The sequence below is a fragment of the Mya arenaria genome, chromosome 14 (assembly GCF_026914265.1).
Source record: "Mya arenaria isolate MELC-2E11 chromosome 14, ASM2691426v1".
Classification (NCBI taxonomy): Eukaryota; Metazoa; Mollusca; class Bivalvia; order Myida; family Myidae; genus Mya; species Mya arenaria.
The window spans coordinates 23,843,940-23,916,028 of record NC_069135.1 but is presented as its reverse complement, the minus strand read 5'-3'; the positions used below and the strand labels follow the sequence as shown (position 1 = coordinate 23,916,028).

General features: G+C 35.0%; 3 protein-coding genes across 5 annotated transcripts in view; 2 read left to right on the top strand and 1 right to left on the bottom strand.

Annotated features, from left to right (window-relative positions):
• The first annotated feature begins 20,872 nt into the window (after nt 1-20,872).
• On the top strand, nt 20,873-54,529 carry LOC128217850 (uncharacterized). Its single transcript, XM_052925264.1, has 5 exons — nt 20,873-21,453; nt 47,349-47,502; nt 48,478-48,626; nt 50,964-51,099; nt 51,924-54,529. The coding sequence occupies exons 1-5, from the start codon at nt 21,399-21,401 to the stop codon at nt 52,204-52,206; spliced, it is 777 nt and encodes a 258-aa protein (XP_052781224.1). The 5' UTR covers nt 20,873-21,398; the 3' UTR covers nt 52,207-54,529.
• A 7,054-nt stretch (nt 54,530-61,583) lies between these two features.
• On the top strand, nt 61,584-68,327 carry LOC128216483 (uncharacterized). 3 transcript variants are annotated; one of them, XM_052923059.1, is made up of 6 exons: nt 61,601-61,739; nt 62,251-62,321; nt 64,657-64,717; nt 64,941-65,007; nt 66,531-66,665; nt 67,439-68,327. In XM_052923059.1, the coding sequence occupies exons 2-6, from the start codon at nt 62,281-62,283 to the stop codon at nt 67,501-67,503; spliced, it is 369 nt and encodes a 122-aa protein (XP_052779019.1). In that variant the 5' UTR covers nt 61,601-61,739; nt 62,251-62,280; the 3' UTR covers nt 67,504-68,327. The 3 variants fall into 3 exon arrangements, with proteins under 3 accessions (XP_052779018.1, XP_052779019.1, XP_052779020.1); XM_052923060.1 differs by having other exon boundaries at nt 66,531-66,681; XM_052923058.1 differs by lacking the exon at nt 62,251-62,321 and having other exon boundaries at nt 61,584-61,739.
• The window catches only part of LOC128216482 (sulfoquinovosidase-like), a 12,580-nt gene continuing 8,810 nt past the window's right edge, over nt 68,320-72,089 (bottom strand). Inside the window, exons 6-10 of the mRNA XM_052923057.1 lie at nt 72,034-72,089; nt 71,238-71,456; nt 70,561-70,779; nt 70,010-70,267; nt 68,320-69,388 (exon numbers count right to left, since the gene is read on the bottom strand). The exon at nt 72,034-72,089 is cut by the window's right edge and continues 86 nt beyond it. Of these exons, the coding sequence (XP_052779017.1) occupies nt 68,832-69,388; nt 70,010-70,267; nt 70,561-70,779; nt 71,238-71,456; nt 72,034-72,089 (1,309 nt within the window). The 3' untranslated portion in view covers nt 68,320-68,831. The remainder of the gene's footprint in view (nt 69,389-70,009; nt 70,268-70,560; nt 70,780-71,237; nt 71,457-72,033) is intronic.

Here is a 72,089-nt window from a genome sequence, read left to right as displayed (position 1 = left end):
TTTTTTTAACCAGGAAATGAATGTAATCCACTATTTTTCATTACTTTATTGAATATCTTTCTTTTATGAAAAAAATATCATCAAAAACCCACAATACATTGTTGATTATGTTGTGTTTGGTAGTTTTACACAAAAACAAAGTTATTATTAAGACAGACTTTTCTGCAATAATGTGAATGCTTTTTTGAGTCAAAATCTGATCAAATCTTCTGTTGCAAATTTTGTCAACTCCTAACTACCCCAAAACATGTCACAAAGAATGTATGTTTTACTCCCGAAAATTATCATACCTCTTAATTAAAAAAACAACAACATGAACTTCTGGAATCGTTTTAATGTATGGCCTTCCCCGCCCACTTTAGCACTGTAGAAGGCCCTTAGATAAATCATTATTATGCGAAACACCTTGTTAAGAACTGCAATTGGTGAGGGGGCATTAAGACTTATCTTTAAGTATCTAATGACAATATTATGCATAACATTGCAATACGGATTTGGCATATTGTTGCAGCCTCAAAAGAATATCTGAATAGTATTCAAGAAGAATAAAACATCACAATTACCAAATGTGTATCCGGATGGTTCGGGATTGAAATTTGTTTCTTCGGCGTACCAAACGAGTGATGACTTCAAGGCGTATACTTCCTGTAATAAGAGTGTTATCCTAATACCAAATGGTATAACCATATGGTGTGCGTGTGCGTGTATATGCGTGCGTGCGTGTGGGGGGGAGGTGCGTGTGCGTGTGTGTGTGTGTGTATGTGTGCGTGCGTGTGTTCGTGAGTGCGTACGCCGTGTGTTGTTTTTTTAAGTTCAATCTTATGCAAGCAATTTACATGTCTTGGTGTTTGTGATGTGAGCAATTTAAAACTTACGAACAGGATTTTTATAATTAACAGAGTGTTTAAATAGCAGATGCATTCAAACGCTACATGGGTAGGAATAGTTGTCCAAATGCTCCTACCTATCCAAACAATAGCACCAGCCGTGTGTTATGATAAACGATAAACCTACTTAGCAAAGCATACATAAATATAAACAGAGGTAGGGAAATCGACCGCAGAGCTAACTGGAAAGCACATCGCGTTGTTGTTGTTTTTCTTGCTTATTTATTGTTAAATCCGTTAATCCGTTGATCCGTATGAATTATCCAAGTTCCTGTTGTTTGTATAGGAACATGTAAACCAATGAGATGCCTACCTCTGATACTTTAATCCAATCTCCCTTTTCTATTCCGGAAAAACAAATGTCATCGCTTGTCAATAGGACAACATCTGGAAAAATGGTGTCAGACCAATCGTGCAATAAATGCAAGCTATAGTGGGCTTGGTTGGTTGGTACGTCGAATGCCCAAATAGCTTGGCAAAGAATATCAAAACGTTTAAAATCATCTGAAAACAAAAAAGACAAGTTTGACAACAAGAGCTGTCACATATTTGTGATAAATGCCCCCGATTAGACCTTGTCAAACATAAAGGGAATATTAAAGCGGAGGACATGTTTGTAAAATATGTATATCCTGCTATTGGCTGCTTTTTGTTATTTCGCATGAAAGCTGCACTCTCACAACTTTTTTTAATTTTTTGTCATGGAAAGAGCAAACATTTAAGTAAATACCTGCAAACCAATGATAAAAGATTGCTGACAAAAGATCATATCGCAGATTTTAATATTTCCGTTCAAAAATTAATATTTTATGGTTTAAACCGTTACTAACGATTTAAGAAAAATGCATAAAGCATCTATTTTTGAACTTAAATATAAATTCTGCGATCGAATTTTTTGTCAACAGTCTTATATAACTGGTTTCAATGGATTTTCGCAAAAAATGTGTTGTTGCAAGACAAAAAAATAAAAAAAGTTGTCAAAACGTTCAATCTGTGAGAGTGCAGCTTTGAATGGCTGTGGGGTAATTTAAGGTTATAAACCAATATCTCAACAATTTTGAGAATAGTAGGTATAGTAAATGACAACTTCTTATTGTTGTTATAGGAGGTGATAGTTTACAGTAAAACTGGTATGCATCCTCTTGGCATCAATGAATTAAGTTCATGGATTAAGTTAAGACAACGAGCAATGCCAATGGTAAAGATAGCTGCTTAAAGCAAACTAAATGGTAAGTAATATGTTAATAATAATATCGCAATGGTCAATTTCTTGAAACTTTCAAGCAAACATTTTAGTTCATGATCGTTTTTGTTAAAATACACTGTTTTGAAAGATGACCATGATTGTGGTCAATCTGATTATCTTGACCTTTCATATAAAACTAAATATGGGTCAAAATGGGGATCTTCAGGTAATGACCAACCTCCCCACCAATTTTAAGAACCATAGGTCCTAGTGTGTGCTCTTTGTTGATCGGACAGGAATTCTGTTCAATTCCAATGTGACCTGTTTCGTGTATACTTATTAAATTTGGCAAGATTTTTTTTGTTCAAGATCAACGCGATCGTGACCTCAACTCTGAGAAGCGTAGGAACAAGCATGCTCTAGTTGTCAATCGGACAAACTGTCTGTACTTAAGTTAACTACGACCGTGTCCTATCAACCACTATCATTATATATAGTATATATGTACTGTGGAGTTTGTTGAGTTTTGTGCTGTTGTTCCATGTTTCTGGTTTGTGATTGTTTGTTTATGTGTTGTATGTCTTTGGCGTTTACCCTGTACCATTAAACCGGGTCGATGTTTAAACGTTTGGCTACTGAGCTTGTTTCTATAGTTTTTTATATAAATATCAATTGGGTCGTCTGCTGTTTATGACCAACATATCTACTAAGTTTTAAGGGATCAGTTCCAAACGTTCTCTTGCTATCAATGGGACAGGGTTTGGTGTTCAGACCGACCGGACGACCAACGTACGACCTGACATATGCAAAACAATATACTCCTGCTTTTAAAGAAAATGTATATCTTTATAACGTATTTGGAAAATTAATGAAACAATTAAGACTCTTAGAAATTAACTACTTAAGAAAAAGGTATAGCTATTTTGACAGTTTAAGGAGTTGTGAGTATGCATTATGATGACAAAACATGTAACTGCATTGTTTGTGTTTTGATATTTTGATATACGTGGTGAAATTGATATGACCTCGACTCCGTAACAGAGTACCAGTGTTCAATCCTCCTGCCGGTTTATTATTTTTATCCGTGTGTTTATTTTTTATAGTTTCTGTTTCTTATAAAAATGAAACAAAGTTAATGTCTCACTTTTTTACCTTGACATAGATTTAAAAGAAATCAGAAACGTTATACATTTGAATACATGAATACCATCAAGCGCCTTTAACAATGATATTTTACTAATTAAAAACATTAAATCATATGGTAAACATATTTTTGGCATTTTAAGCCTGGTTTGGACATCTGAATGGCATAAGAAAAGTATTTAAAACATTTTGAATGAGATATAATCATTGTAATTTTAAGGTGAAACACAAACCTTTTATTTGGCTAACAGTATATTCCAGAAGTGACTTCGAGTGCAGATCGCCCCTCAGTGACGTAAAATGGTATGTCCTTAAATTCAGAAGTAATACAGCTTCTCGGAATAAACCTCATTTAATTGTGGAACAAATGAAATTTAGCACTTACTAAATTAAGTTTATTACACGTGCATATATACTGTCGCGGATGTGTGCATGTCGAGTGTCAATATCTGAATTAGTGCAAACTAAGGTCATATTATGATAAGACGTCTGCATGCAGTAAATGCGTGAACACGTATTTAGTAAAGTTATGTTGAACTTGAAATAAAGGTAATTTGTGAAAGTCAGGGACCCATTTGGGAGTCGTTCAGGCCGTACAATTGACGCGGGTTGATCAAACTACACTTACCACCAGGCTCCAATATCCAAAAAAAAAATTGAGCAAAAACTGCACTTGTGTTCAATTAATTATTTTTTAATTATTACTCAAGTACTTTTTGTGCACTGGAATTATTTATTTTTAATTTTGAGCAAGGCTGTTTATCATCATAATGTACACGAGAATGAGGTTTTAAAAATAGTAAAACATAAGCCGTTTTGAACAATGTTTTACTGTTATAATGAAAATGAGTTGAGAATAAATTTGAGATTTCACTCCTGTATTTTCGTAATATTGGGGCCAGACTGGGCCTTTTTGGACCGACCTTTTGTACTTATAAGACATAATGTTGTATGTGTTGTAACGGGCCACTATTTTTGTTCATGTTTAAAACGCAAAGCCTAAACAGCTACCTTTCATAATTCATATCATTTTAATACTATTCCACGTATGTTTATCGATTTATTGTTGTATAAAATACTATCAATAATACAAAGGCTGTCCGGCTAGTGTAGTGGTTAGCGCACTCGCTTCTCACCAATGCATGCCGGGTTCATTCCTGGCCTGGACTCATGTGAGACTTTTGTTCTCGAGAACTCCCGTTTCCCCTACAATACATAACCACACGCTCGCGCAACAACATGCAACAAAAGTGACTTTATAATATTATAAATAAATATAACTATAACTCTCTGAGAACCAATCCTACACAAGATAACCCTCAGTACTCTCATGAGGACTAGAACTTTGCTGCTTCGCAGGGAGTGCTTATTTGATGTAGGTCGTCGCGGGGATGTACTTTTATCTTACGGTGCGTATACGTACCTTCCATCAGCGTCGACCCCTGCAAGAGTACAAGTCTTGTAAGATTGTCGGACAGAGAACTATCAATTGTAAACCAATGACACACGGGACTCCCTTGGACCATGTTTTCGCCACTTAAACCACTTACAAAGTGTTTCGATCTCGGGTCTTGCAACACTTTTCTGTCCGATTTATTTTAAAATTGTAATGTTGCGTATGTCAGTAAATGCTTGTTTTAGTTATCAATTGATGTCATAAATTTCTATTCAATTTCATCATTGTATTCTCATTAAATGTATAAGATATATAAGAGTTTAGCTAAAAACAAAATGTAAGGGTGCGGACTCCTCGTTACTCAAAAAGTTTAGATAATCTCTATGTTGAGATATGAATTTGTGAAAATGGTTCGTTATGTGTAATCGTTGTTTAGTTTTTTTCCAAATAAGTGTGTTTGGATTGTAATAGTTTTGTCTAATTGCATAGTTAGTAAAAGGATTAAACAGTTCTAGTGAAAGATGTTACAGTTAAAATAAATAGTGTTTAGTTGAAACAATATGACAGCATTGACAAAATGGAGTTGGAATAATGTTCCCAGTTGGAATATACTGTTCCCATAGAAGAACCATGATAGACTTGGTCTGGGGTACATTTGATAAATAAGGAGAAGACAAGGATGTTGCCAGTTGAAAAAAAAACATTGCAGGCCAGTGCTGCCTTCATCGTTACTTTCGTTAAATTCCGTATACAGCTGCTTGACTAAAACAAGTTATGTTGTGAATGTCGAGTGCCATATAGTGATGAGTTATCTCATCTCATCTCAAGGGAGGGGTCAGATGTCCTTGGCTAACATCGCCGTTTTCCAAAGTTGAGATAATGAATCAGATTCACATTATTTCAAGTGAATTCCGGTCAAAATGAGTTATAATAACCTCGTAGCGTGAACTCTTTCCCAAACTCTTCTTCTTCTTTATCATTTATTATATGAGTTGGTCAGGTACAAGTGAGGCCAATGTGTTTATGTAAAGTAGCCTCTAGTTTGTCTGCGTTAAATTCATGCAAATGGGAGGGGGGGGGGGGGGTAATTGTTTTGTTTTGCGTGATATTTTTTTTGAATTTCAGATTGAGTCTTCACATGTCTAGTTTATCAAATAGATCATCGTTTATTTACATTCCATGCTATCTAGTATAATTGGATTTTTCGCCTTAATCGTTGTCAACTTATACCGTTTTACATTTGTTAATGATTACATTTTCAATTTAAAAATTTACATTTCTTATACACTTAAAGATATATTTTAACAGTAAAAATGATCAATAATTTATCACCATAAGTAATACATCAACAGTGTAGGTTTTTGACTGCTTTAAGATGATGCATCTTTAAAATATTTGAATATTTCAATGAAATTAACTCCCCTTGTTAACAATAAAGTATCACTTTTCACACATACATACGCATACAGATGATAATGTAATAATGGATAAAAATAAATTGCATGAAATAGTGCAAATGTCTCGACTGCATTCTATTGCGCTGATTTTTTTTATTTCACTTTTATTTTTTTGTAAAACAACAACATACTCCAGCGATAGAGGTGAAGGAACATTTCCATGTGTACCGCATTTCTTTACTTTTTGGGATACCAAAATAAGCATGGTTTTATATCAGATGTGGGTGTATAAAGTAGGATATCTGCTTCAGGAAAATACATACAACAAGAAAAACACTGCTATGAGAGGTCAAACATACTCTGAGAAACTGAGAGCTGATCCAATCATATCTTAGATATTTCAGAAGTTAAAAGTAATGTCGGTGATAATGAGACAAATGCGTCACAACTCAAGATGTCTGCATGTAAAAAAGAAAGGAATGCACTTATGCTACATTTTTGTACAATATTCGAAAATATGTTTACAAGCATTGCAGATGCAAGTTCTAACTAATAAGGAAAATTATCAACTGAGGAGAGTATTCTTTCAAGGGCTGACTTCAGATTTAAAGCATGTTGCAGCTATTATGACAAGTTGAGAGAAGAAGTAAGAGCTTTGGAAAGGTAACTTGGAAAAATACGTGAAAAAAATATGAAATGGTAAAGACGACAAGTCAGATAAAGGAGTTAAAAAACAATTAATTAAGGTGTAAAGTTTGTTTGAAAAGATGAATGCTCGACTCGGGAAATTAAGAAAATCCACATCCAAAAGGAACTCCAATGCCACAACAGGGACAACAATCACGGACCTATCAAATGGGTATCACACAAATAAACCAGTTTCTCATCCTCATCAACAGCTTTGACAAGTACATCAACTTTTCAACGTTCACAATATAATGAACAGGAACAATCGTATAAGTAGCCAAGTGCGTCATAATTTGCACATATAAGCTGTAGTAAAGAGTAAAGATACATCGGAGGCATAGAGGAACTCACTTTAGAAAACATGGAAAATGAACATTGCAGTACAAAAACCTAAGCTACCTCTGAAATAAAATTAATTACCACCTCAATATTACAACTGTCGTGGACGAGGACGAGGATATTATGCTAAGCTCCATTGATGTTATTTGTTTGCGTAACCACCTAAGTTCAGTCAGCATTAGGAAAAAGGTAACTTGGTATGATTGAGAGCACTCAATCGCAACAGGTAAGAGTTGTCTTCCAATTAATCCAAGGACTTTTAAAACCAAAACTGTTAGATAATGAAAGCGAAAGTAAAATCATGTTCTATAAACATTTAGTTATTAAACATAAATGATACAAAAATTCTTTTGGTGAAAGTTTATATTTTGGCATTGGAAATCTGGCCCTATTTAGTACAAATATTGCATGTGTTATGTCGCTTTCTTATTTCAATGTTTCTAAGTAGAAGTCTGAATGGTCAATTAAGTCCAAGTTGTGGAAATGTCGTCAAATATTATATTGCACTGTTATCTTACGAAACTTTGACATAGTCTTTTATAAAAGCGTCTTGTATTATTTAGGTAATGCATCTCCCGCATAACAAAATCATTCATGAACTTCAACACCATCCTTTATAATTGCAAAAAGTCAAATCGTTGGTTAACGGCATACGAAGCAATTCTTTCTGCTATGAAACATAGGAACAAATTGAGCTTCGACACTAGTTTTCTGTATTTCACATTTCTATCATCTTACAATAGAACGTGTCCGATATATGATTACTTTGTAAACTTGCTCCTAAAATGGATGTAGCCATCTGCCTCAATAAGAACTCTTATACATCCAACAAAGCAATGTTTTTATTATATAAATATAACCTGCTTTTTTGAAGTGATAAAAGTTATTGCGTGTTTTCTTTATTGCAAAATGTTTTAGGGGCTTAAAGGCAGAAGTGTTTAGTGTACAAAAGTTACAGATGGGTTAATTCAACATGACTGCATTTTTTCCCCTACTTTTCACTGGAAATAGCATGTGTTTAGTTTATTTGGACAAAAGTTGGTTCATTTGAAATAGCTGTACGTTTTTCGCTACTTTTCACTAGCGACAACCTGAATTTTGTGTGTAAAGGCAGATTAACAAAGCGTAGAATAACTACACATTTTTCACTTTTAATCTCTAGCAACAGTATGTATTTTGTTTACAAAGGCAAAAACATTTTTTTAAATAACTGTTCACTTTTCTCTACTTTTCCACAGCAACAACATGTAATTAGTATATTAAAGCAGAGGTTGACATCGTTTTGCTGCGCTAATTTGTCCTTTTGGCTTGACAATAACATGTCTCCAGTGGATAAAGGCAGAAGTTGGCAAATTTATTGCTGCATTCTCTCTTGTCACAACACCTGTCTCCAGGTATACATAGTTCCCATTCGACTATACACTGCAATGGTTAAGAAAAAATAAATGTTAGAGTCATAACTTTCAATCACTTGCAGGAATAACAGGCACTAGTGAGAACTTATAGGAATAACATGGAATGATAAATGGATGGATGTATGGATGAATGGGATGAGTTTGGATGTTGTGAGTCTGTTTTTGATTGGATGGGATGGACGGATGGATGACTAGGTTTCAATTTCCTAAATAATCATACAACATACCTTTAAAATTATAATACAATTAAATGATAATGGCAAACAGTAAAACTGCGATCGCTCGAGGACGCCGGGGACCGAGCCAAAACCTCGAGGAAACCGATGTTTCGAACCACCCGAATTTTTAATTTTCTGTTATGAAATATTTTTCAGTGTATTTAAGTTTGAAGTCGCCAAACCGACTGTTTACTAAGACACCGATTATGTGTTGCGTTATGGAAATCGCTTATATTTTCAAAGGCTGTCGTATATTATATGTATACTAAATGTAAAAGAAATATCAATAAGTGATACAAATGTTTATTTTTTCAAAATTGCCATATTGCAAAGCAAAGTGACAAGAAGGAATTCTTTTCAGAGATTCCGATGTTGGATCGATATGGTAGTGTTTATTCATATTTTTAATACTCATTTACATTTCTTACAATTAACTTCTCATAATTATCTTTTCAAATGCCCTTATTAACTACTATCGGCCATGCGTAAACGGTGATAAACGGCTTTTCGCACCTAATCAAAATGCCTTTCAACTGACATTGCAATTTTTACAACTTGCGAAAATTTTAACACCTAACAATTGTTTGTTTATTTTGGAACACGCGTTCGGAAAAAAGTGTGAAATTATGACCTCAAGGGAGCCGTAAGGTTTTAGTGCATGATTTGTTTACTTGGGACCGACTATATTGCTTGACTCCTCGACATATTTAGGTTTCGATGCAGCGTTGGTATATTTTATATGAGAATAGAAGGACAAAAGCTCGGGACCAAGCTCCGACCTCACCGGTTCTAAAACGACCGCTTGTTCGAACGACCGCAGTTTTACTGTCATCACTTTATTATCAGCAACACAAGTGCTTTGTTTATGCGATTAAAACTGTATCAGATGCAATAACAAGCTTTACAAAGATTATCGCAACACATTTTCTATGAAATATGGCAAGTCTAATGAAATATTTATGACGTTGTTACCATCGTAGTTCGAAAACGAACGAAATTGGTAACGCGACTTAATATAAGTTTTCTAATGATATATTGGCAATGATTTGTTATTTACTTTTAAATAACATTTAAAGTGTGTACTAAAATATATTACCTGTCGTTCCATTGGGTTTTCTCGTAACTTTCGAAGAAACCTTAGCACATATGAATGTCCGTCTATACCTGTATATTCTGCCTTGGACGAATAAAACATACTCAGGATAATCACTATAAACAATAGTACAAACTTCAACATAATTGAAAGAATTATTGCAAATATAAAGTTTATTTTTTATCACGAATTTTTAATTAAATCAATGCAAGAGTATTCTTGGTTTTCACAACAAGAAATTTCTTGGTTTTGCTCTGCAAGAATATCGTTGGTTTTCACTGCCAGAGTATCGTAATTTTCCCTTTAAGAGTATCGTTATTTTTCACTGCAAGAGTTTCGTTATTTTTTTACACTGCAAGAGTATCGTTATTTTTCACTGCAAGAGTATCGTTGGTTTTCCAAATAAGAGCATCGTTGATTTTCGCCGCAAGAGTATCTTTGGTTTCCTGCAAATGTATCCTTGTTTTTTACTGCAAGTAACTGAAATATTTGGAATAATGTTAGTTTAATACCCGTTCACTTTGTTTCGTTGTAAAAATGTTTTTATTTTATATAGCTTGTGCCCAAATTGTTATTACCGATGTAACTTGCCGGTTTGATTAAACATAAGGCAATGTGTATAAAGTGCTATTTCAGAATTAATATTCCATCAAAATATAATTAATAGTTTTGTGTCGGTAATGACAATGAAAATGATGACAGAATTATGGTTCCCTGGAGATTGTAAAACGATAATTCCACAATCCCAACAATGCTACAATACTAGTTGAGGTTATCGCATTGTTGTCTGTGACAATGCTATAATACTAGTTGAGGCTATCGCATTGTTGTCTGTGTTCGATAATTATAATTAATGTCATTGTTACTGAGACATGTATATGGCATGTTTTGAATCACGAATTGTCAATTTCTCCTGTTATCATTAAGAATACTCAAGCTAAATCTCGGTCTCAGCCTGAACTCTTTTTATCTATATAAAAGCATAGTGTGATACAAATTTCATCTTTTTTTACAATTTTTAAATAACTTTTTCTCATACAATATGTTGATAAAACCTTTCATCAGTTTTAAAAACTCATAATGGAGCAAAATATATACTTAATTATATAAGTTACAGTTAAAAACAATAGTTGCACTCAAGAACATGTTATACTGTAAAACACCTTTTCTTTGGAATGTTGACAAGTTAGAACGTTTTCAATCAAAATAACCGATGAGAGAATGCGCTCTTAAAAGGGGTTAAAACATATACGATTTTATTAACTGTTCATGCAATGTGGTAAAATGAGTTAAGATTTTAGAAGGAAATATTTACATCCTTTATCAAATATATGATAATAATTAACCACTCAAATTGGAACGATCACATATGTGTTTTGGTTGTAAAGCACCTTAAGAACTCCAATTCCGTTTATCACTCCAAAGCTATAAAAACAATACTTAAAAATAAAGATATTTTATTTAAAAAAGAAAAGCCTTAAGATCTGTTTGAATTGCATCGTGACGTTATCTGTCTTTCGTGTTGACCGATGAGTGTCTTTGTTGCTTTGCGTCACTAGTATTCTCTCGTTTAGACTTATACACTTTTAGTCTCTCGTTAAGGCTGATACATGTCTGTGTTGCATTGCGACACTTTTAGTCTCTCGTTAAGGCTGATACATGTCTGTGCTGCATTAAGACACTTTTAGTCTCTCGTTAAGGCTGATACATGTCTGTGTTGCATTGTGACACTTTTAGTCTCTAGTTAAGGCTAATACATGTCTGTGTTGCATTGTGACACTTTTAGTCTATAGTTAAGGCTAATACATGTCTGTGTTGCATTGCGATACTTTTAGTCTCTAGTTAAGGCTGATACATGTCTGTGTTGCACTGCGACACTTTTAGTCCGTCGTTAAGGCTAATACATGTCTGTGTTGCATTGCGACACTTTTAGTCTCTTGTTAAGGCTGATACATGTCTGTGCTGCATTGCGACACTTTTAGTCTCTTGTTAAGGCTGATACATGTCTGTGCTGCATTGTGACACTTTTAGTCTCTCGTTAAGGCTGATACATGTCTGTGTTGCATTGTGACACTTTTAGTCTCTAGTTAAGGCTAATACATGTCTGTGTTGCATTGCGACACTTTTAGTCTCTAGTTAAGGCTAATACATGTCTGTGTTGCATTGTGACACTTTTAGTCTCTAGTTAAGGCTAATACATGTCTGTGTTGCATTAAGACACTTTTAGTCCGTCGTTAAGGCTGATAAATATCTGTGTTGCATTGCGACACTTTTGGTCTCTTGTTAAGGCTGATAAATGTCTGTGTTGCATTGCGACGTTGTGTGTCTCATGTTACGGCTGATAAATGTTTGTGTTGCATTGCGACGTTGTGTGTCTCATGTTACGGCTGATAAATGTCTGTGTTGCATTGCGACGTTGTGTGTCTCATGTTACGGCTGATAAATGTTTGTGTTGCATTGCGACGTTGTGTGTCTCATGTTACGGCTGATAAATGTCTGTGTCACTATGAGTCTCTCGTTAAGGCTGAAAAGTGTCTGTGTTGTATTGCGACACTTTTAGTCTTTCGTTAAGGCTGATAATTGTTTGTGGTATATTGCAACGTTGTGTGTCTCTCGTTTTACCATTGTACTTCTTAGTTCGATGTTTCTCATGTCTTTGCCGGTTATACTTATGACGTGATTTCTTCAAATATTATCACAGGAATTATATAACGGATACACCGCTGTGTATTCCTTCATCTGAAAATTTGTGTCTTTTAAAAGAAAGTTTTTTCCATCCGCATTTGTAATTTGTAACATTATTATTTCTACTTCGTAGTTGAAATTGTAAGCATCTTAACGACTATTATTAAACAGAAGAAGGGTCTTTAAATAATAGCGCCAGAAATTTAGATTTTAACGTGAAAGAGCTTTCAGAACGGAGATAATAAGCAATAAAAAAGCATTTACGATGACATGTTTATGAACCTGGCATACAGCAACTTCACGTTTAACTTCTTGCTTTACTTCGTTTTTGGATCCATCTTCAAAAACGAATGGAATGCGTTAGCTCAGGACATTATCCAATCTCTGAATCCGCCTGCATCTATTCCTCGCGATTTTTATCACACAATAAGTCAATTCGCAAAAATGGCATGTTCTTACTTTGAACTGTAATTCACGCGTACTATTTAAGCAGATATTTTTAAAATTCTAAAACATATCGTGCGAATTGCGTCTATGAAGAACCGCGAAAAAGTATTGTACCTATCTGTTCTGAACATAAAGTCATCAGGAGCTACTGTGTCACCGTAAGCGGCTTTGCGTTATGCATCAATCGCAAAAAGCGAAAGAGAACTCTATGTGAACTCTACACTAAGCTAAGAGGAGTGATTGCAACACCAAGGAAACATAAAGAGAAATATTCCAGTATCAGTTAAAGTAAAAGGATATGCGTTAAATGGTTAACCCCTTGTTACTATCACAATGGTCTTCGATATTGAGTTTTGCCGGCGAGACACCAACAATGTTAAGGCCTTCGCTAGGATAGAAATTATATATCAGTTCCGAATAGGTTGTTGAATTTGTCAGGTGTTTTATTTATATGGAAATCATATTTAATGTTTTGGCATTACTTTTTATGAATGTTATTGCTAGTAACTAAATAAAGGGGATTTCAATCAAAGAGAAACACAAGAAAATCGTACAAAGGTCCTCCGAATCTAACATTTGTCTTGCAGACGACAACGCAGATTCTTAAACTGAACATTTTTGCTAAGTCTAAGTGATTTAAAAATTGCCTAGGGACTGACAGACGAACGTACGGTCGAAGGGACAGGATGATTACCATAGGGCACCCGCAAAGATATTTTTAAGCATTACTTTGCACGAAAAAAAAAGAAAATAATTTGAATGTACACAAACACAGTGGTATAAGTATACTGCTATAAAGTCGTGTATGCTTCATGAAATAAATCTGAATTTTACAAAACAGATGTACAGAATATGGACTATAAAACTTTCTAGGGGAAAGTTATTCAATCATCTTCAAAACATTTTTTTCACAATAACGGCCTGTTAAACCAGGTGTTTAAAATATAAACTATTCAGAGTTGTGTTGAATTGGTGCATCAAAACACATTTATTTACAAATAATATGCTCCTATCAGATTAGTAAACATTTTGTATTTAAAAGCATCATTGCCACTTTTCTACTGATCATTAAAATGTCATTTACTGGTTAGGGCACAGGAAACAGTCATGTTTATTTACAGTTAAAATGGAAGTCTTGGTAAAGATCTCAATTGTCTTTGACATTGATTAAACATAACATGTTTTCAGTAATAAATAGAATAGTGTGATTGCAAGTCATTGCCTAAGTTTTGCAAAATCTATATATTTTTCACTGTTTAAGCTGTGTCTTTCACGAAGTGCGACATACAGTCGAACCAAGTTGGCTCGAACTCCCAGGGAATGGGGTTCCACTTATAAACATTGGAAAGAGGGGCACACAAATAATTTCCATTTAAAAACATATTTGAACAAATTGAACATATACTAGAATGATGTTATACAAGCACAATTCACATTTTAACCAGCATAATTTAGCAAATTGTACATATTCTGAGAATAAGTCATAAAAGATGAGCACATTAGCAATGCCCGTGGAAATTAGCATTTACCAGCAGTTTGTACAGATATTTGGAGTATATTATCAAAATTCAGACAATGCATATGACAAATGGTAAACATGCGATATGTAAATCATCTGTGTATGGGTTTTACTAGTTTGGAAGACAGCCAATGTCTCTTACATCCGCAGAAAGGGCAAAAATGACATATGAAGATGAGGAAATGTGCTGCATAAGATTGGAAAAGTAAAATATGTATACAAAATGGAAAATTTGTCTGAGTTATTGAACAAAATTGAGAGCACATGATCGATGGCTTGGTTACGAATCCGAATAAGGGCATAGAAGACGCCAAAATGTTAACTATGCAAGTCAAAATATATGACATAGATAGTCTTTTCAAACAAAACGTATTAATAATCAGGCAAAACTACAGATATAAGGTAGTATCATAATCTCAAAAACATTATAAAATAGAATAAAATTAAAATGGTTCGATATAGACTAGCGGAGAAAGACACTGTACATGATACGATAAAACGATAAAATGTTGCCTCAATAATTTGACACGTACACCAATTTACCTGGGCAGTTATTTGATACACCAATGTACATAGGTCACACAGAAATAAACTCTTCAAAGCATGTGGCTGTTTTTAGAATTATGTCATCTTTATAAATTGTTATATCAGGTATTATCTAAACACCGGTTTGTTTTGGAATGTACAGTTTCTTTATATTGCTGTTATATAATTATGCATTGCGTTCTGAAATTGCACGAGGCACTGGACATGGCCTAAGGCAGCGTTAAGTGTACAACATTGTACATGAAGTCTGCTGACACATTAAATCAAACAAATGAATGATGGATGCCATTCAAACCCCAAAACATTGCACAAATTAGACTGTTTACATATTCAGACATAAATGCAACAATCTGTTGTAGAATTAGAATATAGTAAGTTATATAACATAACAATTCCATTATCTGATTGAATTTCGGTCTGACAACATCTGAAAAATATCAGCGTAACCTCAACATGATTTTTACAACACTGTGTTTCATTTTGGCAACTACAACAACTCTTCAAGTTTATCACAACAAACAGACCTGAATGAGCAAATAACTTTACCAGAAAAGGATCAACTAACTAGAAGACCAGAACAGTAAGATCAACTAACTAGAAGACCAGAAAAGGATCAACTAACTAGAAGACCAGAAAAGTAAGATCAACTAACTAGAAGACCAGAAAAGTAAGATCAACTAACTAGAAGACAAGAAAAGTAAGATCAACTAACTAGAAGACCAGAAAAGTAAGATCAACTAACTAGAAGACAAGAAAAGTAAGATCAACTAACTAGAAGACCAGAAAGGTAAGATCAACTAACTGGAAGACAAGAAAAGTAAGATCAACTAACTAGAAGACAAGAAAAGTAAGATCAACTAACTAGAAGACAAGAAAAGTAAGATCAACTAACTAGAAGACCAGAAAGGTAAGATCAACTAACTGGAAGACCAGAAAAGTAAAATCAACTAACTAGAAGACCAGAAAAGTAAAATCAACTAACTAGAAGACCAGAAAAGTAAGATCAACTAACTGGAAGACCAGAAAAGGAAAATCAACTAACTAGAAGACCAGAAAAGTAAGATCAACTAACTGGAAGACCAGAAAAGGATCAACTAACTAGAAGACCAGAAAAGTAAGATCAACCAACTAGAAGACCAGAAAAGTAAGATCAACTAACTAAAAGACCAGAAAAGTAAGATCAACTAACTAGAAGACCAGAAAAGTAAGATCAACTAACTAGAAGACCAGAAAAGTAAGATCAACTAACTGGAAGACCAGAAAAGTAAGATCAACTAACTAGAAGACCAGAAAAGTAAGATCAACTAACTAGAAGACCAGAAAAGTAAGATCAACTAACTAGAAGACCAGAAAAGTAAGATCAACTAACTGGAAGACCAGAAAAGTAAGATCAACTAACTGAAAGACCAGAAAAGGATCAACTAACTAGAAGACCAGAAAAGGATCAACTAACTAGAAGACCAGAAAAGTAAGATCAACTCAACTAGATAAAGATTATAGATTGCGATTATAACTTTACCAACTGAAGATACAGCTTGATGTAAAAGAGCTCCCTGCTTCGGGAGGTAAACAATCGATGACCTCTATAGTTCAACCATCATTTTCTGAATGACACTTCACTTTCAGTTAGTTCTGAAAGTATAGTTCAACCATCATTTTCTGAATGACACTTCACTTTCAGTTAGTTCTAAAACTGTAGTTCAACCATCATTTTCTGAATGACACCTCACTTTCAGTTAGTTCTGAAACTGTACTTCAACCATCATTTTCTGAATGACATTTTACTTTAAGTTAGTTCTGAAACTATAGTTCAACCATCATTTTCTGAATGACACTTCACTTTCAGTTAGTTCTGAAACTATAGTTCAACCATCATTTTCTGAATGACACCTCACTTTCAGTTAGTTCTGAAACTATAGTTCAACCATCATTTTCTGAATGACACCTCACTTTCAGTTAGTTCTGAAACTATAGTTCAATCATCATTTTCTGAATGACACTTCACTTTCAGTTAGTTCTGAAACTATAGTTCAACCATCATTTTCTGAATGACTCTTCACTTTCAGTTGGTTCTGAAACTATAGTTCAACCATCATTTTCTGAATGACACCTCACTTTCAGTTAGTTCTGAAACTATAGTTCAACCATCATTTTCTGAATGACACCTCACTTTCAGTTAGTTCTGAAACTATAGTTCAACCATCATTTTCTGAATGACACTTCACTTTCAGTTAGTTCTGAAACTATAGTTCAACCATCATTTTCTGAATGACACCTCACTTTCAGTTAGTTCTGAAATTATAGTTCAACCATCATTTTCTGAATGACACCTCACTTTCAGTTAGTTCTGAAACTGTAGTTCAACCATCATTTTCTGAATGACTCCTCACTTTCAGTTGGTTCTGAAACTATAGTTCAATCATCATTTTCTGAATGACACCTCACTTTCAGTTAGTTCTGAAACTATAGTTCAACCATCATTTTCTGAATGACACTTCACTTTCAGTTAGTTCTGAAACTATAGTTCAACCATCATTTTCTGAATGACACTTCACTTTCAGTTAGTTCTGAAACTATAGTTCAACCATCATTTTCTGAATGACACTTCACTTTCAGTTATTCTGAAACTATAGTTCAATCATCATTTTCTGAATGACACCTCACTTTCAGTTAGTTCTGAAACTATAGTTCAACCATCATTTTCTGAATGACACTTCACTTTCAGTTAGTTCTGAAACTATAGTTCAATCATCATTTTCTGAATGACACTTCACTTTCAGTTAGTTCTGAAACTATAGTTCAACCATCATTTTCTGAATGACACTTCACTTTCAGTTAGTTCTGAAACTATAGTTCAACCATCATTTTCTGAATGACACTTCACTTTCAGTTATTCTGAAACTATAGTTCAACCATCATTTTCTGAATGACACCTCACTTTCAGTTAGTTCTGAAACTGTAGTTCAACCATCATTTTCTGAATGACTCCTCACTTTCAGTTAGTTCTGAAACTGTAAGTCAACCATCATTTTCTGAATGACACTTCACTTTCAGTTAGTTCTGAAACTGTAGTTCATCCATCATTTTCTAAATGACACTTCACTATGACACTTCACTTTCAGTTAGTTCTGAAACTATAGTTCAACCATCATTTTCTGAATGACACCTCACTTTCAGTTAGTTCTGAAACTATAGTTCAATCATCATTTTCTGAATGACACTTCACTTTAAGTTAGTTCTGAAACTATAGTTCAACCATCATTTTCTGAATGACACCTCACTTTCAGTTAGTTCTGAAACTGTAAGTCAACCATCATTTTCTGAATGACACTTCACTTTCAGTTAGTTCTGAAACTATAGTTCAACCATCATTTTCTGAATGACACCTCACTTTAAGTTAGTTCTGAAACTATAGTTCAACCATCATTTTCTGAATGACACCTCACTTTAAGTTAGTTCTGAAACTATAGTTCAATCATCATTTTCTGAATGACACTTCACTTTCAGTTAGTTCTGAAACTATAGTTCAACCATCATTTTCTGAATGACACCTCACTTTCAGTTAGTTCTGAAACTATAGTTCAACCATCATTTTCTGAATGACACCTCACTTTCAGTTAGTTCTGAAACTATAGTTCAATCATCATTTTCTGAATGACACTTCACTTTAAGTTAGTTCTGAAACTATAGTTCAACCATCTTTTTCTGAACGACACCTCACTTTCAGTTAGTTCTGAAACTGTAAGTCAACCATCATTTTCTAAATGACACCTCACTTTCAGTTAGTTCTGAAACTATAGTTCAACCATCATTTTCTGAATGACACTTCACTTTCAGTTAGTTCTGAAACTATGTTATCATGAAACACTTTAATTTCGTAGGTGTATAAACTGTTTTAATCACCCATATTTTTAAGATCGTTTTTGTCTATTTTGAATGAAGAGTATTCTTAATTAAAGACATTGGTAATTTGTATTATAGGACTCGCTTATGTTTTGTGAAATGCACTTTTGTATGACGAAATAAAGTCAGGTAAATCTAAAGGAGTGTAGCAGCTAAGATACTGACAGCTGAAACCCTCCAACAAATGTTGATACATGCTCATATATTGTTCACGATTTTGAAAAGCATTAGAAACGCATTGTGGTGGGGAGCACAAACAAGTTAATGCATCTGGTGTCAAAGCGTACAATAATTATGATATTAGTGTTTTCAGATGCATTACTGTGAAAACAAATTGTTTCCAAAACATAAGCGAATCCCTTTAGGTAATGATTTTATATTTATAAGTTACTCAGTCTATTTTGTCAGAAGTGGGATGCTTTAGTACACGATTTTTACATTTCATAGAAGTCATGATTCGATAATATTTAAAGTGACACTCTTATTCAAAGTCAATAATAACAAATATATGTTATAAATAAGACATGAGTGATACATCTTTAACAACTGTCTAATTAATACATATATGGAAAAAAATTAATAAACGATATCAAATTGTAGCCGTGTTTTAATAACCGAAAACACAAAGATATTAAATGATGAGTGATTACTAAAAGATATCATGTGATCTTATTTCGTCTCATAAGGTAGAAATACCATGTTTTGTGCACCTTTCTTTCAAATTTAACTCGATATCATTCATAAGAACCATTGTTTTCGACATTTATTCATCCTTTTTGGTATACCAAAACTATTGCTTTAATTGTGGTAAATCTTAGTTGGGAGTATGAGTGCGTATATGAGTGTTTCCGTGTCTGTGTCAGTGTTCGCGCTTGCAACTTTTTGGTTAGGACAAGTGCATGTATATAAATCAGGAAGAATGACACGTCAGTTAAAAAACATATGAATGTAAAATGGCATGCACACAACCGATCCATATACAATGTGAAATTATGAACCTACATAACGAAAAAATGCTAAGCGCATGGAAATGTGAGCATTAGAACAAAATTCAAGTCTGTAAAACAAACACATGAAATCAATGTTATGAGTATAAAGTGATACACACATTATAGTATGATGAAGAATATTTTACACACAAGAAAGCATAATTGAATCGCTAAAGGAGGGCAAAATCACCAAATAGAAAAGAATAAATAATAGTAAATTATTTCGGTTAATTTAGAAAGTACATTAACTAATTTTGAACAAAATTGCAGAGCCCCTTAGAATATTTTAACTGAAGTTGAAAATAAATGGCTTGGTATTTTTGATTGAAGACGACATTCGGCTGAATTGAATTATTGGAGTAATAGGTTAATTGTACGGAATTACATGTTCATGTCAGTATGTTGAGGGAGAGAAAGAAACTGTCACTCTAAATTGTTCGCAACAGTTATCAAATGTTTGATGGGTGATCTAATGGAACCAGTGAAATACTATCATTCATAATGAACAGTGATTTCTGCACGAACCTTATCTTAATCCTAAGAATATGGACATAAATATGATTAATTATAAATTATTAAGCGCTCTCTGACGTCACTCATTTCCCATAATCATCTGATAGGTGGCGCAATTTAAGGCGCTTTCATTGTTAAGCGCGCCTCCAGCCGAGCAGTCACTGTTAACAGATTAATTAAGTATTATTTTTATCTCCTGGTTTTGTTTTTTAGTGTTCCAGCTTCAATGCATTGAACGTCTAGGATATATTTTCAAGCTTAACTTCACTGCCAGCGTTTTCGTTTCGCATAGGCTACATCAACATCGAAAACGAGTGAAATCACCTTAAAGCTTCCCTAGCAATTCGGTAGCCAACGTTTTCGTTTCGCACAGGCTGTATCAATATCGAAAAAGAGTGAAGGCACCTTAACGCTCTCCTAGCAATACGGTAGCCAGCGTTTTGTTACGCACAGCTGCAGATTGTTCACTATCGATTTGGGATTTCCCAAACCTCGCTGTAATATAACCCAGCCTCAGTCTAGTGCTTGCTTTTATCGTCTGCTTATTAATTTATTACTCATGTGAGTTTAAAGTTAAGGCTTTGTAGTTTGGATATGTAATCGAATGGGGACTTGAATTTGAATGTGTTTTGACAAAACAATAAAGTGCTCTTGGTGGTGTTAAAGCTAAGCCTCTTAGACAACGGTGCATACCACTAATGAGTTAGTGAGTCATGATCATGTTTACATTTTGGAGTTTATACTACGTACCACTTGAGGGGCTGAATTACTCTTCATATCGCTGTTAACTGTAGTACGACTAGCGTATATAAATACTCATGAACCGAAATGCTTAAGTATATTTTTTAAAGATCTTCATAGAGGCTGTGCAACCGAACTCATAAAACCAATATACGTGAGTGAATTAACATTGTAATACCTGTGTTTATCTTGTCAAGGGAGGTACCTGGATTTTGCTGAAGAAGATAAATTATTAAAGAATTACGAGATACAATGAACCAACCTTCGTGATTACGATAGAATCACATACACATCATGAAGATTTTTGTTCATCAGACAGAATCGATATTCCTGTCTGTCGTTTTGTTTGGTAAGATCATTTTTGCTTACTAATTATCAGTAAATATTTTAAAACGTCAACGTTTTAAACATCATATGGCTTAAATTAATAACTAGAACTAAAGCCAGCTATTTAAATATTATTAGTATTTCCATTGTGTTGTTAAAGTTAACAAGTAAGCTATCAATAGTATCGCTCCCCCTATAGACGCAGACAGATCAATAATGGTGAATGAATCATATAACAAGCGAGACGAAATGTTTTGTTATGTTTTTAAACCCAACTTCATGAATATCACATAAAGGGATTTCAATCTCCAGATGTTGTAATAATGACGATCTCTTAACGATCCAAACATTACCTGGAATAAAAATAAGGAGTAATATTTCCAATATATTCAGAGAATACGTTGAGACAGATGTTTTAGATGTAGCGTACGATAATATTCGACCGATGTCTGGCAAAATTCTTTACTATGATTTAATTCAGGTCCTAACGTAAAGTACCCCTGTATTTTTGTGCATCACTCGCTGCCTAATCATAAGGGTAATTGGTTGGAACGCACTTGAGTGCCGTTGTATACCTAACGTCAAAGGGAAGATTGGTTTCCGCTTCACATATTGTGTTCATAGTATTTGTAGGTTGGTTTTAATCACTCAATTATAATGGTATTATAATACTATTTCTGAAGTCGTAATTTATTGGTCGTATTGATATTGTATGTGTTTGGTACATTTATGAATTTACGAAGCAAACTATTAAAATAAAAGTATTTTAGTGCTAAGAGTAACAAAAATATCGACTTTCGGCAAGCATCTCGAGGGGTGAAAGCGAAAAGGTTCTAAGTGACATTAAATAAACAAGCAGATAGTACCTTTTCGCTTTCACCCCTCGATCTGTGTCTCAGAATATCAAAGATTTCATTTGTTTAGATTGAATTCCATACTCTTAGATGAACGTGCGCACTTAAGAATATTCTTGTTTCCGAATTACTTAAACAATAGTCTTCCGAATCAACTATCTATCCAATGGTACCATCTCCATCTTACATTTAACATTCCTTGTGTTATGTATCTATAATAACTCTGTCAGACCAATTGATAGAATTATCTGAAATGTTTGCAATCCATCATTTTCAATTTCGTCAGAAAGACTAAATCATGTCGGACTTTTTTTCTTTTTTTCCCATGAGTTTTATGTCAGAAAATGTTTAGGGCGATAAAAAAGTTTTCTCTGATTCAACTCCAAGAACAGCATTACGTCCTGTTAACCTTTCATTATATTCAAATAGTGTCTGGAAGGAGAATTACTCTATTATCTTTGCTAACCAACACTGTCTTGTGCGGTTTGTTTCGTTTTATTTTTTGTTGTTTGAATGATAGCTAAATAACGTGGGATCACCAGACATCCAAAATTCACAAAATAAAATATCGGATACTTTAAGATGGACTGAATTCGTGTTCATTTCTACCACTAAAAGCGCATTAACAAATCACGGTGCAAAATCAAAACGATTTACATTTTTGTTTTCGTTGCTGAAAATATACCTTCCGAAGAAATGACAAATTAACGCCTTGTAAATTAAAACAGTTTTTTTTTAAATCGAAACGAAACATAAATGTAACTCATTCGGAACTACTTGGTCATTTTCCATTGAGATTGTTTTCGATTAAAAATGGCCGAGGTGTTCCGAATGGAATGTTACTATACATCAATTCTTACAATGTCTTCATGCAAACAATGACAGAGCTGGAATAAAACTGGGGCAATATAGATGTAATTAGTGAGACTCATATGCCTAACAATGTGCCAATGATGCCAACTATATGTTGTTCCACATAAACAATGTCTAAATTAGATTAACTTACATTAATGGCATAGTTATGCATATATGAATATGCCATCTAATACAAGTTTTACATTACGGATACACAGTGAAGTAACACAGCAAACATAATAATTATACACCTTAAAATAGAGACCAACTATTAATATAATTGAATTGTGTGTGATTAGCCTGAATGTTGCCTCAAGGACAAGCCAGTAAAACAATCAGTTTTGAACAATTCGGCGGAATAAACACCAATACGATAAAGGGGTGGGATAAAGGGGTGCGATAAAGGGGTGGCTCTAGTGGTTGATTTAAGATGGAGCGTATCTCGGATGGGATGAAAGGGCGTGGTATATTGAAACTACATTGGCAAACTTACGAAGCCAAAGACGTGTAATAGTATGTTTAAAGCGATTCCATAAGTTTGAAAATATTGAAAAAGCTAAACAATATTTATACTCATATGGCAAATTAATATTTTTGCATAACAGAGAATTGGTATGAAACATTGAAGCATTGGAACTAATGTACGAATTTAATGGACACAATATGCAATACATTTCGTTAATTGGATTCACAGTATAATGTATCGGTGGATAATTACAGGTAACAGTTAAAGAAAATTAGTTCTAGAGCAAACATTGAGCTTGAGTTCACTTTTCCTCTAGAATTACTTTTCTTAAGAATATACTGAAAATCTTATCTTTTGACAAAAGTAGAACTTATAATGTTGAATAATGCCATGATCATATATGAAAAGGTCAGCTGAGATTATGATTGCGAAATGGGATGAGTATTTTACGTGATATTGTGAAAAGGGCTTGTCCCTTTTGCTCAATAACATGATACACAATCAATCGGTACATACGTAAATAACAAGCAAACTGTTCGTCAACACACTAATGTTTTAAGCGTCGTATTAGACATCAAATTAACCATAACCCCAACCATTCAGGGAGCGCCACTATGTCGCATCTGTCATAACTTAGGCTAATTACAAGAGCAACTAGGAAAGCTTCGTTATATGACCTGCGTTTCTATTGATTGCGTCGCAGATAGAGTAATCATATTTTAAACCGCAGTTCTAATGGATACATTTATAATTTATCCGTGTTTCAACCAGACTTTCGTTTTATTTAAAACAGACGTATACGATAAATTGGCAATATAGGTGCAGTATGAGATCATTCTCATGAAGGTGAGGTTCAAACTTGTTTTTGTTGATATGTCCATTAACACAGTCAATAGTTTAATGATTATACGAAGACAACATCAGTACCAATAAAAATGTGGGGGTGATAGTGATCTACTGATTTAGATATCCGATTTTTGGCCATGGCAGAGAGGTTGTGGGCTCGATCCCCACCAGAGTGAGTGTGGATTAGTAATATTTGTGTCCACCTTCCACCAAGAGGTTCTGGGTTCGACCCCCACCAGAGTGAGTGAGGTCTAGTGGTATTGATGTCCACTTTCCACCAAGAGGTTCTGGGTTCGACCCCCACCAGAGTGAGTGAGGTCTAGTGGTATTGATGTCCACTTTCCACCAAGAGGTTCTGGGTTCGACCCCTACCAGAGTGAGTGAGGTCTAGTGGTATTAATGTCCACTTTCTACCAAGAGGTTCTGGGTTCGACCCCACCAGAGTGAGTGAGGTCTAGTGGTATTGATGTCCACTTTCCACCAAGAGGTTCTGGGTTCGACCCCACCAGAGTGAGTGAGGTCTAGTGGTATTGGTGTCCACTCTCCACCAAGAGGTTCTGGGTTCGACCCCCACCAGAGTGAGTGAGGTCTAGTGGTATTGGTGTCCACTCTCCACCAAGAGGCTCTGGGTTCGACCCCCACCAGAGTGAGTGAGGTCTAGTGGTATTAATGTCCACTTTCCACCAAGAGGTTCTGGGTTCGACCCCCACCAGAGTGAGTGAGGTCTAGTGGTATTGATGTCCACTTTCCACCAAGAGGTTCTGGGTTCGACCCCCACCAGAGTGAGTGAGGTCTAGTGGTATTGATGTCCACTTTCCACCAAGAGGTTCTGGGTTTGACCCCCACCAGAGTGAGTGAGGTCTAGTGATATTGATGTCCACTTTCCACCAAGACATTGTGGTATATTTGGCCATGGTCAAGATGTGGTGGGTTCGGTCCCCACCAAAGTGAATGTGGTCTGATGAATGTTGTGGGTTCGATCACCATCAAAGTGAATGTGGTCTAATGAATGTTGTGGGTTCGATCACCACCAAAGTGAATGTGGTCTAATGAATGTTGTTGGTTCGATCACCATCAGGGGGTATTGTTTCATCACGGATACAATGAATAAATAAATCCATCGGCCCTTCTTATCAAACATTTCTTAGTATATCTTAGTATAGCAGATCTTAGAAAGGGTAGTTATTATGTTGATATAATGATAATACTTTCATCGTTGCGATACATAGGAACAAAAATGTGTAATTGTAAATGGTGAGCAAGGGATATTCTATTACGGTTTGAACTAACTTTAAAATGTTCAATACATTTATTTAATAAAGGCCATAGACAGTATTTATATAATTAATCTGGCATACTTTTTGTTGTTGCTTTTACTGCTGTCAGTTATATTAAATCAATAATTCAGTTAAATATTTGCCGCTTTAAATGTTCATGTATTTCTATAAATATGAATTAATAGCATTTTAATTGTTAAATGGTTTCTCCCGGTCAGACGAATGAATTCTTCAAACGATGCGTTTAAATACGATCATGATAGAAAGGGTTGTTTTATAACAACGAACAAAACGCTACATCAAAAGGCTAAGGACCGATACGGCTAAACAAGCGACATATGGCATGCAAAGAAATGTGGTTCAATCAAATAGCTTTATCAATAAAAGGTAGGATAACCGTCTCGGATTGATCAATAATACACGAGTTCACTGAAGCAGGAGGATGGGTGGAGGGGTTAACTAGTTTATATGCGCATAACATAACACTTGTCCCGATCATGAAGAATATCAATAATTACAAAATTAAAAATATAAGATATTTCAATTATGCTAAAGTACCAATAAAACACAAACATATAACTTCTATAAAACTCGTATAAACATACTCATGGTAAAGTTTGTTTTTGATTTACAACGTATGATTTTGATTATTAAAGCTGCACTCTCACAGATTGAAGGTTTTGACAACATTTATATTTTTTGTCTTGGAACAAGCCATTTTTTTGCAAAAATCCATGGAAACTAGTTATTTAACACTGCTGACAAAAAATTAGATCGAATATTTTTATATTTAAGTTTAAAAAATGATGTTTTATGCATTTTTCTTAAACCGTTAGTACGGTAAGCCATAAAACATTAATTTTCGAAGGGAAATATGAAAATCAACGATCTGATTTTTTGTCAGCAATCATATATCATTGGTATGCTGATATTTACGCAAAAATTTGCAATTTCTGAGGTAGAATCAATTAAACATATTAAATCTTGTTATTGTAGTAAGATATGTATTATAATACGTACAGGTTATTAAATGCATACACTTGACCTATCGTTGTTGTGCACAGCTTAAGGGTCTATTAAGACCATCTATATTATAACAAAATGAATCATCTTCACTACGCGTCTTGTCATCAACTTGTTTCAAATGCTTCTCAAGAATCCCTCCTGTTGTGTCTGTATTATTCTTAAGCAATTTCTTTGAAATATACTTGTGTGCTGCAGTAGAGAGACATAAAGAGTTTCCTATCAACATGAAAGTAATGTACAAGCGCGTATAATCGATTATTCTTTACCAAGATTCGCTCTATTGTACATCTAAGACAGATGAGACATTCCTCAATTGCAAGTCATCTTTCAAGTGAAAAATAAAGAGTATACTCAAGCACTTCCTTATTCGGTTCTTGTACTTCTTTATTCTAGCGCGCTGGTGGCGACAGCTGTATGCTTATATATAGCTAAAAGTTACTTTCGGGCCACTTTCCTAAATGACTCTAAGAAAACGGTTATTTGGTGATGTTCAACCACCAAGACGTCTTTAAATGTATGTCCAATATGAAAAGGTTTTCGAACATTGAACTATTCTCTGATTTACTAACTGGTTTTTGTGCTTTAAGTTGTCCGAGAAAGGCTTTCATTGACTCATGTTTATTGTAACGGCATTTATGGGAAGGTCACGTGTAAAACGAATTATTGGTTTTGTTAATAACTTTGAGGTAATCAGGCAGATTCTATCACGTGCAGAAATTATGTTGATATTTTAAACATATAAAACCTTTTCACTGGTTGGGTTCAAACTCATCACGTTATTTGAAAGTAAAAATATTGTTTAATTAACTATCCTTTACTTGTGTTCTTCAAACAATGATTTCATTGGTACAGCTTTGTTGTAACTGTATATATGGCACGGTATCGTGCTAAAGATTTCTGGTTATTGTATTAATGACTATGACGTAATCAAGCAGAATTTAAAACGTGCAGACATGATGCTGATATATTTGACACTTTCGTTGCAGTATATAGAAACTACCTGTATAAGTGTTAATGATGCGCAGCGGATATTTGACAAGGGTTTGGACTAAAGTCAAAATTGTGTGAGGCAACTTTCAATATCTTGATGTAATAAAGACCATGGTCATTACTCATGTAAGGGATCCGGTATACATTTTGTTGTTAATATTTACTGCTGCATATTGTATAAGTTCAAGGATTCAATGAATATTTGCCGCTTTTAATGCTTATGTATTATTACTAGTTTGAATGAATAGCTGACCAATGGGGCACACGAGTCCTAACAAGGGCACCAGTTGCACTTCTGACATACCTTGTAATTGCACGTATTCCTGACATAAATATGACACTTGTTATTGTATGGACATATATCAAATGTATTTCAATTGAAAAAAGGTTCTTCCGGTCAGACAAATGAATTATTCTATAAAGATGCATTTAAATATGATCCATTTTGAATCATGATAGAAAGAGTTGTCTTTAAAAAAACGAACATAACGTTACACGAGAAGGCCAATGACCAATCCGACTAAACAATCAACGTTGCATATATAGAAATATAGTATCAATAAGTTTCATCAATAAATGATAGGATAACCGTCTCTGAACGATCAGTGAAACACGAGTTCACTGAAGGAGGATGGGGTTGGGGTAAACTGGTGTATATGATCATAACCTCACAAGGATGGGGTGGGGCGGATGGGGTGGGGGTAAACTGGTGTATATGATCATAACCTCACAAGGATGGGGTGGGGGGAAAATGGTGTATATGCTCATAACCTCACAAGAATGGGGGTGGGGGTAAACTGGTGTATATGCTCATAACCTCACACGTGTCCCAACGTGTGTCAAATATTACAATACTAAAAATATAAAATAATTCAATTATCTACAAGTACCTATAAAACACAAACAAACAACTTCTATAAATTCGTATAAACATGTGCGTGGTATGTATTGCTAAGTATTTACATTTAACGCATATATATGCATATTAAGAAGGAACAGACATGAACATTGTCTCACACTTCCAGAAACTCTTTGGTTATCTTACGCAATATCTTGACCTATAGGAAATGCTATGCGTAATTCTGGCGACAGAAATAGTGTAATCCATCGCTATTATAACTAATGAGAAGTAAACTGAAGTGTTGTCTTTTCCGTGTTTATGAATTGACAAGTCGTGCGATTTTTTTTCATTTTGTTATAAAAATTTGAAGAATTTAAATCGCATTTTACCTCATTGTTTATGATAGTTTTTATGAATACATTTTTTTTATTCATGACCTATTTTTCAACGAAAGAGCCCACATAGACAATTCCTCAGACCTTAATCCAAATTATCAAATTGAAAACCACTCATTCAAGGAAACATATTTCGCTGGAAAAATTAAATAGTAATTAGAAATGCCTCTTTTCTGTAAAAACAAATGTTGTAAAAAATCAAAATGCGAAACGATATACCGATATTTTGCATGAAAAAGTTCAGATTCATTTCAGTAGAGCTCAGTAAATGTATGGTAAGGGTCAAATGAATATATAAAATCCTATTATTTGTATTATGACACGGTAACAATACATACAGGTTAATAATTGCATACACGTGGCCTATCGTTGCAGTGCATAGCCTAAGGGTCTATTAAGAACTTCTATAATATAACATCTTGAATCATCTTCACTACATGTTTTGTCATACACTTGTTTTCAATTGCTTCGCAGAAATCCGTCCTGTTGTGTTCAAATTGTTACTAAATAGACGATGTTGTTTTGAAATTAAACATAAATAGTAACATAAATGATTTCCTAATACCATTGTTTCCTAAGGGTCGCTCTATTGTACATCTAAGAGTGATGAGGGATTGTCAATTGCAAAAGTCATCTTTCAAGTGACAAATAAAAAGGATCCTCAAGCACTTTTTAATTGGGTGTACTTTTTTTATTATAGCTGGTTTGTGTCAAGACAGTCGTATGCTGATATAATTGCTGATCAGGTCAATTTACTAGTCATGACCAGTACTATTGTCTTTATGGAGACGCTTAGAAAAGCTTTTTACTGGTTGGGTTAAAACTCATGTCGTCATTTGAACGTAAATAAAATCTTTACAAACTATGACTTGTGCTTTTTTAAGTTTTTCAAACAGGGTTTTTTATTGGTCCAGCTTTATTGTTACAGTATATATGACACGGTATCGTGTTGAAGATTTCTGGTAATTGAACTAATGACTATAATGTAATCAAGCAGAATTTAAAACATGCAGGCATGATATTGATATAATTTGACACTTTCGTTGCAGTATATAGAAACATACATGTATAAGTGTTAATGATGTGCAGCGGATTTTGACTAGGATTTTGACTAAAGTCAAAATAGTGTAAGGAAAAAAAGATATTGAAGTTATAAAGGCAATTAACATTATTCGTGTAAGCGATCTGGCATACAATTCGTTGTCCATTTCCACTGCTATATATAATATTATTTCAAGGATTCAATGAATTATTCTACTAGTTTGAAGAAATAGAAGAACACATTTAGGGACACATTTACCCTGAAAAGGGGCATCAGTTGTACTGCTGACGTACCTTGTCATTTCGTGTATTCCCTGAAACTTTGACTTGTTCTTGTACGGTAATATACTGAAGCATTTCAATTGCAAAATGATACCCCCGGTCAGGCAAGTGGATTCTTCTAAAGATGCAATTAAATACAATCAATTCTGCATCTTGATAGAAAGAGTTGTATTCTGCATCTTGATAGAAAGAGTTGTTTTATGAAAACGAACAGAACGCTACACCAAAAGGTCAAGGAACGATGCGGCTAAACATGCATCATATGACATGTAAAGAAATGTGGTTCCATCAAATAGCTTTATCAATAAATGGTAGGATTAGTGTCTCGGAACGATCAGTAAACATTGCAACAGGAGGACGAGTGGAGGGTTTACTTGTTTATATTCGCATAATGTAACACTTGTCCCAACGTCAATAACTACAAGTTATTTAAATAATCCACATGTACCAATAAAACACGGACAGAAAACTACTATAAAACATGTATAAACATATTCGTGTTATGTATTGCTATGTATTTTAATTTAACGTTTGTATGTGTATATGAAAAAAAAACATGAACATTTTCTCATACTTTTAGAAACTCGTTGGTTATCTTACATAATAGTTTGACCTATAGGAAATGCCATACTTACTGCTGGCGACAGAAATAGTATAATCGTTCCCTAATAACCTACTTTGTTCCACCGAGCTCTTTGTTTCGTGACAATGTTAGTTCATAGTACTTAAGCTATCTAAGAATGAATTGTCATTCAATGAGGTCAATTGCCATTCACTATAGCATTGCTAAAATCATAGTTTTCAGTGCATCACTAAATTTAAATCATTAGATGGGCTTCCGGTCTTTAATCGCATTGTTATAATGTTATTTGTTTGAACGTGTTTCTTTGATTTGTTTGTTGTATTATATTGTTCGAAATGAACTTTGCTTCGAATGTATGTTTTACTTAGGCCAAAAAAAATGTTTGTTTAGGGTAACCTTCCCAAAATTTCTAAGTAGGGTAGGTAGGGATTTTTTTTTTTTCAAAATCTGTCGTAAGCTCAGAGTGTTTTCTTGCACATGGTAGTCTTTCCTACATTACTGTCATTGCCCGACTTTGTTTTATCATATAAACAATATTTCTGATTAAAATCTGCATGTATCCACCCTTCGTAACTCTCCATTCGCTAACGAATATTTTTTTGGCTCAGAAACGGAAAAAAATAGTTAGGGTCGGCGAATTTTTATAGGTATGGTCGGGTTACCCGAAACTGACATAATATTTTTAGGCCTTATCAAGCCTGCTTAAGCACTAGCCAACATCCGTTATAACCTGATTTAAGCCTTCTTTAAGTGTTATAACCTGATTTAAGCCTTCTTTAAGTGTTATAACCTGATTTAAGCCTTCTTTAAGTGTTATAACCTGATTTAAGCCTTCTTTAAGTGTTATAACCTGATTTAAGCCTTCTTTAAGTATTATAACCTGATTTAAGCCTTCTTTAAGTGACATTCACCCACCACAACCCCAGTCAAATCCGTAATATTACAAAAAGATGTTTATTGGTCTTTATGTATACTGCCCTCTGGCGTCTGTTACTATCGACTAGATCTCAGATCAATGAATTTTGGCATGCCTTGTTCTATCAATTTGAAAGCACATACAGATATGTAACAATAAACAGTCGTGTGTTATAACCATCATTAGGAGGAGAGGGTAATATAAAATACTGGTATGGTGAAACTATATCTTTTTAAAACAACCGCTGTTGTCACATGCAGATTTCATTTATGTTCTAGGTACACCCCTTCTTCTCAAATACCTTATGTGGCAATAACAATGTAAAATAATGTTCATATGCGTATCCTTGTCTTCTTTTACACCATTTCAAATGTACAGTTAAGGGTATAACCCATTGAAATTCCTAATGTGTTTTTTTATTAGTTTTTTACAAACAAGCCGATGCTTCAAACTGCTCTATATAAAGCTAATCAACTTAAAAACAAAATTGAAATCCTTTCTTTTCCATAGTTTGTATTATATATGTATCTCTTTTTAATCAACAATCCTTTTTTAAAGCTGCACTCTCACAGATACCATTTTTACAACTGTTTTTATATTTTGTCTCGGAGAGAGCAAATTTTTGCGTAAATATCTGCAAACCAATGATTTATGATTGCTGACAAAAAAATCAGATAGTAGATTGTTATATTTCCAATCGAAAATTAATGTTTTATGGCTTAAACCGTTACTAATGGTTTAAGAAAAATGCATAAAACATCATCTTTTGAACTTAAATATAAAAATCTGCGATATATTTTTGTCAGCAGTCTTATATAATTGGTTTTCATGAATTCGTAAAAAAATGCTCGTTCCAAGACAAAAAAAAGTTGTCAAAACGTTCAATCTGTGAGAGTGCAGCTTTAAGGCGTATTTTCCTTATTGATAGTTTCCCCTAGGATTTTGTCGGAACTCTTTTGTGTTATTATTTATATTTGAACAATCAGATGACCCTTAATTAGGTACTTGTGTATCTGAATTCATTATTTGATTGACTTGTAAAATTGTATGAATCAACAAGGGTCATTTCAATGGATTCAGCGCGAGAACTCAGATACTTTATTGACAGATTATTGATATATTGTTAGTCATTGAGGCCATCAAACACCATACGACAAAATATCCTGAATTTCAATTAAATATTTAATGAGTGTCAGAAAATAAATTGAACGTTCAACTTACAAAATAAAAAAGACGTTAACCAAACTTGTCAATTAAGTTATTTGTTTTTAAATATATACTATTACTAATAGAAATATAGATTAAAGACACCGATCGTACAATAGGTAGATATGTGAGTCGTTTAGATAAACAATCTGTTGCGTGTGCTTGTCAGTCTGTGTGTTTGCACTCAAACCAAGTGTTGTACGTTTTAAGACATTTTCTGCTAGTTCGGTACTTAATGAAACGTAATAAAAAGTTAGATGCGTAGGAAGTGTTGCAACAATCAGTGCTGTCAATGGACAGTCTCAATCAAGCAGAGACTTTTTTGTTAACTTTTGATGTATTTGCGCTCCCCACAGATGCATTTTCCCTGTATTTTCAAATGGTTTATAAAAAGAATGTGTTCCACAGACAAACCACAACTGTTGATATCGCAATATGTAAGAGGCGTAACAAAAACAATTGTATGTTTCCAGTTTCCCCTAATTTTTATTGCTAACATACAAACAAATTCCAACCGTTCTTTTCTCCTTTTTTGATATATTTTTGGTATTTCTCGCAGGTTAATGTACCCGAAGCAAATCGCGACGGTTTTTAGTGTGAACATGATATTAATCACAATATATCTAACCCGACCTACTTACCTTATAATTTGTTTGCCTGTTAAATCGGAAACAGGCATTATTTTTTAATGCCTGATGAAAAAAACGAAAATCGACATTTGTTATCACAAAATGATATCCTCCTAGAATTCATAAATACAATGCCTGTTTTTCACAGATATGTATATATGTTATACTAGCAGACTCCCTTGTGTTACAATCTTTTCACCAAGTAAAGATTAAAATAGGGTTACTCATGTTAGCTGATGTTCTTTAAGCATGGAATGTGTATGGAAGGTGGGAAAACTTGACAAGCGCACCTCGTGGTTCTATTTTTATTTACCAGTTTGTTAAAAACCTATAAATTCAATATAATAAAACAGTAATAGACACATGGCAAATAGATAAGGCCATAATAAAACTTGCAACACCATTAAACAAATACGAACAAATACAAACCAGCGTTGATAACTTTTAAAACTGAATATAAATAAATTGCTAGTAAAAAAAGTAATTATGTAAACTTACCAGGCAGCGAAACAGTAATAACTGATTTATAATAAATAAAATAAACGTGATTTTGTTCCGTGAGAAATTTGAATTAAGATACTGAAGTAGTTAAATTTGCAGTTCGACTCCGATTACAGGAAAAGCTAGGAAATGCAAGTTGATTATTAAACAACATTGCATATACAAATATTCGTCAATGAAATAGAAGCTAATATATACAAACTAATTTGTCCATTTTCAAACATTAAAATGTAAACACAGATATCAGGAAGTTATGAACATTACAATGACACACATAACATGGGCTGTGGGGGAGGAAAATGTACCATAGCGGTATGACATCGACTTGTTCAGCAGTTATAGTACTCGGTTTACTCTATTCTTCATTGTGATCAAGTTGGTAATGGATCCTTTAATATATTTTTTTTAATTAATGGCGATAGTTGGGACACATATGAGTTTATGAAGTTATAAGCTGGTTTAAATCCCCACTGAGCTAGTGTTCCAGTGAACCAGTATTACATTGACCTTTTCAAGGCGGTAACCCACTCCTTTACTGATAGAACAATTTTGATGCATGCGGCGTGAGACCACAGTTATTTTTACTATATGTTTCATATAGACAATAACCTGGCTTTTGACTGTGTACACATCCCAATTGAAAAACAAGGACATGGCATCTCTAGAACAATTCAAGACACAAAATATAATCACAAGAAAACACCATGTTGACCATTGACCCGACTGTCAAAAATGAGTTCAAATACATAACCCTTCCGCCAAGGAGTCAATCGGCTACAAACAACTAATTTTCAGACTTCCACAAGCTATGATTTTTCCAATATTTACACTGAAAACTACCAATTTCTGCGATGGAGTGTCAAGTTCTCTGCAAAAAGAACATTTCTTGCTTCCTTTTCATTCAATTTTAATAAAATATTGATACTTGAACACAAGCACTCTTTTTTCTGGGCAGATAACTGTGGTCTTGAGCCATGAGCAGACTGTGTATAGTGTGTTAACGTTACGATTTTCTCGTTCGTTCTATTCTGTGCCCTTAAACCGGATCTATATTTCGGCTAATGGGCTTATCCTTGCAGTTTTCATTGTTTTATTGTTCAAAACTGTATTTCACAGATTGACAGCTTTGACTTTTCTTTTAATTTTTGTCTCAGAATCAGCGCATTTTGGCATCCAAACCTTAATTTGACTCATGCAATAAAACACACAATAGAACAAATCTCAATTCATTGGAAAACCTCTGAAATAACGCCTTTAGTCATAAAACATAAATTTTCGAATGTAAATATGAACAACTGCGATTTCATTTTGTCAACAGTATTATATCATTGGTTTCTCGACATTAACGCAAAATTGACTATTTCAAAGGCAAGAAAATTATCAAAAACAGTTAATAGCGTGAAGCTTTTAAAGTGTCTTCAGGGTTGTTTGCGATCGCTCTATTAAAATATATAAAAAATCAACAAGATTTATGTTAGATTTTTCAAATCCTTCCCTTTCAATGTCTTCCTTCCTACGCCTGGAGTACACATCTTTTCACCAATACTGCACATTTTACATATTATGTCAAAAACGGAATTCGAGGAACGCTTCACATAGTTGTATCTGCTTGTCTTATCTTTATTTCATTCGGTAGTAATAAATTCCCATTTCTGAGAGATTCTTGTGGCGGAGGAGAAATTGGGTGTAAGTCTAATCAATTTTTATCAGGCGCTAAAGAAATAATCAATTAATAGCTTATTAAACGGTACCGCATTGAAACAATTAGAATGCGCACATATAGTTGGCAATACGAGTGCCGAAGAAAAGCTTTCAATTACTTAAAAAAATATATAACAACAGTTAACAGTATTAACGGTTGCAATACATTACCTTACCTAGTTTTATGTATACCTAAGGTACTATGAAAACTGCAGAGACGAACACCGTAGACAAACATTTATCTAGGATATTGTTGAATGCAACGGTTCGAAGCCTTAAGTACTCTTAAAGATTGACCTATGATATTGTTGAATGCGAGCGGTTCCAAGCCTTAAGTACTCTTAAAGATCGAGCTACTATTTTGTTGAATGCGAGCGGTTCGAAGTCTTAAGTACTCTTAAAGACTGACCTAGGATATTGTTGAATGCAAGCAGTTCGAAGCCTTAAGTACTCTTAAAGATTGAGCTAGGATATTGTTGAATGCGAGCGGTTCGAAGCCTTAAGTACTCTTAAAGATTTAGCTAGGATATTGTTGAATGCAAGCGGTTCGAAGCCTTAAGTACTCTTAAAGATTGAGCTAGGATATTGTTGAATGCAAGCGGTTCGAAGCCTTAAGTACTCTTAAAGATTGAGCTAGAATATTGTTGAATGCAAGCAGTTCGAAGCCTTAAGTACTCTTAAAGATTGAGCTATGATATTGTTGAATGCAAGCAGTTCGAAGCCTTAAGTACTCTTAAAGATTGAGCTAGGATATTGTTGAATGCAAGCAGTTCGAAGCCTTAAGTACTCTTAAAGATTGAGCTAGGATATTGTTGAATGCAAGCAGTTCGAAGCCTTAAGTACTCTTAAAGATTGAGCTAGGATAGTGTTGAATGCAAGCAGTTCGAAGCCTTAAGTACTCTTAAAGATTGAGCTAGGATAGTGTTGAATGCAAGCAGTTCGAAGCCTTAAGTACTCTTAAAGATTGAGCTAGGATATTGTTGAATGCAAGCGGTTCGAAGCCTTAAGAACTCTTAAAGATTGAGCTAGGATAGTGTTGAATGCAAGCGGTTCGAAGCCTTAAGTACTCTTAAAGATTGAGCTAGGATATTGTTGAATGCAAGCGGTTCGAAGCCTTAAGTACTCTTAAAGATTGAGCTAGGATATTGTTGAATGCAAGCGGTTCGAAGCCTTAAGTACTCTTAAAGATTGAGCTAGGATATTGTTGAATGCAAGCAGTTCGAAGCCTTAAGTACTCTTAAAGATTGAGCTAGGATATTGTTGAATGCGAGCGGTTCGAAGCCTTAAGAACTCTTAAAGATTGAGCTAGGATAGTGTTGAATGCGAGCAGTTCGAAGCCTTAAGTACTCTTAAAGATTGAGCTAGGATAGTGTTGAATGCAAGCGGTTCGAAGCCTTAAGTACTCTTAAAGATTTAGCTAGGATATTGTTGAATGCGAGCGGTTCGAAGTCTTAAGTACTCTTAAAGACTGACCTAGGATATTGTTGAATGCAAGCAGTTCGAAGCCTTAAGTACTCTTAAAGATTGAGCTAGGATATTGTTGAATGCGAGCGGTTCGAAGTCTTAAGTACTCTTAAAGACTGACCTAGGATAGTGTTGAATGCAAGCGGTTCGAAGCCTTAAGTACTCTTAAAGATTGAGCTAGAATATTGTTGAATGCAAGCGGTTCGAAGCCTTAAGTACTCTTAAAGATTGAGCTAGGATATTTTTGAATGCGAGCGGTTCGAAGCCTTAAGTACTCTTAAAGATTTAGCTATGATATTGTTGAATGCGAGCGGTTCGAAGCCTTAAGTACTCTTAAAGATTGAGCTAGGATATTGTTGAATGCAAGCGGTTCGAAGCCTTAAGTACTCTTAAAGATTGAGCTAGGATATTGTTGAATGCGAGCGGTTCGAAGCCTTAAGTACTCTTAAAGATTTAGCTATGATATTTTTGAATGCGAGCGGTTCGAAGCCGTAAGTACACATAAAGATTGACCTAGGATAGTGTTGAATGCAAGCGGTTCGAAGCCTTAAGTACTCTTAAAGATTGAGCTAGGATATTGTTGAATGCAAGCGGTTCAAAGCCTAAAGTACACATAAAGATTGACCTAGGATAGTGTTGAATGCAAGCAGTTCGAAGCCATAAGTACTCTTAAAGATTGAGCTAGGATAGTGTTGAATGCAAGCGGTTCGAAGCCTTAAGTACTCTTAAAGATTGAGCTAGGATAGTGTTGAATGCAAGCGGTTCGAAGCCTTAAGTACTCTTAAAGATTGAGCTAGAATAGTGTTGAATGCAAGCGGTTCGAAGCCTTAAGTACTCTTAAAGATTGAGCTAGGATAGTGTTGAATGCAAGCGGTTCGAAGCCTTAAGTACTCTTAAAGATTGAGCTAGGATAGTGTTGAATGCAAGCAGTTCGAAGCCTTAAGTACTCTTAAAGATTGAGCTAGGATAGTGTTGAATGCAAGCGGTTCGAAGCCTTAAGTACTCTTAAAGATTGAGCTAGGATTGTGTTGAATGCAAGCGGTTCGAAGCCTTAAGTACTCTTAAAGATTGAGCTAGGATAGTGTTGAATGCAAGCAGTTCGAAGCCTTAAGTACTCTTAAAGATTGAGCTAGGATAGTGTTGAATGCAAGCGGTTCGAAGCCTTAAGTACTCTTAAAGATTGAGCTAGGATAGTGTTGAATGCAAGCAGTTCGAAGCCTTAAGTACTCATAAAGATTGAGCTAGGATAGTGTTGAATGCAAGCGGTTCGAAGCCTTAAGTACTCTTAAAGATTGAGCTAGGATAGTGTTGAATGCAAGCGGTTCGAAGCCTTAAGTACTCTTAAAGATTGAGCTAGGATAGTGTTGAATGCAAGCAGTTCGAAGCCTTAAGTACTCTTAAAGATTGAGCTAGGATAGTGTTGAATGCAAGCGGTTCGAAGCCTTAAGTACTCTTAAAGATTGAGCTAGGATAGTGTTGAATGCAAGCGGTTCGAAGCCTTAAGTACTCTTAAAGATTGAGCTAGGATATTGTTGAATGCGAGCGGTTCGAAGTCTTAAGTACTCTTAAAGATTGAGCTAGGATAGTGTTGAATGCAAGCAGTTCGAAGCCTTAAGTACTCTTAAAGATTGAGCTAGGATAGTGTTGAATGCAAGCGGTTCAAAGCCTAAAGTACACATAAAGATTGAGCTAGGATATTGTTGAATGGAAGCGGTTCGAAGCCTTAAGTACTCTTAAAGATTGAGCTAGGATAGTGTTGAATGCAAGCGGTTCAAAGCCTAAAGTACACATAAAGATTGAGCTAGGATAGTGTTGAATGCAAGCAGTTCGAAGCCTTAAGTACTCTTAAAGATTGAGCTAGGATAGTGTTGAATGCAAGCAGTTCGAAGCCTTAAGTACTCTTAAAGATTGAGCTAGGATAGTGTTGAATGCAAGCGGTTCAAAGCCTAAAGTACACATAAAGATTGAGCTAGGATAGTGTTGAATGCAAGCAGTTCGAAGCCTTAAGTACTCTTAAAGATTGAGCTAGGATAGTGTTGAATGCAAGCAGTTCGAAGCCTTAAGTACTCTTAAAGATTGAGCTAGGATAGTGTTGAATGCAAGCGGTTCAAAGCCTAAAGTACACATAAAGATTGAGCTAGGATAGTGTTGAATGCAAGCAGTTCGAAGCCTTAAGTACTCTTAAAGATTTAGCTATGATATTGTTGAATGCGAGCGGTTCGAAGCCTTAAGTACTCTTAAAGATTGAGCTATGATATTGTTGAATGCAAGCAGTTCGAAGCCTTAAGTACTCTTAAAGATTGAGCTAGGATATTGTTGAATGCAAGCAGTTCGAAGCCATAAGTACTCTTAAAGATTTAGCTATGATATTGTTGAATGCGAGCGGTTCGAAGCCTTAAGTACTCTTAAAGATTGAGCTAGGATAGTGTTGAATGCAAGCAGTTCGAAGCCTTAAGTACTCTTAAAGATTGAGCTAGGATATTGTTGAATGGAAGCGGTTCAAAGCCTAAAGTACACATAAAGATTGAGCTAGGATATTGTTGAATGCAAGCAGTTCGAAGCCTTAAGTACTCTTAAAGATTGAGCTAGGATAGTGTTGAATGCAAGCAGTTCGAAGCCTTAAGTACTCTTAAAGATTTAGCTATGATATTGTTGAATGCGAGCGGTTCGAAGCCTTAAGTACTCTTAAAGATTTAGCTATGATATTGTTGAATGCGAGCGGTTCGAAGCCTTAAGTACTCTTAAAGATTGAGCTAGGATAGTGTTGAATGCAAGCGGTTCAAAGCCTAAAGTACACATAAAGATTGAGCTAGGATATTGTTGAATGGAAGCGGTTCGAAGCCTTAAGTACTCTTAAAGATTGAGCTAGGATAGTGTTGAATGCAAGCGGTTCAAAGCCTAAAGTACACATAAAGATTGAGCTAGGATAGTGTTGAATGCAAGCAGTTCGAAGCCTTAAGTACTCTTAAAGATTGAGCTAGGATAGTGTTGAATGCAAGCGGTTCGAAGCCTTAAGTACTCTTAAAGATTGAGCTAGGATAGTGTTGAATGCAAGCGGTTCAAAGCCTAAAGTACACATAAAGATTGAGCTAGGATAGTGTTGAATGCAAGCAGTTCGAAGCCTTAAGTACTCTTAAAGATTGAGCTAGGATAGTGTTGAATGCAAGCGGTTCGAAGCCTTAAGTACTCTTAAAGATTGAGCTAGGATAGTGTTGAATGCAAGCGGTTCAAAGCCTAAAGTACACATAAAGATTGAGCTAGGATAGTGTTGAATGCGAGCAGTTCGAAGCCTTAAGTACTCTTAAAGATCTAGCTATGATATTGTTGAATGCGAGCGGTTCGAAGCCTTAAGTACTCTTAAAGATTTAGCTATGATATTGTTGAATGCAAGCGGTTCGAAGCCTAAAGTACACATAAAGATTGAGCTAGGATATTGTTGAATACAAGCAGTTCGAAGCCATAAGTACTCTTAAAGATTTAGCTATGATATTGTTGAATGCGAGCGGTTCGAAGCCTTAAGTACTCTTAAAGATTGAGCTAGGATATTGTTGAATGCAAGCAGTTCGAAGCCTTAAGTACTCTTAAAGATTTAGCTATGATATTGTTGAATGGAAGCGGTTCAAAGCCTAAAGTACACATAAAGATTGAGCTATGATATTGTTGAATGCAAGCAGTTCGAAGCCTTAAGTACTCTTAATGATTGAGCTAGGATAGTGTTGAATGCAAGCAGTTCGAAGCCTTAAGTACTCTTAAAGATTTAGCTATGATATTGTTGAATGCGAGCAGTTCGAAGCCTTAAGTACTCTTAAAGATTGAGCTATGATATTGTTGAATGCGAGCGGTTCGAAGCCTTAAGTACTCTTAAAGATTTAGCTATGATATTGTTGAATGCGAGCAGTTCGAAGCCTTAAGTACTCTTAAAGATTGAGCTATGATATTGTTGAATGCAAGCAGTTCGAAGCCTTAAGTACTCTTAAAGATTTAGCTATGATATTGTTGAATGCAAGCGGTTCGAAGCCTTAAGTACTCTTAAAGATTGAGCTAGGATATTGTTGAATGCAAGCGGTTCGAAGCCTTAAGTACTCTTAAAGATTGAGCTAGGATATTGTTGAATGCAAGCAGTTCGAAGCCTTAAGTACTCTTAAAGACTGACCTAGGATATTGTTGAATGCAAGCAGTTCGAAGCCTTAAGTACTCTTAAAGACTGACCTAGGATATTGTTGAATGCAAGCGGTTCAAAGCCTAAAGTACACATAAAGATTGAGCTATGATGTCGTTGAATGAAAGCGGTTCGAAGCCTAAAGTACACATATAGATTAAGCTTCGATATTGTTGAATGGAAGCGGTTCAAAGCCTAAAGTACACATAATGGTTGAGCTATGATATTATTGAATGCAAACGGTTGAAAGCCCTAAAGTACACATAAAGATTGAGCTATGATGTCGTTGAATGAAAGCGGTTCGAAGCCTAAAGTGCACATATAGATTAAGCTTCGATATTGTTGAATGCAAACGGTTGAAAGCCCTAAAGTACACATAAAAATTGAGCTAGGATATTGTTGAATGCAAGCGGTTCGAAGCCTAAAGTACACATAAAGATTGAGCTTCGATATTGTTGAATGCAAGCGGTTCGAAGCCTAAAGTACACATAAAGATTGAGCTAGGATATTGTTGAATGCAAGCGGTTCGAAGCCTAAAGTACACATAAAGATTGAGCTTCGATATTGTTGAATGCAAACGGTTGAAAGCCCTAAAGTACACATAAAAATTGAGCTATGATATTGTTGAATGAAAGCGGTTCGAAGCCTAAAGTACACATAAAGATTGAGCTTCGATATTGTTGAATGGAAGCGGTTCAAAGCCTTTAGTACTCCTCAAGATTGAGCTATGATATTGTTGAATGCAAGCGGTTCGAACCTAAAGTACAAATAAAGATTGAGTTATGATATTGTTGAATGCAAAGTGTTCAAAGCCTAAAATACACTTAACGATTTAGCTATAATATTGTTTATTGCAAGCGGTTCAAAGCCTAACATACACTTAACGATAACGAATGACACTCAATGTCACAACAAGACAACAATCACAGACAACATTAGTAAAGATTATTTCTTTTATCATTCAATGCTTTCAGCATTGGTATGGTAAGTTCAGCGAGCACGTTAAAATCTGTATGGCCATTGTTTTGGTAGTATGTCCAGATATCTTATTTCATAAATTATGCGCCATAAATCTGCAAACAATAAATGCAGCAAAATACATTTGTCCATATTCCATTTGTGCAATACGGCCGTATTCAACGTTGCTGACTTCACATTATAACAAATATTATTCCGATGTTTTAGAATGACGTTATAAAACCAAATAGTGTGACATGATTTTTACTTTGCAATGATGTTTTAAACTAGTAATGTAAATAATTAAAGGGTTATTGTTACTAGGTTTTTATAGGGGAGATCGCATCTTATAATAAAGATAAAAATGATATACACAGCTCTTTAAAGAGATATCCGAGCTTCACCGTATCCATTGTAAGCAAATTTAGTCGACGGTTGTGAAATGAGAATTTTGAAAAAGATTATCCAGTGCTATAGAAGATACTGTTGATTGTAATATTGGAAACAGACAGTTAATTCTAAATCCATATGTGTTGAAGGATGATACGAAAAATCTAATAGATTGTATATCAGTTATGACCTTGATTGACTTTAACTGTGCCTCGATTTATTGCCAACTGAGAATGTTGATTAGATTGTGCAAGTAGTAAACCAGTCAACAAAACTTTCAAATCCTAAGCAAGGCGATAGTAACAACTGATCCCTGCGCTCGAGAATTAGATCTTTTTTATGCTTCACCACTGTGAACATAGCGTTACGGTGACTATCTTATTCCATTTACGTGCTGGAATTTAAATTTCAATTGACAGGTGTGGGTTATTATGTTGTTGTGTGTTTTTTTATTGTGTTTTTTTTGTTTTTGCTGTTGTTTTTTGTTGTTGTTTTTTAGTGTGTTTTCTAACCAAAACCTGGTTTAAAATTATCCCAGAAGCATAAAATAATATTTTAATGTATTATCATATGCTTAAGTATATACATCAACTTGACGGTAAATTTCAGAAATCAGTATTAATCAATTAAGTAAAAGACTCTTTTTGACTTAAAAGCTATGAGAAAAAAGTAGTCACATTATGATGGAATTGAACCCACTGGAAGATACCCGGTAGAACCATTGTTACAGTGATCGTGTTTGCAGAGATACCAATTTCGACATGCCATAATAACAATTTCTTACAAAGATAAATATTGAAGTTTATTGTCATTTCATAGGGTACCGATTAGAATTTTGTGTCCAAATGTAATTCTAAGAAATAAATTAAAAATGTACAAATACAATTTGAGTATCAAATGGTTGCAAAATGGATTGAATGTTATGCATCATGATACATATATTTACAAACAATATGCTCTGTTTACACAACGTAAAGTATGAGTTACTTTTTAGAAAACCATCATTGAAACCATTCCACAGCCCATTAACATGCCATTTACTGGTTAGAGCACTGCAGTCATTGAAACAATCTCGCTGGAAATTGAAGCTTTTAAATAAAGGGTCATGCTGCTTTCCTGTAAGGAAAAGCCATAAAATGGAAATACTACCGGGTTGTCATTGTAAGAATATGTATTGAAAAACAGTCATTTTCACTTACAGGTAAAATGAAAACCTTTGCAAATATTTATGTTGTCTTTGACAGTAACTTAATAATGTTTTCAGTAGTAAACAGAATTGTTTTATTGCATTTCACTTAATTAACATTAACGTAAATGTTGCAAAAAACTATACTTTATCCACGAGTTCGCCTATACCCATCCATGAAAGGACAGGCGGACGAACAAACAAGGCCACCTTAGAAAAGTGCCAAGCTTCAACATAGTTTTGAGACTAATCATTTTAGAGAAGTTTTGCTTGAACAGTCTCTTCATCACTTTAACCCTTTAAATTATGCAGCGCACAACGAAATGAATTTGTGTTTCAAAATGAAAATGGTGTGATCGCTAGCGTCACAACAAAGAAAAATAATACAATATCAGTGTTTCTTATGGTATCTAGTGCCGAACATATGTGCGACCCGCACAGAATGCCTTTGTTATTTGAGAGCACATATCTGGGGCTATGGTGACTACGGACAGTCTCAAGTAGTTCCCTCCTTCTGGTTGAGTATTGATGAAGAAATATGCTGGGTTTTTTACTATTTGAAATGATTTACATTTATTTTTGTCAAACGAATGAATAGTATAAAAATGTTGTGTTTTTTTTGCGTTTTTTTTTTTTTAAATTTAATTTAAGTGCTTTTCTGAATCTCGGACTTGAGCTTATTTGTAGTCATAGGCCCAGGCCTTCAGGAAGATTGGATGTACGAGTAATTCAGTAAATACCACTTCAGGTATCCAGTGTATAAACATCGAATTTTTGCTGACTTGTGACCCTATATTAATTCGGTTACCATAGAAATGGTTTTGCGCGAAGAACGGGCAAATGTAAACATTTTACCAAAAGCAATATATCAAGCACATTTATTTAGACTTCAAAGACTGCAAAATATATATCATATTTAATACGTCTCTGATTTCAGTTGAAATATAGAGAGAAAACAAACAAATTGTCATCGTTTAATTTATAATTCATTAGTTATCAGCCATCAAATAACCTTTTGAAAATATAATTAAATTATATAGCATCACCTGGCATTTAAAAGAAATCACGGTTATGAAAACATGTTGACTACCTTTAACCAAACTAAATAATTTAATTAACCGGTTGTAATAAACTCATCTATAGAACTTATAGTAAAAACTCCAGGGCAATATTTTCGACTATCACCCCACACTTTCACCCTCTGCCGCACTGTTACCCTCTGACGTCATTAAGTTGACAATACGCTACAAATGCACCGCCCTGTTGGATTTTTATGTGAAAATTATGATTTTTTTATCTGGTATTGCAACCTTAAAAGACACTAATTATTATACCTCACTTCTAAAGGACACATGAACTTGGTAAGACGCTACGAATACGGAATTTACTGATAGTACATATTTTACTTAAAGTCTGTATCACCTGAGCGCTTTGTTTACCAGCCGACAATTGTTAAGAAAATTGCTGCAAGATACGCAATTGTCAGTTTTTTTAATATGAAAAAGAAAAAAAAGGTACGCAATTGTCAGTGAAAATCATTTTTTTGACATTAGAAACATCGCAAGTACATGACATTGTCACTGTTATATTAATATCATCAACATGTTGAAGTTTTGTTAAAAAATAAATTTTGTTGAATTTCAAGATTTTTTTCTCTTAATTAAGTTAATTTACATGTGAATTTTAATCTCATACTTTTTTCTACAGTTTTTGTTTGGTATAATAAAACAGATATTGACTGCCTTGAGGGTGACAGTGCATATTGTCAACCTTCGGAAAATAATGTCAACCTTCAGAAAAACACTGTCAACATCGGCTTCGCCTTGGTCGACAGTATTTACCTCAGGTTGACAATATGCACTTTCTCCCTCAAGGCAGTCAATATTAATATTATACAATTTGCTGCAGTTGTATTATGTGGCTTCAAAGAAGCGCTTTTCTTGAACGTTTTATCCATATATGATTGGCTGGAAAAATCAATATCATTTTAAACCTTGCAAGGTTTTACTGTTTCACCCGGAATTTGCAGAGTTATCGTATAATTTGCTTCTGCACCATCCAGTCAATTTGAAACTAATTTCGACTTGTGCGGAAGTATTTAAGTACGCATTTCTGGTGCCTGTTCGCCTATGCAAGATTGCTTAACTTCCAGACACGGTGGGCTAATGTAAAATGAACAGCTAATCCACAACGTTCGTAAACACATTAACGAAGTAAATTAGGCATTAATTGTTCTAGTGAAAATAAATATTTTGACATGGCATATGCACTAGGATCATCTCAAGATTATCGTGTTTATAAGTTCGTCTGTATTTCAAAACCTTCTTTTGATGTTTTGTTTACTGCAAACGTTTGTTCATCGCATGTGGAAGAAATACAGACAAGATCAATTGTGGAAGATTTAGACTGAATTACAATCAGACTAATTTTGATAGGAAAGGCATGTACTGAATGGTTTTCATACAATAGTATACGTCTTTGTAGCTTATGTTCAATCGGAAAAATCCTAACAAAAATGATTTTTAACAGCAAATTATCTTCTGAAAGCATATCAATAATACCATGGACATTACAGTGACTGAGGACAGACCCAGGGGCCAGGCGTAACAGACACTTAACGAGAAATAAAAACACACATACAATACAACAAAGATAGAAAACACATGCATAAAACTGTTTTCATTAATACATGTTAGCGTTACCGCCGTGGCGCGATCACAATGGGTGTAAACTGGGGGGTGTTAACTCGTTAATTGCTACCCATTCTCAAGCCCTTTATACCATTCCTGCCAAAGACAGTAATTCTAATTTAACTATACAATACGAGTTATTCGTAAGTTATATTCCAAGGTATAATTTGGTTGACTTACCTTTAAAGTAGACGTTTGCGGTGTATTTATTCTGTCAAAACTCTCTATGTCTACCTCGTTGGGACCTCGGAGAATACTTCGAGATAACGAGCATTCTATATAACCGAAAGGTAAATAACTAAACCCAATATGGGATATGGTTGTTTTATCATAGTTCGGTAAGGTTGAGTCTGAATAGCTTTGTTACGCTTAACACAGTTGTCCTTTGGTCTGGCTTAGCAATAATTAGATCGCTTAATTAATCCGTTTGCGTGTCGTACTGAAGCAAACCTTTACTGAAAAAATGAACCCAAATAGGACCAAAACATAACAGTGAATAAAAGGTTCCGAATGACAGTAAGCAGTCGTGAAACCGGAAACAAACAGTTGTTATTAAACCGAGACTGATCATACATATTGATGTATTTTGTGCATTCCAAAAATAAGTCCTCCCCTAACTATTATTATATTATTATATAAAATATATTTTCCCCCTATTTCAGTACACGGTCTGGTAGAGGCGACTTGTCCCGACCAACCAACAGAGAGAGTAAGGGAATGTACAGCGAGCATATTACCAGAGCTCTCCCAACCCTCGCTAGCAAATGGAGCAACCACCTACAACACACAGGTGGAGGCTGCAAAAGACATGTGCAGGTAGGTTTAGCTGGATATGTTTATATTACAGAAACATGACACAGTAGGTGTGTACCACGTGATGAATTACGTCATAGATGCTACATCGGCTTCAAATGAAGACTTAAAACAGGAATAGCTTTTATTTTTTCTTCACCATTTTCAATGAAACAAAGGGAAGTCTATGCCACTTAAATAGCATCGCCTTCGTTTTAGTTCTGGATTTTGATAAGGTTAGTAGTTACTTCAAACACTTTGACAAACCTGTTTCCAAAATAATGTTTTGACAGTGCTTCATCAGGCGATGGTTTTTCGAAGTGTATTAAGAAACTAAAGTTTCAATCAAACTCTGGTAAAAGACCGAAGGCGGGGCTCTGTAAACACCGTAGACTGCGCTATGTTTCATTTAAAATGGTGCAGAAATACAAAATGTAGTAGCTACCTTTGTTTGTTTAAAGTCCTCATTCGAAGCAAAACATTGACTTCCGACGAAGTATTTATGACGCAATTTATCACGTGGTATACATACACACTGTGACATAGCCGCGACCTGGGACAATTACAGGTAGGTTTATCTGTATAGATTGATATAACAGATGCCTGACACAGCTGATGGCAAAGACCATGTGCTGGTAGGTGCAGGATCGTTTTAGGATAAATTGTAGGTACCGCAACATCTGAAGATATAAAGGTACGGGCGAAACGTGTGTAGTTATGTGAGTGTAATGAGATAGCAAGAGTTGGGCGGTGTGAGTGTAATGAGATAGCAAGAGTTGGGCGGTGTGAGTGTAATGAGATAGCAACAGTGGGGCTGTCTTAGTGAAGAAAATCAATGATAATCCTTTCTGTTTTAATGTATAGTTTTCAGTGTCTCGCAAGATGTAGCAGAGTGTACCCCATACATTGTTGACCGTTCGCTGTGTGCATTTATTATAAGCTGAACCTAATGTTAACACTAATTCAGTCGTTTATTATTGTATTGTTTCAATTTTGCAGGGACTCCCGAAAGCGGGAAGTATCGGACTGCATGCAAGACATTCTTGACCGTTGTCGAGGAAGCACAGACGCTGAGCAGATCCTCCATAAACTTATAGACAAGGATAAAACCATGGCAACCGTTGATTACTTCTGCAGACATATACAATGTAATTATGAGTTATTTTGTTGTGGTTTTCATAGTAAGTTTAAATCCCACTACAATGCTTATGTATGTATATTCTGGGCAAATATCGAAAACGTAATGGATTTCAATGGTAGACTCGCTCTGCAGACATATAGCACGTAACAATGGTTCGTGTAACCATATAATGCTCATTTAAAGGTTTGCTGTAACCTTAAATATATTATAAACAAAAGAGATTTGAGCCCTTCCCTTGGGAATGTTGTCTGACCGATGAGGTAATTAAGTTAAACGAATTGCATAAATTGAATTCACCCGGGCGTGACAAACCTTTTCTGAAAAATATATAGCGGAAAAAGTCATTAGTTAGAAAGGTATGGCCATCTCACTAAAGCAATGCCATTTACACCTCTTTTTCAATGAACGCATCACATTAAATCTAAAAATGGAAATCATATCCTTTGAACACGTGGCTTCTAACAGAAAATGCAAATACGTTGCCATATATAGAATACATAATTATTCTCTGCCTATCTAAATTACAAATGTCCGGCCACCCCGCTTGAATTACTGCTCATTTCGGTTCGGGAGTTAACTGTGGCCGCTGCAGGCTGTATCAATAAATATGATATGGCCATAAAATATACACCTCAAGCTGTATATCAATCTAACAAACGACAGGATATCACATTTACGATCTGTCAAAATTTCTGAAATATCTCATTTGTCTCAAAATCGGTATACAATAGTAACTTGAGATTTATTCGAGCTATTTGTTTCATAGTTTCATATCATGTGACCCGAGTGCTTATCTGTTAATGTGCACGGTGAATATACTTCGTAATCAAGTGTACTCTGCACGCACTTTTGCAATTTCCCTTGATACCACACGCCTTAAGCCTAATTTCCGGATACGTCATTGATATGCCATACGATGCATTAGAATTAGATGATTAGTCAGATTTCCATTCGTGTTTGTCCGCACTTTTTACTGTCCTGAAAATGTGTATGAATCACTCTTATATACATGCACAAGTTGCGCAATCGGAACTCCTCAGCCATTTCCATTGAAAGCAACCTCGGATGTATGCCGGTACATCAGTAGAAGTAGTTCGTTAAAAATTGAATAATAGCATTTAACATTGTAGTGTTTAAACGAATTATTAAGTTGTAATTGGATTCCCTGTGAAGTCTAATTAAGATTTCCAGAAGTAAAGATTATTTGACTGCGAAATTGAAAGTATTACGCGAGCTACTTGCATCGTAGTTAAATGTAAAGATTTCTACAGCAATCACAGCCATCATGCAAATCACGTGACCGTATATAAAGATTTCTACAGCAATCACAGCCATCATGCAAATCACGTGACCGTATATAAAGATTTCTACAGCAATCACAGCCATCATGCAAATCACGTGACCGTATATAAAGATTTCTACAGCAATCACAGCCATCATGCAAATCACGTGACCGTATATAAATATTTCTACAGCAATCACAGCCATCATGCAAATCACGTGACCGTATATAAAGATTTCTACAACAATCACAGCCATCATGCAAATCACGTGACCGTATATAAAGATTTCTACAGCAATGACAGCCATCATGCAAATCACGTGACCGTATATCGTATCGGTAAAGATGGTAAATATCTAAGTTTAAATAAATATTTCTTTCAGTGAACCTTGAATAATTCAAATTTGATAAAAAGAAATGTACAAATAAAAGAGAAGAAAATTACATTTAAAAGAAGTTTAATGATATTTAAATAGCAGAAATTTACCTTTACTCCCTCATGGCGGCAGAGATATATTCCGCAAGTCAGGGCGGATCACTGTACTGGAGATGTTAAAACGAGTTATCAATTGGCCATAAAGACCCGTTTAGGTCTGTTTATAATTCATATATCATTTTTAACCTGTGGTAATTATGACGATGGTCTACCTTGTTTCTGCATTTGAAGTATATTTTTAACTGATATTTCATTATTTATGAGTTAAGAGTGGTCTAGGGGTCACCTGAGGTCTTGTGTTAAATCCCCATCAGGAAAATGCTCTCTTTGACACAATACTAGATCAGTATTCATAAAACATATTAAATCGCTTCATAATATCTGAAATACTTTATTTTCATTTACTTGTTTCAAAATACATATTTTTATTTAAAAAACAACAACACTTATACTTTTCTTTAAATGTGACTTCGAAAATATGATGTAATTGATTTTTAAGTGTATAAGCAATGACTGAAGATTTTGATGCGTACTACTCCTGGTTCCTCAGGGAACGAGCTCTGTAGCAGTTGTTACAATGAGCTGAAATAAATTATTGTAAATCAATAAACACATTTAACTTGTAGTGTATGAACGACACCAGGCATGCATCTCCAGCCACCATGAGGAGGTGTCCTTCTGTACGCAAGCGGCTCAAAAGAGCTTCAAGTCCAAGTTAGACGCAGGGGCCAAGATGGACGTTCTCATTATGGGATCGTGCAGGTATGGTTATCGTATAACTGTTACTTTAAAGACGGATTGAACTAAAATGGAAAACTAAAATAAAATTAAAAATCTTAACATGATACTTTGCAGGTAATGATGAAAGTTTTCACAGCTGTCATAAATGTTCTCGAATAGTGTATGTGTTTGTGTACAAAGGTCTTTCCGCATTTATTATTATTATTTATTATTATTATTATTATTATTATTATTATTATTATTATTATTTATTATTATTATTAGTAGTAGTAGTAGTAGTATTAGTATTAGTAGTAGTCGTAGTCGTAGTAGTAGTATGATTATTATCATTATGATTATTATTATTATTATTATCATTATAATAATAATTATTATTATTATATTATTATTATTATTATTATTATTATTATTATTATTATTATTATTATTATTATTATTATCAAACGACCATAGATACTCATTGAGCTGTTAAAATATCATATCTGGAAAGATTGTAAATTACTTTTAATTTTGAATAAAAAAAAACAACAAACACCTTAAAAAAGTTTAAATTTGAAAACAAATACATGCAACATGGAGAAAAGAAATTATTTTTTAAATTGTTTAAATAGCAGAAATCTAGCTATGCTCGCTCATGGTGGCAGATATGTATTTTCCTTGTCAGGGGAGATCACTGCGTAGGGGATTATTTTTCATGACGTTTCGTGATTGTTGACTATCTTGCTCGCATGGATGGTTGTTAAGACAGTGATCCTGATAAAATAGTCTCTATTTGTTTGAAAAAAAAAACATTCATACACATAGCTTCACAATAAAATTAAATAAAATACAAGATATTTTTCCAGCTTTTTCTTCATCGCACGTGGTTGCCTTACCAACACAACGGAGCAGTTTTGCGGCGGAGAGCCCGCCAATTTTGTGCACACCCTTATGACCGGATATATGCCCCCCTACTGTGAGACCCACCTCCCGGAAGACTCAACCCGCGGTCGTTGGGGTTCGCCAGGTGGCACGTACAACACAGGGGACGGCGAAAATGGAGCGACTACAAGCCACGTGCGGCCTTTTAGTATTCTCACAGTGTTCACTATAATCTTGACGGTGTCTTTAACCAATGTTCACATTTGACCAGTTTTCTGATTTCACGGTCACTGAGTACTTTTACTTTTTACTTTTGATGTATGTGATATTACATTTTGTCTTCTTCAAATGTGCCATCTATATGCAATATATATGGTATATCAAAATGTACTGACGATGCAAGTTAAACTTGACACATTTTAAGATTTTTTGTTTTCGTTTAATATAGGAAATAACTCGCGTCTATTGTGTATACATGTATAATGCCACCTATTTGTGGACACAAGTGAAACTTGTGTGTTATATTCGCATTGTTCTATTTCTTGTGTTTTAGGAAAAGTGACTCATTTTGTTATTGTTGTTTTTTTGTAAACACTCTTTGGGAGGATGAAAGTAGATTGCCTTTTTCTTATTTCAAACATGCTAAGTACTGCATGTCGTCACCAAAATACGAACGTTCGCAATATGCGCATGCGCAAATCTACTCCCGCAATACTGCACACAAGATATTGAACGAAAGTCAATTGGTTTTTAATATAAAAAAGAAGTGTTAAAGTGCGAGAAACACAAGTTTATAAGTTTAAGATAAGAACTACGTCAGCCGATTGATCTGAGTTGTGGTATCACTTATCAGTGCTTAAAATGTCCGGAAATTTTATCACACTTGCCCTGTGGTTTCATTTGATATGCACTTAAAGCTAGCAACTCGAAGTGATACGACCCAACCGATCAACTTAAATAACCAAACATATACATGCACAAGTACAATCATTACAATATCATGAGCGTTCTTCACAGAGCTTTATGAATACTACGACGTATTTATGGACCAAAATCAGAACTACGAGTGTTTGTCTTACATGTGTATTTTGATACATTTATATACACACATTTTCATTAATATATTAATGATAAGATGACAAAACTTATAAACATATAATAAGTGATATAGTAATAGTTTAACAGTAGAAATTAGCAGTACAAGATAGTTGTGTTACGTGTTTGCACATACACATAATAAGCATTATATACAGTTTCATACAAGGATTACATTTTGCGTTAAAAATGTTTGTTTCTGCAAATCTAATCGACCCTTTTAAAATACCAAACCTAAAAATATTTTGTGATGCTTTTATCTCTGAATGTCAGTGTAAACAGCTTGTGTTCGGCAAAAATACATAATAAGAACCAACAATCATCATGCAGTATCCAGAACAATATATAAATTCCAAACACATACGATCTAATACATGTCATGGCTATAAATTGTTAAGATATGACAAGTTATGCGTTCCTATCCTCCTTATTTTTGAACTATTTAGAGGATATAAACAATCCGATTAAGGCCATATATACCCTATATATGATATACACTTCCATTGTGTAACATTGTATTATCTCTACAGTCGAACTCCGTTCGCTCGAACTCCCAGGGACCGGCGAAAATACATTGAGCCTCGGAAAATTCAAGCCAAGCGGGAAAGCTTATATTCATTATAAAGATACTGATTCTTTACATCCAGTTCGAGCCAAGCGAGTTCGAGCCAACGGGGTTCGACTGCATATATAACATATGAGGCTTTAGAAAGTGTGATGAAAATAGAAATTCCTGGTAATGTAGTGTACATTTTATGTGTTGTATTTATGTTCGATTACTTGTATAAAATATGTACAAATCAAAGTTGATTAAGTATTTACATTGATTTAATTCATCATAGAAATCAAACTTGTATATGTCATGACTTTGTTCTGTTCAATATGAACTGATCAAAAACATTAATGCCTATTGCAACTATAACCATTACAATTTTACTACCCACTATACATATTAGCGGGCCAATCATCCCGTAAAAACACTCCCCTGCCATTAAATAACACCTCGACAGCAAACCTGTCATTAGAGCCAATATTTCACTAACGTAAATAATCTTTAACAGGTTGTACAGAGATTCTAAACGCTGTAAGTGAACATTTTGGCGACATGTTGTGCCTACGTTATCCACTTCAGAACAGCAATTAACGGAAGAAAGCCTAGTGAAATGCACAGTGATGAAAACTAAATGATTTAGTTTGTGTACAGTTTAAAAGATAGACTTAATAAATGGAGTTTATCAAGTCGCTACGTGACCGCATATTTCCCGGTTAAAAGCGCAAATTTTAGCTAAAATTATTTTTCTCTGTACACAAATTACATCATACTCTTCTTTTTTAGGGGGGGGGGGGGGCATATCTATCTCGACTTTGTGCATTTAACTCAACCGCAATGTCACATGTATATCTACTTGTAGCTACATGTTTTGCAATGTCTCTATCAACCTGTAACCTGTTTGGAACGTAGCACCATGTCCTGTAAAATAAATCATGAAACACCTTTCTTCAATTGAGTTCAATTTCGTTTGGAATAAATATTCCAATACCCATGGTTTAATATGCGTTTATAATGTGCCCACAGTAAAGCTGGTATAAAAATAACACTTCTCTATGAAACCGACTCGTCACGATTTGACGTAAGATAGACTTTATCAGAAGACTGATAACACACTCGAGGTTGAATGACATGGTATAGCCATAACTCTACTCCGAGTCATCACTCGATTCTGTGTCGACTTCATTGCTGAGGTAACCCCAGTAATCCCTCACTGTTGCTGTCAATTTCCGGCGGAAGAGCCTCTTCCTGAACTTTGAATCACTTCCTTTACAAACTGTTTTTAAAATGCGAGGCAACGCACACACAAATATTGCCGTCACCACGTGCATTATCACATGAAGCTCCTGAAGACCATCATTTTTCTGCAAGAGCTCAATAGAAAGACAAATGAACAACAAAGTGTATGTTAATTTTAGAACCGTTTTGACTACAACGATTCGGCGAGGGCAATGTCGTTCAATGATATACTTAAACAGTGATCTTTGCACTCCAGAAATCTCACCGCATTTAGTAACCAACGATCTCTGCATCTCGGAAGAGTTTAGGCCCTCGCATACCGTAATTGTTTCCTTCAACAAATTATCATACATGACCGCAAAGTCATTGACACAGTCCGAGAGATAATAAATCACTGTAAATGCGAATACCACATAACCGTATGATTCCCTGGGATACATAACTATACCATTGAAGATAAATACCAACATTCTTGAAATGAAAACTGTGCCATCCATAAAGATTGTACAAAACATGAAGAGAACGATGAATGATGCGAAAGACACTATGGCAGTCAGTGTGAATCGAATAGCAACGTCAAATGCTACGGTTTTAGTGATGTGGCCAATGCGTTGGTAGAAGGCCGATATTGTCAGCATTCCCAAGATGAAGACTGGACAACTAAAGATAATAATACAGATGATACATTCTGCGATACAAGCAAATATGTATAGTGGTAAGAAAATGAACAAAATCTTAGACATCTCTATTTGTTTTGTGAATCTTTCAATCTGAACATTAAATACGTATCTCCAGAAAGAGGGATTGAATATCGTGTACAGTTTTCCAGTCATAAATTTGTAAATCTTCTTAAATCCACCTTCGTTCGAAATGGATTTTGTTCCAAAGAACTCAACTTTTTTTACACTCAGTATAAGTATTGATTTTTTCCGTCCTGCATTCTTGTTTGGTAGACCTAGGGTAAGAAATTCCGGTATTTTCTCTGGAATTACAAGCAATATACACGACAACGTGATATACAAGGCAATTGCCACATACGGACCACCGACGGTTGGGAGAAAATTGTGCTTGCTTTTACTAACGCCGACGGACATTGACCTAAACCCAAATGGCAACCCCTTGTCAACTCCTTCGACGATGTACCAAGATGGCAAAAACTGAATGTCCATTGCAATTTGTAGACCTATCAAAGATAGACTTGCAAAAGGAATGAAGCACCTCATCACCCTTTTGAAGAAAATAAAAAGACTCGGAGATTGTGGCAAATGGGCTTTTAGCCAACCTAAAGGCGAAACAACTGTCTCAATAAAACTAACAGTATTTCTTCCGTCACGCCAAACAAAGTTATCAACATCAATTTCATCTGCACTGTTGTCCTCATTAATCGGTTCACTATGTTGAACTGTTAAATAAAGCACAGTCTGTCGAGGGTCGAACCAACTTGACAACGTTTTGAGTAAAAACAGTGGGCTTAGAATGAACAGTAACAAAGATATAAAAACATGCACGACCCACCAAAAGTTATCGTGTCCTATCTCTAATCCCTTGCATACTGCCTCTCTTCTCATGGTAGTAAAGTTGAAAGTATATGTACAACATGAGAAATGCAGAACATTCACTGGACAAACTACATTCTTACAAAGATGATACAATATGTCCGGTTTGATGTACACAATCTTTCTGTAGCAGAAGAAACTTGGACCATAAGTGACATTGTCAAACTTGCTAATGGCCATAAGGTCTTGTGTAAGTATTATCAGAGCTTTTGTAATAGCCAAATCATCCGTGCTGTTGCCTACGCGCAAATTCGAACAGTTACCTGACCGTCTTTTAAGGACGATATCGAACGCTCTTTGGGGCACATAGCGCGTTAGAAGCCCCATTGACCAGATGCCGTATTCGGATGGCCATCTAAGAAATTGAAGACCTCCTTCTTTTCCTGCGAATGTCCAAGCCCAATGGCGAATACCAAAAGTGTATGGAAGTCCATTCAATGAGGTTTCGTTGTCAGTCAGTAGTCGTATGTAAGCGAAACTGGAATCCAGTGTGTAAATAAAGTGTTCGAACCTGCTGACACATTTTTTACACAATTCCAACACACATGCATCTGTTTCATTGTTTATTTCTGACCTTTTTCCTTCTGCCCAAACCTTTAAAACTCTGTTAGGATATGTGTTCTTGTTGTAGTTTACCATTGCGTCAGCGACTTTATCTTTCACCTTCGACCGTTGAAAAACGTTGACTGTGCCTTTTGTACTTGAAAATTTCAACCGTGAAATGTTCGTCGTCGCTTTGGAAGACGTGCGGTTGCTTTTGGTGTTTAATATGATATTCCCGTCAAGCACGCTTGGATTCTCAAGGGAACATCCCATCATCAGAAAATATATACATAGAAGAGCATGGAAACCTTTAAGCGACATCTTCTCTTGCAACAACCTCAGAATGCAAAGAGGTGGTTCTATATGGCGCGGCAGGCTCGGCAGGCTCGGCGCAAATAAGCATATGTAGCGGTGAAAAGCATTACAACGCCTATCACTGAAAATACTGCACGATAATTTCCTTAAGATTAGAAAAGACCATTCAAATTAGATATTGAGCAGATGAACAGGCATATTTGTGATACTAGAATCAAAAGTAAAACTGCATTATCTGTAAAGCACGGTGATTGTTTTCATTTATTACCGTTCACGGTAGATAAGTTAATTTCCTTATTTCAACATGATCACAATTCTTTTTTACTTCGAACTCTAATTGGTTTTCTTATTTACCCAATGTATATGAGGTTGAAAACCATCCAAGCTCTTTAAAAATCAAATACAATTTAGTTACTATTGTGTTTCTTGGACACGTAATTTTTAAAATATAATGCAACCCAAATATTTGGTGGGGGTGATTGTGGGCGAAAACACTCCAGCGAGCGAGCGAAATAAAAATACATTTCGTTACTTAAGTTTAAAAAAGAACGAGCGAAACCAAGACAAGGGACGGTATTCATTAAAAATCTTAAGTCACCAGTAAACTTAAAGTGACACACTTATTCAAAATCAATACACATGTATACCAAACATCAATTTTGACTGATAAACCCTTAACTACTTACTAAATAATTTATTTATGGAAAATATTAATTACTGATAACAAGATTGTTACCGTGTATTTATAGCTGAAAACGCACAAGTATTAAATGATTGGTGAATGATAAAAGATTTACTGTGGTATATTTTCGTGTCATAAGGTAGAAGGGCTTTGTTTTCTTCACCTTTCTTTCAAATTAAACTCGATATCCTTCATAAGAACCATTGTTTTCGAAATGTATTCATCCTTTTTGGTAAATCAAAACAGTTCTTTTAATTGTAGTAAATCTTATGTCGATTTCTTATAATTTAATAGCCAAATCAAAAGGAAGTATAAGTGTTTGAAAAAAAGTATGTGTATTGAATACAATTAAAGTCTGTAAAGTATTTAAGATGTTTCTAAATTATTATATCATAATTATTATCAGTGAAATACTTATCTTAGGGAAATGACTTCAGTAATTAAATGATTTAGGATGTTTTAAGATTACCGGCCCAGTGTTTTACATTTATAATTAATATTTAGAATGAATGCTCTAAACAACTATGTATATAATTCCGTCTTAAGAGTACTTTTAATAAAGTGCCTTACAAAGGTCTCATTTATATACATGTTTTAGTCTTCTTGAAATTTGCCGAGATTTATATTATCACAGCTGTGCGTGGTTTAACGCAACATCGCTTCTCACGAAATCATTTTGGCATTTTAAGCGCGTCAAAATATTTAAAAACAAATTCGAATATTTGATGAATTCTAGAACTTAATTCGTTTTACTTTTTTCCGCATTTTCGCCATAAAGGTATGATGAATCCGACGAACGATGTGCCATTCAAAACATTCACTTAAAAATAAATTGGAAAAAGTGCATGTCAGTTGAACTTGGCAATGAGATAATGAAAATATTGAGGGATTAGATGTTGCACAGATTGTTGATGGTGGACTACGGAATTGTTGGTAGACATGTTACGACCGGGAATGAGGGATTGAACTTGTCAGGAAAATAACGGTAAAATAGATGGCCAACAGTGAAGAAGAAATACTAAAGGAGATGGTACAAAGGGGCAAGTGTGAAATATGTGGATGGTATATGTAGAGAGGAAGTAATAGTATGTATGAAGAAGGAAGAAAATTATGGTTGAAAACGTTTAGATGAAGTAGGGAGGGAGAAGGTGAAAAGTGACAGAGAAGATGGATAATAAGTAAGATGGAAAACAGTTGTTGTTCTGTAGAATTTGAGTGAAATGATTGGTAAGTATAAAAAAAACTTACTCTGTGTGTGCGTGAGTACGTGCGTGTGTGTGCGTGCGTGCGTGCGTGCGTGCGTGCGTGCGTGCGTGCGTGCGTGTGTGTTGAAAGCAAAGTATATTAAATAAACGGCGTTTATTGGTGTAGCAAAGCAATGGAGTTGAGAAATCAGAATTAATTATAAAAATAAGAATACATTGAAAGTAACGAAGGCGATCTCTTGTGAAATAAATGGGTTGGGTGACAAAACAAGGAAATATATCTTACTATTCACCATCACACGTGACTCTGAGAGCCATGGGGACAGATAGAGAGAAGACAGATCTCGCACCATGCACGACCACACAAACGAGGGGGCTCAATGAGCCGAGTCCAAGAAAAAATCCAGGTTATTTATATGCGAGATTTAGCGCTGTAATCTGCCTATATAGAATGTGCAATCTGATTTTGCAGTGAATTTAAGGAATGGACAAGTTTAACAATTTCCTTGGAATCTTGTTGATATTAAAACGTTGGTATACCGTCAAAGAAAAATCTGTATTTCATCTATTGTATTAGACATATGAAAGGTATACTCATACTAGCTTAATATATGTCATCAATTACACAGATATAGGGCATCATTTCCGTAATTGAAAGTTTAAACATAAACGCCCTTTATTGGCACAGGATCGACGCCTATGTCACATCACAAAAACACACAAACCAGAAACACGGAAAACACAACACAAGGGTCCACAAACAACACAATTCATATAAAATATACAAAACAATGGGTCTCAAACTCTTGTCAATAACATTAAGATAGAAGAAGAACGAAATATTTGTCAGTCATTGCGTTCTTCAAAAAATAGTCAGCGAGCGAGCGTTCTATGGAATATGAAAGGGGGGGGGGGAAACGTTTACAACCTCAATTCTTATTGCCTCACAAATAAGTGAATACAACAAAAAGGTTAAAAGTGTTTACAGTTTTCGGTATTTAAACAATAGAAGGGACTCGTTCACGTTTTTCAGGTTCCTACATCGGAAAATATTGCTTTGACAATGAGAAAACATTACCAAATGTATAAATAAATGCTACATTCTCAACTTTTAGTAAGAAATATGACCGAAAATGCGTTATTTTTTTCAAATAAGCGTTCGTATCGCTTTAAAAAATGGACTGGCTGTATATATGGATGTACACAATTCTGTTCTAATGAGTATCTGTTTTTGGCGTTTGTACATAAACTCTATTTGAACAACTTTAAAAACAAAATGTTGCCACACACAGTCTGTAAACGGATCTCTTTAAGGCACACATGAATTTGATCATTAGGTTTAATTACAAGGGCCCTGACATACTGTAACCAAAATCAACTATTTAAGGGTTTTCTTTAAACAAAAAACGAGTAAACAATTAATCACCAAATTTTAAACTTCTTTTTCGAACTGGTATCAAGTTGTTTGTCGGTCAGCTTATATTACAAAATTTAAGATTTAAATGTAATTGAAACGCACAGCAGTGTATCTATAGACAATATTCAATACCAAACGTTGAATGTAAAACATAAATTTGTCAGTTGACAACCCGTATTGACAATATTGATAAGTGTTATTGAAACAAAAAGATAGGTTGTTATGATTAAGACATTGTCTTAATTCCTTTTAATAAGTATACCCTATAGAATAGTGACTGCGGGATTTTCACAATGTAGTAAACCAACTTATTCTTTAAAGATGCACTCTATCTCCCAAATAAGACTTAACACAATTAATACAAATGTTTTGATATACCAAAAAGGATGAATAAATGTCGTAAAGAATGTTACTTATGAAAGATACCGAGTTTAAACTGGAAGAAAGAAAACATGGTATTTCTACCTTATGAGACAATAGTAGATCACAGTAAGTATTTTACCACTCACCAATCATTAAATATTTTTGCATTTTCAGCTGTTAAATGCACATTCTTGTTATCAGTTATTAATATTTTTCATATGTATTATTGAGTAAGTGGTGAAAGGTTTATCACTTCAAATGTATTATACATGTGGTTTTAAATACGAGTGTCACTTTAAGAAGTTTACAAAAGTGCACCGTCTTAACATATACTTATTACCTTTCTCGTCCATCAGAGATTTGATAATGATAAATCTTAAGAATAGCATCATCACTTTGGTGCACGAGAATGTTTATTACCGAATTTTACTATTGAGATATTAACCATATATCAAACACAAGATTTCTCCAACCCCAGAAAAGTAGATCCAAATATTTGGCCGTGCTGGAAATCCCTATCTTGCAACGGACAAAGATAAAAAGGTAATAGGTAAAAGGGAACTGCTCAAACGAAATATATATATCCTTCGATATGCTTTTAACTTGTAGCTGTTTCCGTGTAGTATCCTGTGTTAATTGACCCAAGAATATATAGTCGCCACCAATTGTATTGTCTTGATTTGTTTATGTAGTTTAATACGGGTACGGAATTATCAAAGGATTGAATAATACGTCAAACGCAGTGTACATTGCCTGAACAGAACCTGCCAAGTGTTCATCAAAACCAATTCAAGATGTCATATTTTGATGGGAATATTTTAGATCAAATGAGCTTGTAAGTAATTTATAGATTTATATTTCATTACAAAATTATCCGTCCAAAATTAAATTTATATTTTAAGTAGTAGTTGTTGTGTTACAGAAATCTATCCAAAATTATTTTTTTACGCAAATGCGTTTAGCGACTTATTGACTGTTTAGCGTGTTTTTTCGCCAATGTTGGATAACTGTACTCAATTTATGTTCGTAGTAAGTTACTACCTTTGAAGATATTTTGATTTTTAGTATTTTTTCAGTTTTTTATTTCTTAAATTGAGAAATGACCGTTCTCACAAATATATTTAAGCAATTATAAACAATAAGTCAAACATTAAAAACACAACGAACATGAGATCACTATTCAATTGATATCGTCAATAACAGATCTGTTTTATAATAGAAGAGGTAAATATAATTATGTATTTAGTTTGTCGTCTGATTGATAACCCGGTGCTTATTCAACTGGTCGATTGAAATGTACCCGTCATTGTATTATCCTTTTAAACGTACTTTATTATTTGCCGTAGTTGAGATAAACTGCACTTACCACAACCATCATGGCGATGTCATCTTTAGCAGATTACGGGGATTTGAGCAGGTGACTGCTTGTGCGACATACCTGTTTAATACGTTTTGCTACGTTTTGCTGTGCTTGAAAATAGTAAACTTACTTGTGGGTAACACTTGACCAGCTATGGCTATGGTTATCATTGGATATGATTATGACTTAAGTCGATACTTTGAGCCTTGACAGTCATTTGTTGTAACGGAACCAAAGTGACGCACACAGAAAGATCACTTCTTTGGGTCTGAAATGTTCTCTTCGGCTTTAATTATAATTTAATATTGAGGGTATAAGTTCCAGCTTAAGGCTGGTATATTGCACGTGGGATGCAGTGGTCAAAACAATTAGGTAGCCAATCGGCGCTGGTAGACCGTAACTATAACCAATCTAGAATTTCTGTAGCAATCATACGTTGAATGGTTTAAATGTTTAATACTTACACTCGTAACCGTGTAAAATGTCCGATTTATAACATCTGCCACTTTTAAAAAAAAAAAGCTTTACAAAAATGTGTGTATAGTAATATTCGTCTTGTCACGTAATTGTGTGTCTAAAAGTGTTCTTACATTACTAATATTGTATTCGTCCGTTGCTTAATCGATAAGTATGTTTAAAATGCTGTAAAAATATGGTTTCCGTAACGTAGGTTTAAGACGCGTCTTAAGATGTTCTAGCACTGTGCTCGACCGTCACGACCGTACTTTACATGAAGCTATAGATTGCTGAGCCACTGTGGTGGCGTTTAAACATCATATACATGTGCTCCATCTTTACTTTCGCTTCTTGCGTACGCGAAGCGCTTTGATCTGTTCTAACGATTGTGCAGTTTAGTTTCAAGACGTACTCAAATGTCTGAAAATGCTTTGCTATTGTGTTCGAAATTTCCTTCGATATCGAGCGTTCCAAATAAGTAAATCGGGAAATTTAATTCCATTTTCAATGTGTTGTGTCTTTAATTAAGTGGGGGCGTTTTAGAATACTCAAAATACCTAAAATAGCAATCTATAATATCGCTACTCCCGTAAGGGATTGATTTTGATTACAAATGACTTTAACTGGTTTCGCTTATTACGCACGTGACGCGTTTGTTAATATGTATACATTGTGTAGTTTTGCCTGCTGCGTACATGACAATTTCGCGTGGTTTCGCTTCTTGATGATGAGACGCGTCTGTTTATGTTCCTACATTGTGTAATAACAGCGTAATGATACACTACCTCGGAACCCGAAATAATAGTTCTACTTACAGTGGATTTCATAGGGTATAGCAGTGGTCTGCAGCACCCTTGTAAAGCGGTCACATTTTCGGCAGTGCCCTTTGAAATGTCCCCGACTTCAATCGCGAGGCGCTGTTTATCAGCCGCAATCATATTGCAGGATAATCTTGAGGACGCCACACGGCGTTCCTGTAGTGCCCTTGTCGTAGTTTGCCGAGTTTTACATATCGCAGTGGTTCATTGAGCAACTCGCAATAATATCAGCAGACACTCGTACGATGATCTTATTATTCGTAAGGGTGCCGAACGATTTGAGGGGCTCTAAAGTTCGTCCCAAGATCGAACAGCATCCGTACGAAATCTGCGGGGCCCATGCTGCGTATTCATGCGATTCTGTTTACGACGTGTCGACGGGCTTGCGGCCAGTAAATATTTCTACGAAACATCGGAAACTTTTAACTCCACGCTTAAAATTCCGAACGGAAGGTCGGCCACATAATAGCCACAATACCCTTGCTCCCTCCTTGAAATTTTGCAAAGTTTTCTCAAAATGTTGGCCTTACCTAGTTCGTAACGTCAGTACACACGATGTTAAGACATGCTATATGATTGCTTTAAACAATACAGTGCTCTTAATTCAATATAATAGTCCATAGCATTCATATTCAAGTTTGCATGTTAGAGATTAGCTTTGTAGCCGTGTATTATGCTTTTTGTTGTTGTTATTCTGACGGTGTTTGCTGCTGTGAATTATGTCACATTTTATAAAAGTTAAAAATAAGTACAGTTTTTATTATCATGAAATAAATATCTAGTTTAAATTTTTTGTTCCGTTTATTGTTCTTTTTTTCTACTGTAGTTTTATTCCCATTGCATTACGTATTATATTACGTATACCAATACGAAATGTTTGCATTTCGAAACTCGATCCGGGATCATTCAGATTATTTAAAGGTTCATGTCTGCCCTGCCGTCCTAAATGTCTGAATAAATTATCGTATTTAAATGAGAAGTACTTAAAGTATATAACTTGTTACACAAACATATGCAAAAAAGAATAACTAAAAGGAGAAAAGTGCAACTAATTTTACCATTATCAGTTGTTATCAGTTGTTCATGATCCTATCTTTCCTGTATTCCATGTTATAAAGGCTTCGGTCCTGGTCCCGACACAGCCACTATGAGACTCCAAAAAGCATGCGAGGAGTGTGGGTAAGTACATTTATAAATGCAAAAAAAGTTTTTATTTTGTTTCTTGACAATTGTTGATGACAATATTTCAATACATAATAGCTAGAAAATGAATCAGTCAGTTTATGATGTCGTCAATAAAATGGTATTGCCAAAGGTGTAAAGAGAGTTGGATTTTATTATCCGGTGCATTAGATATCAAGGAAATGTTTCTCATTTACTTTTACTTTTGCCTTTTTTACAGAGAACTTCATACCAAAATTCGTTTAACGGCAAGAAAATTGGGTATAACCCCGACAAGATTATTGTAGGTAAGAAGTTTGTATCCAACATGATTTACATAAATAACTTAATCACTGCTACTTCAGTACTTGCAGTGCATTGATTTATGGATAATGATTTTTTTCTACATACATTTATATAATTTAAAATTAGTCAATTCTATTTTATTACGGTTATCGCAATACGTTAGTTTAAACCTTATTTATTTTTGCAATGATTGAGATAAAATACATTATCTTATACATAGTAACTCCCGTTGACACGATGACGTAAGAGTGTGGTCTTGTGTTGTGGGGGCAACCGAAAAACTCTGAGAAAACCCACTTGTCCGGCTTGGTGACCACCAACCAACCTCACATGGTTCTCCGCCGCCCCCCCCCCCCCCCAACACACACAACACAAGACCACCCTCTCGCGCAACATAGTGCCGACGATACGCAATACGTTATTGAATAACTTTCCGGGAAGAGAAATCAAACAAAACGCCCGATTGTTCATAAATTTGTTAATGTTAATAAGTTAACAATGTGGTTTACGACATCTTTGTAAACTTTTATTGGAGATATTTTAAGGATGGGCTTATCAAGATTCATCAAGATAATAAAACAAGGAGAGCTATAACAATTGTCAAACATCTTGTTTGGAATGCTGCGGGCATAAGTGAATCTGTGAAACTCCCAGAGAAATACAGATTTGAAAGTTAACAACGGCAAAGTTAACAACGGAAAAGTTAACAACGTTGTTAACGATAACGAAGTTCTGAACAATCGGCCCAAAGTTTCAAGAATCTGTTAAGGAGCATGCATATGGAAATATATTACAATACATTCCATACATCAGTTTTATGAGGCAGATACTAGCTGTTGATATATATTAAAATGATGTTATATACTGTATCATACGTAACATTTAAATATAACTATTTGAAATAGTCGCATTAAAGAAGGTGGCATTATGTGAAGATGTAGTTTTAAGGTAATCCAGCCATCAATAAAACAAAAATGCTACTGGTATTTATTTTTCATTTTAAAGTAACAAAATGTTTAATTTGATATTTTTGAAAATTTCACCGAGAGCTTTTTTTATACAGGAAATATGTTATTTGAGAAACAAATTAATGTAATTGCAATATGATTATGGTGATTTCTTTTACTTCTGATTGATATATAATATCATAGAAATGGCGTCATTATAATGTTATTCAAAATTGTAATCCATGCAAAACTAATATAATGGTTATTCAATATAAATTAAACATCGAAATAACTCGATGATGATATCCGAAATGCACGAACGCATCTTTGCATTCTTATGATGGATGGCTTGCCTTTAAAAGAGAGTAAAACATCATAGGCCCTTCAATATCAATACTAAGCTCAAGATACTTATATGCTTTATATGGATATTGCGTTTACAAAAAAGGGAATACGCCCATTTGGAGATGCATTTTTATCAATTGTCCACCCAAATTTGAAGATTCATAAGTGCTGCACAACGCCTATATCATGTGAACACCCTTCAAGTAATACTTGTTTTACGACACCCATTTTAGACTACTTTACGGGCCAAAGACAAGTCGTTCCAACCCGTAACAGTCTGCAAGAAGAACGAAAAAGGACGAGACTTAACGAGCGTGCACGAAACGGCTTCCGTTACTGGACACTAGAAAAACCGAAAACAACTTCCTGTAAGTATGTGCACAAGTAAGTACCATTTTTTTGCACTTTGCACGTGCCTGCTTGTGACGTCACTAACACATCGGATGCTGCTAATTTACAAGATGTTCGACTGGTATGTGTTTTAAATACAATAACTTAAATATCGTGGCTTTTCATAATTGTTTGCTGTGAATTATATCATATTTTCACTCTTAAGTTATGGAATAATTTCCTGCTGTATGGTGCTCGTGGTCTGTCCAAATAAAGAATAGCTTGTTCAGCCACGAAAATGTTGTTGTTTTTTCATAGCTTTTTTGACTTAGTGGTATATGTATTAAAGACTGACATTATGTGCATAAGTTCACCGTATGAAGATCAGGGGCGGTACTACGTCAAATATTTCACCTAAAAGTGTCCTTACTTTTGACAAAGATTATTTTAAATCCCCTCTATGTTTTGTCAAATTTATTTATTGCATATACCTCTTTCTTGCTTTTTTCATTATTCGGGTGCACCGTCAGTTTAAAGTCATTGTTCAATAAGTTAAAAAAATAACCATTTTTGCTTTTGGACTACGGCCAAATAAACAGTTTTTTTTTGTTAAATGCACTTCTTGCTAGATGTTCTATTTCTTGCAGTTTGAAACTGGTAAGGAATCATGCCTATTTATTTCGTGTTTCTTTCAAAGTGCCATTCGTAGTATCATTTAAAGCGTTTTGTCATTTTCTTTTCATATTTTTCTATAAATAAAAGGACATTTCACGCATTTTAAAAGTAAAGAGTTAATTGCTATCCTTTTCAGTTGGAAAATATGGAACCGGGGCCTTCAAAACTGTACTTGGAGTTGGTAACGCCCCTAGAACATAGACAGATGGACTTGTGTGTGATTTGCGTGTTTAAGTTATATGTAAATATCTTGTGGAAATGATTATTTATGTCATAAAAATGCATCTATTGTTACAGGAGTTGAGGCATCAATGTCATTATGTGACCGAAGTTGTACAATGATCGTTCCATGTCAAGTTAAACATCTTATAACAGTATCGAAGTGTGAAAGTAAAAATACTATGTCCGCTTATTTATTTCACCACTCAAATCTTTCCACGTTTAATCCTTGAACTTTAAGTTTGGTTTAAGAGTGTAAGTATGTACTTACAAAAATGAATGGTACGACGCATTACATACTAACAATCTTTGGGACAGTCCCTGTTAATATATACCGCTTCACCTGATTAAAATAAACAACGGCTGACTGCTAATTTAGTGAAATAGTAATGGGGGAATCTAGAGAGACTGCCTTCTCATTAGACAAAATATAATGTGGACCTCTAAAAACATAAATTAGATATATTACGTTCCAATATGAAAAATATAGTAATCTTAAAGTGTACCTTAAACTCAAAGTGTTTCTGTTTTCTTTTTTAATAAACCATATAGTTTATATACATTACTGATTATACGTATATAGATAGTGTCTATTACAATACAACATTTATGGGCTGTTGTTTTTTAATTCATGAATACGTTATTGTACAAAGACAACCAGTCCATATATAAACACACGCTTATACATAATTTTATGTATGACACATATTTCTATTTATAGTCTACAACAACTATGTAAAATAAGTGTTTGAATCATAAATTGTAAATATATAATAATATGTTATATAATAAACGAATGTATTTTATTTTTATTTTGTAGCACTTTCTAGATGTAATTATAAAGATTTGCATATATAGCAATCTGCAGTTGGTTGTATGAATGTGGTTATTTCTTTAGTTGAGTCAAAGTTAGGCGAAAAGTTTATTGATTGGTCAATATTTATCAATTGATTACAAATAATCAATCAAATCATTTAAACGTACAAACTAAAACTGAAAATCCGATTATCCATCACTCCATTACTGCTGACAAAAGATCGGATCGCAGAGTTTCATATTTCTGTTCGAAAATAAATGCTTTATGACTTAAACCGTTACAAACGGTTTAAGAAAAATGCATAAAACATCAATTGTTTAACATAAATATGAAAATCTGCGATCTGAACGTTTGTCAGCAGTCTTATATCACTGGTGTCCATGCAGTTTCGAATGAATTGGCTCGTTCCAAGACAAACAAGTCCAAAAATAAAAAAGTGCAGCTTTAAACTCATAAAACTAATGAAGTAACACTCTTACGGCCATACTTTCTTTTAAATCATTAAAGCAACAACCACAGCAGTGAGGACGCAAAATGATTGAACACTAAGTTTCATCCCCGCCGCTATCGGTTTTGGCGTTGTCGGCGTTGTCAGCAGGGGCGGGATGGCTGGAAATTTAGACCTTATCTGTTCGATCATATCGTCAAATCTATGGTCACTCGGATCAACCTTATAAAATGCTGGAGGAAACCCGATGAGTGAGTCGACTTGTGTAAAATTTCCACCGGGGTAATTCTTCCCGTCCCAAATAAACTTCCACTCCCAGCCTTTCGGTAAGTAGACGTTCATTTTGGATACGTTGGAGGAGATTACTGGCGCTACTAGAAGTCTCGAACCATACATGTACTGGTACGTTACGTCCCATGCATCGCTGTCATCCGGGAATTCCATGAACAATGGCCGTTGCGCGGGAGTGCCGAATAGACTGTTATCTTGCGCAACCGATCGTGTGTAGTTTGAAATATGGACGAACATTCGGGACAGGCGGCCGAAACATTGCTCGATGTACTGATTTGTGTAGAATTGTACGTTAGCCGCTGGTTGGTTACCTTAAATGATAACATAATGGCGGAATTAAATCATAGCGCCTTACGTTGCGAAACAATGGTTTAAACATGTCCAATAATGTTTGAAATGAAACACCTTAGCAAGACAACACAACGTAGACTACACATGGCGTTTATTTCTAAAAATTTTGCATTTGAAATGTTCGACAACTATTAAAGTTTATATTAAGTAACGCCAGTATGTAAAGATCTTACGATTTTTTATTTTATTTTTTTAAATGGGGCCCTGGCCCCAAATTCTCGAAACTTCTTAAGCTAAACAGGCTTAAGTTGTTTATTTCAATAAGTCAAAATACATACTTATAGTGTTTTTTTATAAATGAAAAATGGTTAATTAAGATAATCGTACGATAATTTCTATATTAAGTATTAAAACATTTAAACGAGTATTCAAAACGCAAAATACTGAAACCCAAGAAAGTGGGTTTAGCTAAATCCTGTTATTAGAGACTTAAGAAGTTTCGAGAAATTGGGGCCTGGTGACTAATAGCACTGGACATTTATGTCCAATTACGTTATTTTAAAGTGTTTTTCGTTGAATAACGCTTTGACGTTGGGACGATTTGACCCGGTTTAAAAAAAAGAAAACAAATTGTAGCAAACCTTCATGGCTCCGAAAGAGCGGTGTAAAAACGGCCGCCTCCGCGGACCGCAGAAGCAGTTCCTGCGAGCGAATGAGTGCCTGCCCGAAGGCCTGAAACTGGGCGGCCGTCGTGTACCCGCCGATGTCGTAATGGGTGATGCCAATGCCGGACATGCCCATGTTGAGCGCCGCCGGGATCGTGGACGCTAGACCGTCGGCGTAGCTGAAATCCACGTTCTGGTCCCCAGCCCACATTAGGGTAGTGTATTTTCCCACACCTTGTTGAATAAATCGTTTTTGTTAACAATTTTGACGTTCTATGAGGTCATTGATAAAACACTTTAAGCGAGCATTCAGTGCTGGGTGAAAAACTAATTTGAAATTAATATCGATGACTAGATGAAGAGTGATTTTGCATTTACTCATAATTTAACATAACAGTTTAATGTTTACGTAAATCAACAAATAACAAACGTTAAAACTTAACCACGGTCCGTGCACAAATCATCGAGTACCACATCTACCAACAATTTAAGATTTTATCAAATATGTCGAAGAATATTTCACTTACCCGCCGTCCCGGCGCGCATCCAAAAGACAACCTCCCCGGTCTTGTTCCGTTCTTCGATCGCCTGTCTGTTGACTTCCGCCCAGAGTAACGGCCACTTATTGTGCACCTGGCGGCCGGTCTCGCCGCTTTGGAAAACGGCGCCGTCCGCTGCCACATACTCCCCGAAATCCGCCATCCAGCCACCAAGTCCAAGGTCTATCATATTTAGTTGTATCTTTTCTGGAAACGTATAGTAAACGTTCCATTTCGGGGGATACATTTTGACAGTGTGCGGACTTTAAAAAAGCCATGGTGACGTATTATTTGAACGAATTCAACTACAAATTATTTACAATCACAAACTCCATGTTTTTCTTTATTTCGTCTGTATTCTTATTCTCAAATCAGAACGGTAACCAGACGTACCATGCAATAAGTATCGTGCGGATATGTTACAGCGATATTTCCTTATACCCACGAAACTTAAAACAATAAGCTGGACAAAACAGTTACGTCACAGAACCCGCGTGTTGAAAATATACACTGTGTTTGCTCCCGTTGTATTATTTCAAAAACGTGGGTAGTGAGTGTGTGCACTAAATAATTATGACAGGCATATCAGATTTAAGACCGTCTAAGATTGCAAATATAAAAAATGAATCTACATTGTACACTAATACTAAAACTGGATAGTTCACCTTTATACCAAGTTCGAGCCTCGAGACTCGTGAGATCCACGATCCCGCACAGAAACTCTCCGAAATCCATCAAGTATGGCTGACCGGAAGTGTTCATGACAAGATGTTTGCCGGCTGCAGCCTCCTGGTAGAGAGAACCGGCGGTATTGAGATTCGGGTTAATGTAAGCCAGAACCCGGACGCCCTTTTCGCGGAGAACGTCGATGGTTGAGTTCAAGTCTGGAAGGAAATAAAACAGAGATTGCGAATCACTAATTTTAGGGTTTCGTGTACGTGTGGGATACTGTTTGTGAAGTACGTTATTCAGTTATATCAGGGTGGGGAATCACGTGACTAAACGGGGTTCCCACATAGGTCACCATGGGTCACAACCGATTTAAACAAACAAGTAAGTGGCGTTGTCTTCTAAATAACTTGTGTCTTAGCTGTGTTTTTTTCTGATTATATACGTGTGACATCTGTTAGATTTGTTTGTATTTAAATGATGCAATCCTTTGCCAAAAGTCAGAGTTGCATCTTCAAAATTCTGTCAAGTTGAAATGTTAGTCAAGGTTTGTTGTATTATTTATTCCTCACCCTGTAAATGTACATTATACAAGCCTAGACTACCCATACTGATGGCATGTAGGATAGCATGAACGGTAGATGCAAGTATATATATATACACATAAAATGTTTAGGTTTATTAGTCAAGTGTTGAACACACTCTCGATCGGAGGCATTCTCAAAAGGTATATATATTTCATATCCGAAAACAATCACTATCTCTAACTTATAGTGCCACCGGTGGTCTTACTTGGATAGTAAGTCGCGTTCCAATGCCAGTCCCAGAAGAGGCGTTTGCCAAATGAC

Excerpts from the sequence above, each read along its gene's own strand:
- LOC128216483 (XM_052923058.1), top strand. The coding sequence starts at position 61,699 with ATGTCATATTTTGATGGGAATATTTTAGATCAAATGAGCTT. Across the intron at positions 61,740-64,656 it reads ATTTTAGATCAAATGAGCTT|GCTTCGGTCCTGGTCCCGAC; the intron begins GTAAGTAATTTA and ends CATGTTATAAAG. Across the intron at positions 66,666-67,438 it reads AAAACCGAAAACAACTTCCT|TTGGAAAATATGGAACCGGG; the intron begins GTAAGTATGTGC and ends TATCCTTTTCAG.
- LOC128217850 (XM_052925264.1), top strand. The coding sequence starts at position 21,399 with ATGAAGATTTTTGTTCATCAGACAGAATCGATATTCCTGTCTGTCGTT. Across the intron at positions 21,454-47,348 it reads CCTGTCTGTCGTTTTGTTTG|TACACGGTCTGGTAGAGGCG; the intron begins GTAAGATCATTT and ends CCCCTATTTCAG. Across the intron at positions 47,503-48,477 it reads GCTGCAAAAGACATGTGCAG|GGACTCCCGAAAGCGGGAAG; the intron begins GTAGGTTTAGCT and ends TCAATTTTGCAG.